Source organism: Lepisosteus oculatus, chromosome 14 (assembly GCF_040954835.1).
Source record: "Lepisosteus oculatus isolate fLepOcu1 chromosome 14, fLepOcu1.hap2, whole genome shotgun sequence".
NCBI lineage: Eukaryota > Metazoa > Chordata > Actinopteri > Semionotiformes > Lepisosteidae > Lepisosteus > Lepisosteus oculatus.
Window position 1 is genome coordinate 14,691,967 of NC_090709.1, and position 56,109 is coordinate 14,748,075.

A 56,109-nucleotide genomic window follows, 5' to 3' on the forward strand; every position below is an offset into this window, starting at 1 on the left:
CGTCGCAAGCCGCACATCACAGCCTGGCACGGAGCCAGAGAGCGCGGATTGGACAGCAACAGCCTGCAACTGTTTGTTTGTGCCCGCAGGAGATCTGAATCCCCAGAGATTGGATGAGTATTCAACTTCAATGCATTACAGCTCGAGAATTCAATTGTTATCCCAACCAGTTGATATCAATTTAATTCCTAAGAGTTATGTACTTGTTTTGAGTATCTAATGTAGAAGTTGTAACCAAGTTCACTTTATGAAACGGTCTAAATGAATGATATACTGAACGTATGTCCTCTTGATATGTGTAACACTTTGTAACTGATTGAATATATACCTTTTGTATTCTGATAACCCTCTCGATAAGATCTGTTAGGTTTATAGGCATATTCTATGTATTAATAAATGTATCCTCGTGTATTAGTACCTGTGTGTGTGCGTTGTTTGAGTTATGTCGCATGGTTGGATTCTAAAGCCATCAAAAGAATCAACTTTGTGATTTACTGCTACAATTAATAATTGTCTCAGTAAATGCCCAAACCCTACAGAACTGGTGCCTTCAGAGAGCCACTATGATTACATATTTGGCGTCCCTGAACCGGTTTTCCCTACATTATTTGGCGTCCCTGAGTCGGCTTAATCTACACTCCTGTATTAAAAACGACCTCTGTTGTTGGGCGGAGTTGAAGGAGAACTAACTGCACAGAAAAAGTACGTAACGATAAAATATTTCTGCGCGTGAAACACATCAATCGTTCAGCATTTCTAAAATGTTTAATTGAATTGACAAAGAAATCCTCTCCTTAAACTTCGAAAAGGATTATCTGTTGAGCTAGCAGGCGTAACACTGCAGTTGCCCGTTTCTCACAGGTGTTTGAAGTTGTGGATAACATTTAGCAGGTTTGGCACCATGGCTTAGCTGGTTAAACCGCCTCACTAAAAACCAGGAGACCCTGGGTGTGAATCCCAGTGGTATCTATTTGTAGACAACAGGCCACTCATTGTCAATATTTATGGAGCTTAATTTAAAGACAACGGGAGAAGCATGAGTTACAGCTTTCTGTAGCTGTTTTATATAACGATGTATTGGTTGGCTCTGTGGCGCAATGGAGAGCGCATTGGACTTCTAGGCTTTGATAGAATGAAGTCATTCAAAGGTTGTGGGTTTGAGTCCCACCAGAGTCATGTATCATTTTGATTCAACCTTTCAAAATCCTCTAGGGATTAGTGTTGATCAAGTCAAATAAAGGACTTCTTAAGAGTCCACAGTTGAAAATGAACCAGCAGCCACAAGAAAGAAATTAGCACTGGACTGTGATCACATTACTCCTGTCCTGGACTCCTTGCACTGGCTTCCTGTCAACTTCAAAATCCTCATGCTCACCTATAAGGCTCTCCATGGCTTGACACCACAGTACCTGTCTGGGTTATCGCCCTACTCCCCACCTCACAACCTTGCTCTTCTAATTCTGGTCTCCTATCTGTCCCCCAGTCCATCTACACTCTATGGGTGACAGGGCCTTCTCCTGTTTTGCACCAAAGCTCTGGATCTTTATTCCCAAGGATATCAGAGAGTCACCTTCTCTAAACTCCTTCAAATCCAGACTCAAAACCCTCTTCTTTAGAAGAGCCTTTAATGAACTATTCTTTACCCCTCTGTTCCTACTGTATTTAATACCACCATCTATTGTCTCCTCTAACTGTGTATTCTCATCCTGCTTATCTTGTGTATTTTTTAACTTTATTGGTTTCATTCTGTAAAGCACTTTGAAAAGCCACCTTTAAAGGCACTATATAATGTATAGATTATTATTATTAATAATAATAATGAACAGCGCATTTAACACTGAGCACATGCGGTCCTTCTTTGCAAAGGATTGCAAAGGTTGGGAATTAGCCTTTCACTCGTGTTGTTGAAGACCGTATCCTGGCTTTGTTGCAGGAAATGTCTGGATGCCATCACCGGATCAAGGAGAGGATCAGGGTTTTGGGAAGTCTTTTTGATGCCTGACACTGTGTGTTTCCTGGTTGTAACGGGTGTCATTCTGGACCTAAACAACAGAGAACACCGTTGAAATAGCTGAACTGCCTAGCGGACACTTTGTCGCCTTCTTCTGACCTGTATTTAATGCGATTCTCTGAAAACTTGGCACGTTATATCTGTGCTACCTTTATGGAGGGCACACTCATAAGAATCATAGATTCGATCACAAGCATCTAAAAATGAGCATGAGAAAATGACATCATGCTATGAGGCTGAATGGCACAAATTCTCCTGTTACTTCTGCAGCAAATGTGTGTTTTTTGCTTCTTAACACTGAGATAGTTGGAGATATTTGGCAGCAGTGGGATTCCAACTCACACCCCCAAAGAGACTAGAGCTTTAATCCACCTCTAAATTAAAAACTAGGTGACTTGTAATGGCTGGTAGGAGAGGAAAGGTATAAATGCTTCTTTTTTGGACAAAGTCTTTATCTTTTTTTTCACCAGTTGTTTTGATCAAATTATTGTAACGCAGTACCATATTAAGGTATAATATGTACATGAACGTCATGTCTGAGTCGATGATGGCAGCTGAGTATCGCTGGAGGACAGTTCATCATGAGTGGGTAAGCCTGCATAATGAGGGAGAAGAGATCGGCCTCTCTGACGCAGTGTCCAGTGACACTAACCTTCTGTCCTACTGTTCTCTGCTAATGTAGATGGTGAATGTTTATTTAGGTGAATGTAAGGTTTCATTCTTGTAAAATATTTCCGAGCACTTTTTTTGTTGCTGAAAATTAATCCTGTGCATTTGAATGAATTCCGATATTGTCACCTAATTCCATACATTGTTTAATCAAACTAGAACATTTAGAGGAGGTCAATTGCATTTATGAATTGCATAGTGATAGTATTTCTTTCCATTTAAATACTTCAGTCAAAAATGTAGAGAAGGTGCTCCTGTTTTCACCATTATAAGAACTGTGATGCACCAGTAATATTTACTCTCATAAAAGTATTGTAATTGTATTGTTCTGTTCTGTAACAATCTTGAGTGACACAAACCTTCTGCTTTACTGCACTACACTTCTCCAGAGGCCAGTTCAGCACACAAGGATCCTCAGTCAAACAAACACTGCAATCGCTTGATAAACGCTATTTCTCATCCTTTCTCTTAGTGTCGGTGCTACTATTGTATGCAAAGGAGGCGACTTGACAATGAAATCTTAATAAGAGTCTTCATGAAGGTGTGTGTCGGCAAGCTCTCCACCTGGCAATTGACTGGGCTTGTGAAGAAATCAATCTCATTCAACAACCATACAAATTGCACAGCTTAAGGCACATGAAGCGAAATCTGTGAGCTGATTGACACAAAACAATGTCACTTCACCTTATCTGCAAAGTTGTTTTGCTTGTCTGACCACCTCTTCCTACTTTACAGTGAGCACATATATTTCAGTTTCTTTCCCCCATGTGGAGATGTATCCACTGCCAAAACTGCTGTCTGATTATTTAAATTATCTGTAAAACTGTTACATGACTTCATCTAATTGTAAATTTATAAGACGGTCTGTGAGACATTTGTGAGAGTAGCTGAATCCCAGGGCTGGTATGGAATCACACAGACAGGTCTTCTGTGTGATCTGAGTCCCACTGCTCAGAGCTACAGACTGGTCAAATGGTCACTATTGTAGACACGACCATCGGACCATCGGCTACAAATAATCAATATACCGATCATAGTGTCACTACTGGTGTTTATTACATAAATACTGTATATAAATAATAAGATAATTCCACACTCATAAAACATTTATAAACATTTTGGGAGGCTGACATACAGTAAAGAAAGTAATACTGAAGGGCTGGAAGTCCTGGAAAGCGTTAATAGATCCTTCTTGCTTTCGACCTGGAACAGAGCCCACAACTGCCAGATCAGTGACCCCTGAGCCCAGTTCAAAGAGAGGAGAACCGGGAGCTCTTCTATGTCTCTAAGAGGGCTGGGAGGAAAGATAAAAGGGGGAAATGTGACATGAGTCCAGGCTGTTCTGTCTGATATTGTTCATGTAGCAGCACTGATTGTCTGAATATCTTCTGGTTCTGGATTGTGAGGATAGAGAGCAGTACGGAGTTGAGATCCTGTCTGAGTGTGAGTCTGAGCTGTGAATCTGACTGAGAAGAGAATAATGATTTTTTATTCTGCCTGAGAATTTTCCTGAGAATTTTTTTCTTTTCCAAGTGGTGTTACATCCCCTTCAGATACTCTGCACAGACTGCCAGAGAGAAGAGGAGAGAGAGATGGACAGATAAGAGCACACACAGCAAGAGACACCGACATCTTGATTTACTTTGAAGCAAGTGTTAATTTCTTTTCTGGAACAAGTTGTTTCTGAACTTCAAGAAATTCATACAACTTCTGAAAGATAAAATACAAATCTTGCTTCTCAGGACAGAAGAAATGCTTCCAAAAAATGCCAGTGATTTTTTTCTCCTTTTAACGAAAAGTGGAGAAAAACAACAGCAGTGCAACTCCGTCGGCTTGATTTAGCTTAATACAAGTATTCACTTCCTTTTCTGTAGATTACAGCCTGCGAAAGATGAAATGAAGTTCTTGGTTACTCTTGGTCAGTGCAGAAGAAATACTGCCAGCTGGCAGGAAAATGACAGTATTTTATTTTCTTTAACTACAAACATGTGAGTTGTGAAAAGCAACGGGAATGTGTCCCTGTGCAGCTGTTAAACAAAGGGCTGGTGGGTTAAACGTACTCAGGGACGTGCTTCAGATTGTGATGATGTAAACAAAATCTCCGCTAAAAATTGAAGGGATTTCTTCGCAAACCCTCTTGAATGTGGCAGGAAATCTTCGTGTTTTACTCGTGTGCAACTACAACAAGTAAACAAATAAGTACCTAAGTCAATGTCCAAGAAAACCATCTTCACGTGTGGAATTTTTCTTTAACTGGCTGTTGGGAGAATTCATTTATACACCAGTTGTATCCTTAGCAAAAATATTTTAAAATTAGAACACAGATTTGTTGGAGAACCTGACAATCCTTGACAATCATTATTAAATGAGCATTATACAAATGTGCGTTGATATTTTTAATATGTACCTTAATTGTAATATATATATATACATAATTGCTTTCATATGGATGTTCATTTGAAGGAATTGAGGAAACTATGAAGGATCGCAGAACAACCAAAGATACATTTGGGCATCTGCTATTGGTAAAGATGAAAGAGTACCTTAAGTGTGAAGCTTTCATACACACGAGAGAAAAAAACAGTTTTAATGCACTTCATTAAACTGATGGTATGCTTATCAATCGTGCATAAAGTGTACATAGCAGAGGATGGTTTCGATCCATCGACCTCTGGGTTATGGGCCCAGCACGCTTCCGCTGTGCCACTCTGCTGACAGCTGTTATAATGTGATTCAACACAACTGCTCTATCTTTGCTTTCTAAAAGTGCGCCCGAGATGAAAAGTCTAAACGGTAAACGCAGACGTCACTTTGAGCACTTGGTCTTTTATAGCACAAATCATCACCCGCTGCTCTACATGGGCGTGTCTTCAATATCGTTGAGAACCAAACCTTCTGCTTTCCGAGGCAACTGATTCTTTCGTCGTTAATTCCCAAATCTTCAATGAGAATCAGTGAAACGAAAATCAAACACATGTACACACTCGCGTCCTAACCTTAAAGAAAAATCTACACCCACTTTATAATACTGAAAATGATTCAGGAAGTACAGCAAAGTTCTAAAACCAGCGAATGCATCTGCATACAGTACATAAAATGTCAATTTTTCAAAAGTAAAATCTTCAGCTTTGAAAGATTACCATCCATATATTTTCGTTTTTCTCTTTTTTTACATAACACGCTTTCGAGAAACAAACTCTTTTAATTAAGGTTTCATTAGAAAATGTGTATCTTGGTTTGCCAAGTTAAAATCGGCACATCCCAGTGGGCAAAAGATGTAGAATATACGACTATTAAACGCATACCAGACGTGTAACTGTGCTCCGTAACTGGTCTAGAATGAAATTCTAATATACGTATATCGTTATACGTCAATTAGACATCTATGATTATATGTTTATTATACATAAATGGTTGTAGTTCTATTATACGGATAAATTTAGAAGACTACTATACATATATAGTTAAAGGTCTATTATACATCAAAGAAAGATTTTTATAGGTGTAGAAACTAGTAAATAAAGCCAATGATTTATTTTAGAAATGTATTCTTAAAATATACAATTATTCACACCTGAAAAATATGTAGTTCAAATTATACATTATATACAATATTGTAATCAACAAATGTCTAACCATCATAAAAAAACACAACTAGTAAACTTCAGTTACAAATTCTAGTAACATGGCAATATATATATATAGTAATGACAAACACAAACTAATTACATGAACACGCTAATATTTAACTCAAAACCACATTTCGAAACTTCTTTATTTCCACGAAAATATTATTAATGTAGCACAAACGCTACTTTCTAATAAAGACAGAAAGAAACTGTTTGTTTTGTGTCTCATGGTGATCCTCCTCTCGATACTAATGAAATGTTTAATATTGTAACGCCCTCGCCTGGTGGTGAGGAGGAAGCGCCCCTAGGCGCTCGTAGTACCGCTGGGCATGCTGGGAGTGGTAGCCGGGAAGAGTCTGAGGGTCAGCACGATGACCAGCGGCTGACCCTACCTGTGTAAATAATGTCCTAGTAATTCTAGTGCCCTGTGTAGTCCTGTAAAAGTAGAGTGTGTTGTTAGGTAATTACCACCCTAAATGTGTGTACGTGTTCGTCAGTCTCCTCATGTGTGTGTAGATCCTGTGTTTGGTTTTGGTGTGGTTGTAAAATAAAGCCAGTGCTTGGTTAATCGCGTCTCCACTGTTCTTTAGTTCTGAAAAAGAACCTGCAAAACGCTACAATATGATCTCTCGAGAAAAAAAAAGAGTCAATTTCCGCCTGGAATGATTGATGCCCCATCAAACATTTTGTAATATCCCTGGAAGTTTATACAGTAGAATCCTGGTTCGTGGCTTAAATTCAAGGTAAACAAGACTAAGGAAACGAGTTGGAAACTTGATGTCGAAGTGGGATTTAAATCACCCGGAACATTTCACTCCATTGGACAGTATGTGCCAGAGAGCCTACCGCCATCCCTTCGATAGTTCAGTTGGTCGAGAGGAGGAGTGTAGGAGAATTAGCAGGGAGTCCTTAGGTCGCTGGTTCGATTCCGGCTCGAAGGAAGGTGCTTTTTGTGTACTTTAATCAAAGAGTTAAAAAAGCGAATCTGTTTCATTCAGACATTTATCAAAAGTTCAATAAACGACGAAGTAGAGGTTCCTGTTCCGAATTCAGCCCACGTCTGATTGTCTTGTTTTGGCCAAGATCCGATCTTTGAATTAAGGGACTACTCTGTCTGCTTTGTAATTCAAAAATACATACAAATGTCAAGTTTTTTGTAGATATAAAGGTGTTCTCTGTTTTCAAAGGATAGGTACTTAATTGGCATAATGATTTGGTATTGATTTTGTATCGTTGTATTATGAAGTTTGTGCTTTCTGTGTTTTTATCGTATTGTGAACTTATTTTTTAAACAAATGCTTACAAAGGCAAACACATCTGATATTTTAATAATTATTATTTTAATAATTTGATCAAATTGAGGCCCAGGATCCAAATCTTCAGTTCTGATTTTTTTAAGTGATATCTTTCCTTCCTGTCGTGGAAGTCACACGATGTGAGCAATTGTTTTTTTTACGTTGCGATCCAAAGATCCTCAGGCGCACTGTAACCAAACCAGGATGGATTCTGCTCGGAGCCGGACTGAGCTCATTCTCACTCCCTGTGCTAAAAACAGAATTAGCTCTTCCCCGAACATCGTCTACAGCTGCTGGATGGTGCTCTGCGTCTTACTGCTCCGGCAATTACTTTGACGAAAGACAGATCACTTGTGCGCTTTTAAGCTTCTCGCAGCTACAGCTATAGCCCTGAAAAAAGCATTAGCTTTATCAGTTTTTATATTAATCTATTTTGAATCAAAGTTTGATATTTTTTTATTTTTTATTGCATTTTACATTACAATAATAATAATAATAATAATTATTATTATTATTATTGCGCACACTTATATAGCGCTGTTCTGGATACTCCACTCAATGCGCTTTACAGGTAATGGGGACTCCCCTCCACCACCACCATTCTCCTGAATGATCACAGAGGGCCTCGGTTTTACGTCTCAGCCGAAGGACGGCACCTGTTTACCGTTTAGGGTCCCCTTCATTGTACTGGGGTATTAGGACCCGCATGGACCGCAGGGTGTGCGCCCAGCGACAAAAAACAGACGTGTGTCGGGCTCGGCTGCGAGCAGGACAATGACATCACAGGGACAAAGCAAAGGAAATCAAAACGGTTCTATAAAAGACCTGTGTAAGCTGTTGGTTTGCAGTCTGGACTCTAAATCCTCCGATCCGATTTTAAATCTCTCTAATACCTGAGCTGCGGCTTCTACCGAGTATTTATTCGTATACTTATTATGTGTAAGTGTATAGATGAAACCTTTCATATATTGTTCAGTTTAAATCAAAATGCTTTACTAATACAAGAGAGAAGTATAGTATGAAGGATGTGACAAATCTATGATTTCTTGGAACAAAACGGTTTTTATTTGCATTCGAAATGAAGCGGAATTTAAGCGCGACACACAAACCCTTTGTCTTTTTTAGAGTTTTTAGAGTGAACAGACATAAATGTAGAAAACGTGTTTTTTTAGCACTACAATAGCAGGGTCAGTGGCATAATGAATAACGCGTCAGGCCTCGCGTCAGAAAATTAGAGGTTCGACTGCCGTCTGGCTTGTTGCGTTTATACCACTTACGTTCTTTTATATAAATGAACTCCACCTGAAAGCTATAGAAAACACTTTGGGTAAGTTGTCTGCAGCCTCATGCGAATTTCGACAACTTACCCAAAACACTGTACTGTCTGGAGATCAGCTCCAGCTCTGAACTCAATTGCAATGAAAAACCATGCGTAACAAAACTGGAGAACAGCTGAACTTGTGTTCAGTTCGGTGATGAGGGATCAGAACTGTCCTTGTTGTAATTAGCACGAACTGCACAGGCTCTGAATCAGACCATGTCAATTAGTCTGATCAATGTAGGACACGTTAATGTAGAATTATTAAAAGGTTTATTAGTTAGTTAGTTCAGGTTTACCCACCTGAACTAATGTAGAATTATTAGTTGGTCTGTCTCTTGTTTGTATATAAATGAATGTCTCTGACAACTTAATGTTAGTTTTACGATGTAGGTCAGGCGTTGACATATGCACGAGTATACTAAATGTCTCACTCCTGATTCAACTCATGTTCTATAGGAGATTGGCGATTCCTCCTGTTTCTCATACAACCATATCAGAACAGAAGCCCGTGTCACCCAGCTCTGATTCAAGATCGACTTGCATCTTTATCCCTTTTTTGTTCCTGATCATTATTTTCTTTAGTTATGATCAATATTGAACTTTTTCTAAATGAAATGACAATAATCAAACATGCAGGCAGATTTTTGAAAAGTATTCGGAATTGACAGGGTGCCCCTTTGGAACAATCGTCAGAAATTGTGAGAAAATGAAAGTTATGTAAGCTCTCACACAAAGCATTGAAGATTGGAATCTGAGTGTAAAAAAGCTACCCGTCTCCCAATGATAGGCAGGGATACACACCATGACTCGAATAGACTCAGCGAATTTTAACATCTATGATATTACGAGTGCTTTGCACGTGTCGAATTTCAAGAAGGAACTACTACAACAGTTGTGGACATAATTCAATACCACCGGCAAAGTCCAATTCCGGCAACATCTGAGAAAATAATGTTCACTCATGGAATTTGGTCTTTGAATGGCTGGCGGGAAAATTCATTTTTACTCCTGTTGCACCCTCAGCTGAAACATGTTAAAATAACAACGCAGATTTGTTGGAGAACCTGACAAGAATTATTGGGTTAGCACTGTATGTATTCTTGTATATTTACCTTAATTTTAATATAAATGTAAACATGCATGCTGTATAAGCTATTGTAATTTTAAAATATGTTAGCTGAGGATGCGAAGGGGGCTATTATACCTTGTGAAACATGCAAGGAACTGTAAAAAAGACTGGTATTTGAATAAAATTGGCGATCACAAGAAAACCACAATTTATGTGGTATTATCATCAATATCCTTCAAAATCTACGTTCAAATGAAGGATTTGAAGAAACTATGAAAAAAGCAACAGTAATAGCAGAGGATTTTGATTTTTGCTCTTCAAGTCAGCAGATCACCGTAGAGTTGCACCCCTACAAACAGCACAAAGGATGAATCCCACCACCTTCATTATTGCTGTGTTTGTGCCAGTGAAAGTAGCGTTTGTGTTATTGAAAGCATCTCGGAAGATGAAGGTGCAGTCACTTCCACATGTCATGATATCATTAGATCTGACGACAAGAGCTGAAGCCCCCCCTAGTCCAAGCCAGCAATGTGAGGAAGATGGATATGGAGGAAGGTAGCGTGGCTGAGTGGTCTAAGGTACTGTATTTAGGCTCCAGTCTCTCTGGGGGCATGGGTTTGAATTCCACTGCTGCCAAATATTAATGTTTTAAGACCTGCAATACAATCAGTAAAAGCGCTTTTTGTTAGGCTGCGGGAGGTGTTTAGAGATAGACTTTCTAAAAGACAGGCTTAACATCAAGGCAGAAAAAATATTTTGTTTTCTCAACAGAAATTATCTTTGGCACGTTCAGCTTTATGTAGGGAACAACGTCTGCCGAGATCACTTTTGAGGCAGTGCACATGATAGTGTACCGGCAAGTACATTTAATATTGGCTGTGGTGGTGAGCTGCTTTTGTCTGTGAAACTTTTAATTCTTCACGCCGAATCGTTGGCAGGGGTAAAGCTTATTAAATCTTTGAACATAGCGCTCCATCAGAAATACTTTGTTCGTGATCAAAAGAGATCAGAGGATTAACTTCATGGATTCACATAGCATACCTTACAGGAAAGATTTAAAAGGGGAATTGATTGTGCTTCCTGATGTTGTTCCTGTCGTTTCTTTGGATACAAAGGTGAATGTTCTTTGACGTTCTGCTAGACTATCCACTGGGTGGGCTTTATCAATCAGCTCGGAGAGGTCATCAGTGCTCTGTCTCTGGAAAATAATCAGCACTGTCGTTTTTCCCTGTGCTGTCTTTTAAAACATATAAGATCACGAGTTTACAGATTTCTCCAAATAACAACTATACATTTTAACCCAGCGGTTAGCATTCCTTCAATCCAATAGTTTTACTCCGGGTAAAAAGCAGCGAAATATATAGAGAGATTATATTCAAATATTTCAACGTTCTTATTGGATTACCTGTATGGAGATATCGCTCAGAATTCCTAATATGATTTTGAGTTCAGTTTTGCTTTACTACTTTCAGAGTCTATTATTGACCTTGCTGAAGCAGAGAAGTGACATAATCACAAATGCGACTTACCTGTGCTGCTGTTTTTGGTTAATAATGATTATTGCGAGGAAAAAAAACAGCTCCTTGCATTAAGAGCAAGAGCAACCAACACGCTCGCTTGTTGAGTTGGGTTTTTTTTCCGTGGTGCTCTTCCTCAGATGTAAAGTTATTTGGCGAGCAAGGACCTCTGAGAAGGAGCCTGAATCCATCAAGAACTCAGAAATTCTAATATCGCACTACTGTCTTGTGTACAGAGATCTGCTTCTTCCTTTTTGAGTGTTTTGGAGTTTAAGAGCACGCTTCCTACCTCGAATGTTAGTTTCAGGAGATGTGCTACCGGATAACAGATTATCTTGAAAAGTTTTGGGGATGCACTGGCCGGGATTAAAACCCGGCTCAATTATTTGGAAGTCACCTGTACTACCAACACACTTCTAAGAAGCACCCGCACATTTTAGCAATCCTCTCTCTCACCTACAAAGTTATGAAGACACAGACGACCAATGAAAACTAATTTGATTCACTCAAAGCTTCACTCCTCTGTTGTGATGTTGTTTTAATTAGTGTTAGCTGTGATGAGGTGTTGTTTCTGTCTCTTAAAGTTTAAGAGTCTGCTCCTTTCTTCCTGGTATAGAAAAAAACATGTTCCATCTTTGTTTACAAACACCACTGTAAATTATTTGTCCATCTCTAAAGCCTGTGTGTATTGACAAGGCAATTCAAAAGCACATATTAAATAAGAACACGATCCTTCTTGTTACCATTCCCGTGGTTGGAGCGTTGTTTCGCCCTTTAACGTTCTTCTACAATATTTACAAACAGGGCTTTATCACTGGAGTTGTGTGCATCAGTCCATGAACATCAACTGTACTGCTGTTTTTCTATGCGTAATTTAATCGCAAGCACTTAAAAGATGCAAAAAGATTTCAAAGAAAACATAATTGAAAGACAGTCGAGTAAGGAGGAAGAAAAACGCTCTCCCCCGTTGAAGAATCAACCACCGTCGCCCATGTGACTGAATATAAAAATAAATTATTCATTTCAATTATTCATGAAGGGTGGATTGTGGTCAGTGAACATATGCACATCTTTAAGTCAGTTCCACCATCTGTGCCATAGGGGATGTAGTTCAGTGGTAAAGTGCATGCTTTTCATATATGAAGTTCTGAGTTCAATCCCTGGCATCACCAGATGTCTTATATTATTGTGCTCACATCGCAATCTTCTGTTGAGTGAGAACTCTTTGCTCGTGTTCATAGAGAGCCAGGTTTACACAATTAAATTCAGTCACACACGAAGTGCTACAGTGTTGCTCTGCTGTTTTAAATGTACCTCCAAAGCATTTTGTTCTGTTAACTACCAAATGATTTGAACTAATTTTACATCATATTCAGGAAATCCAGAGAAGGTCATCAGACTTTTAGTGGCTGTTGAAGAAAACACCTGTTGAATCTCACCAGGGATTTCTTGAGAGATCATTCAGCAAGCGAGTTAACAGGGGTTAACGTAGAGAGTGGCGGAGGTGGGATGTCAGGGCTTGACGTCACTGCTTTATGCAAAGAATGGAGGGGTGGTCGTCAGGGCTATATGACTGTGCTTCACGCAGAGAGTGGTGGGGGTGTGATGTCAGGGCCATACGACAGTGCTTTACACAGAGAGTGGCGGAGGTGGGATGTCAGGGCCTGACAACACAGCTTAACGCAGAGAGTGGATGGGTGGGTGTCAGGGCCATACAACACTTCTTTACGTAGAGAGTGGAGGGATTGGTGTCAGGGCCATATGACACTGCTTTACACAGAGAGTGGCGGGGGTGGGATGTCAGGGCCTGACAACATAGCTTAACGCAGAGAGTGGAGGGGTGGGTGTCAGGGCCATATGACACTTCTTTACGTAGAGAATGGCGGGGGTGGGATGCTTTATTCAAAGAGTGGAGGGGTGGGTGTCAGGGCTATATGACAGTGCTTTCCGCAGAGAGTGGTGGGGGTGGGATGTCAGGGCCATATGACACTGCTTTACACAGAGAGTGGCGGGGTCTGGATGTCAGGGCCATATGACACTGCTTTACACAGAGAATGGAGGAGGTGGGATGTCAGGGCCTGACAACACAGCTTAACGCAGAGAGTGGAGGGGTGGGCGTCAGGGCCATACGACACTTCTTTATGCAGAGAGTGGTGGGGGTGGGATGTCAGGGCCTGACGATACTGCTTTTCGCAGAGAGCGGTGGAGGTGGGATGTCATGGTTATACGACAGTGCTTTCCATTGAGAGTGGTGGGGGTGGGATGTCATGGCCATAAGACACTGCTTTATGCAGAGAGTTGAGGGATTGATGTCAGGGCCATACGACAGTGCTCCACTCAGGCCTCTGCTTGAATTTGTACTCCTCCTCTCTCCCTACCTCTACCTCTATGATATTTGCACTTTCTGGAGAGGCGATTTTCTCCACTTCAGTAGCCCGATTGCGAATATTCTTTTGTCCATATCTTCGCAACGGAAGCACAGAACGCCTTCAAACCAAATGCATTTTAAAGACCACGACATGTGGATATTTCCACAGCCTATACATCAAAGTATCAGTGAGCTAATGATCTTTTTTTAAACCTCCGGTTTTTCATCGATGCGTAATTACGCACTAACTGGAACCCGGGGGACCGCTGTATACACAAGTTCACAACGCGACAAATACTGTTCAATACGGCTTCATGCGAAAAACTTGTATATGACCATAGGCAAAAGAATAGCGCAGTCTCCAATTACTCAGACTGTAAGCAGGGGAATAAAGCTTTGTCTGAATTCTGAAACCCTTCCTTTATGTCCTGTTTTCATTCAGGTAAGAGTCAACTATATTCACAATACTACTGACAGCAGGAATATTAAAATATTCTTTACTCAGCAGCTTATTAAAAACAGCTCCCATGATGTTCAAACCGATTTTTTACACAGAACACTGACACAGCTTTGCATTCTGAATCTCTTTTTCTCGTGCTTTTATTTAATGTGGCACAATGCACTGGGATAGGGGTATTCTGTTCACAAACCAATAGCATTTAAACCACAGCACCCACAATGCTGCAAGTAAGTGTTTTGCACACTAAGCAGAGAGCGATGTCTTCCTCGTTAGTATAGTGGCGAGTATCCCCACCTGTCACGCGGGAGACCGGGGTACATCAGGACGGCCACAACGCAAAGTACTGACCTCTATACGATCATGGCAAGTTACCGATACACACGTGGCAGGGCGGAAAAGGCTGTGCTCTCTTCTTGTGACATAATTCGGAAAAGTCCTGATGTTGCATTTCAACTGAGCCCCAGTATACATCTACCCTTCGACACTCTGAGTGACAACTCTCTTGCGTGTTTTCTCATATTTATGTAGTTTGCTTGCATGATGCCCGGAACAGCGGGGTTGTGTGCTCCCATATGGTCTAGCGGTTAGGATTCCTGGTTTTCTCCCAGGCGCCCCGGGTTGAAAACTCCATACTCCCGGTATGGGAATGTGTCAGTTTTGCCTCCTGCTTTCCAAAAGATCAGCACCGTGTACGAAGGAGCCGCATTAAAACCACTCGAACGTGCAAAACGCGCGAGAAGAGGAGGCGCTTGTTTCCAACAGAAGACTTCTCGCGTGTGAGACGAGCTGATCATCGCTGCAGGAGGTGGGAGGGTTACTCTGGTAGACAGGGCTGACCTTCGGCAATAGGATTTATACTCTCCAAGATGATATTTGCACTTTCTGGAGAGGCGATTTTCTCCACTTCAGTAGCCCGATTTCGTCGATTGCGTGGAGAGGGCTGTAGAATGTGGCGCCGCCTTTCCTGCTCCATCCATGACAGGCGTGCTGGTCTCTGGAGAGAGAGCACGGTCCATCAGCGCACTCCAATAAAGGCACTGGAAGCAGCTGAAACGCATTGGCGAAGCTCAGCACTGGGCCGCTGGGCACGTCTTACCACTGTTTCTGTAGTGTAGTGGTTATCATGTTTGCCTCGCATGCGAAAGGCCCTCGGTTCGAAACTGGGCGGAAACAGACCGGCTTCTTTTGTCGCATACAAATGGGTTGTACAACTTTTAACTAGCAAATGGAAGAGGGCTGAAGTAAGAGACAAGATGTAAATAGGGTTAACTTAAGTCAGTTCTGCCTGAAAATTAGACTTCTAAGCAACAGGGGTTTATGGCAGGAAAGGGGGTTAACTGATAAGGATTCCAGATGCGAGGGGGCATAATCTTAAACTGACCATTTGGCCAGGGTCTCTTAACTGGCCAAATACCACGACCCCCCCCTTACCATAACACCGAATGACGTCTGAAGCAGCAAGGAAGGACTATATAACCTAAAAGTTTGTACCGGCACATCGAACAAGACTTCGGCTTTGTTGTTTCTTGTGGGAAACAAGACTTCGGCTTTATTGTTCCTTGTGTCCGTCGTGGCAGTGAACAGGTCCTGGTTACAGGATCTCTAAAAAAGGAAATAAAGACTGAAATCAGATCCGACCCGCCATGCTGCCACGGTGACGGTGCACTGCCCAGTGAAAGTGGCAGCCTGTCCCTGGACTGTGGGAAACTGGAGCACCTGGAGGAAACCCCCACAGACCAGGGAGAGAACATGCAAACTCCACACAGACAGCACCCACACCCCAGGTCCAGCACTGTGAAGCATGCCCGACGATGCGGAAGGGCTTTTACAAATGAGTGTGTAACTCACACTGGTGCCCAGGATGGCCTGCTACCGGAACGCAACCTAATTTTCTTAATGCAGTTTGTTCGAAGCGGTTTGCAGGAGCTGGAGGTGAGGACTGAGCTGGGGTCCAGTGTGCAAGTGTGACTACTGATGTCGTGTGTGTGTGTGTGTGTGTGTGTGTGTGTGTGTGTGTGTGTGTCTGGATCATTGTGAGCGCCGTCAGGTTTGTGTATTTGTTTAAACAAGAGGATGTGTCTGTGCGGGTCTGACTCTGTGTGAGGGTGCAGCTCTAACTGTTCGCGCGCGGGCGTGTCTATCTCTCTACAATGCATGAGGGGCTAAATCTGCCTCTGAGAAACTGACTTTTCAGAAGAAAAATCTATGAAAAGGCACGGCCTGGCCCTCTTCTCTTGCTCCCGACGTATAACACACTGGGGGATGAAGCTGGTGTCTTCAGCTGTAACCCTAGCTATTTATGCAAACAGCTCTTTTATGAAAAGCAGCTCTAGGCCTAGACAAGAGGAACAGATAAAACAAATCTTAGATTTATGGCTTATTCAAAGCAGACTGAGCGCTGCTATACTGTATGTAGGAGCCAGAGATGAAGAATGAGCTATTTAAGGAAATCAGGAGTGTGAGAGAGGGAGTGTGTGTTTTTCCTCCCAATAGAGAAGGCTTGTGGTTCTTTCTGCTTTTCTGCACAGGCTGCCAACATAAGTACGTGTTGGGTTCTTGGTTTGAATGCTCGAGTTGTCAGGCTGGCGTTTTTTGTTCCTATTGGAGCCCATAATTGTGAACAAGGCGCTTGAGGACGTCTCTGTGCAGGTGTGCGTTTGTAATGACGTGTGTGCGCATCTCTGTAGCGGATGTTTCAGTAAAAAAACGCATTTAAAACATTCAACCTTTTCATGTTCCTAATATTCTTTCATTCTTCACAATAATAACTAAGGTTGCTGCTGGAAGAGGTGTTAGTGGGGCCACCAGGGGGAACTCTCACCCTGTGGCCCATGTGGGTCCTAATGCCCCAGTATAGTGACGGGGACACTGGAAAAACTGTAAACAGGTGCCGTCCTTCAGATGAGACGTAAAACCGAGGTCCTGACTCTCTGTGGTCATTAAAAATCCCGGGGTGTTTCTCGAAAAGAGTAGGGGTTTTACCCCAGTGTCCTGGCCAAATTTCCCATTGACCCTTACCAATCATGGCCTCCTAATAACCCCCATTTATGAATTGGCTTCATTACTCTGCTCTCCTCCCCACTCATAGCTGGTGTGTGGGGAGCGTTCTGGTGCACTATGGCTGCCGTCCCATCATCCAGGTGGATGCTGCACATTTGTGGTGGTGGAGGGGAGTCCCCATGTCCTGCAAAGCGCTTTGAGTGGAGTGTCCAGAAAAGCACTATATAAGTGTAAGCAATTATTATTCATTATAATGTAATAAGTCCATTATTTCTCACCCCTCCATTGCAAGGCATACACAACACAAACACCAGGAACAATTATCTCAGAAGTGAATTGCAAATGTATTGAGTTGTGATGCAACTGTAACTTGAACCTAACATGACTGTGGCGTGCATTTTTGAAATTGCATTTTCACAGCTGAAATACAAAATGAAGCTGATCGCAGTCCAAACTCAAGGTATTGTTGTAAAACTAAATATTCAACATGTTTCTACCTGTCCCTTTTCAGCTCACTCAGAAGTCCACAGCCTGCAGCCTGGTGCCTCTCTGTCTTCCCCCTCCACACTGCTGGTCCAGTGGAGGTGCTGTTTGATCCTGCACGATCTGTCCGGAATCGTATAGTCTTACTGAGCAGCGCAGGGCTCCCTGGCCCCAGGTACGAACAGTGAGTGTCAGTGCAGAACAGCTCTCTGACACTCCGCTCCCTCACTCCAGCTGATCAGGGCAACTACACAGTGAGGGACCTTAATGGAAGCAGTATCAGCACTGTGATCGTCACTGTGGGTGGTGAGCAGGTCTACAGTAGGATCACTAGAGGGCTCTATATTCTTGACAGAGTGTGTTCTTATATCATCCTCTGTCCTGATTGTCTTTCAGCTCACAGAGACAATGTCACCCTGCAGCCTGAAGCCTCTCTGTCTGTCCCTCTGTTCACTGGAGAGCCAGTGGAGGTGCTGTTTGATCCTGCAGGAGGTGGAAACTGGACCTCAGTGTGTTCTGTCCAGAACAGCACAGCCAGCTGTGTCCCCCAGTACAGTTTTTTTTATTTTTGATAATTAGCCATATGTTGATTACAATATTGTACATAATGTATAATTTGAACTCGATATTTTTCAGGAGTGAATGATTGTATATTTTCAGAATAAATTTCGAAACCAAATTATTGTCCCTCGATCTCTGTCTCTCTCTCGTCCTGCTGTCTGTCTGTCCCTGCCTCTCTGTCTCTCTCTCTTTCAGCCCCGTCTGTCAGTCTGTCTGTCCTTCTCTCTCCTTCCTCTCTCTCTCTCCTTCCGCTCTCTCTCTCGGTTTGTTTGTCCCTCAATCTCAATCTTTCTCTTTGCCTGCTGTCTTTCTGTGCCTTCATCTTTGTGTCTCTCTCTCCTTCCTTTCTGTCTGTCTCTCTGTCTGTCCTGCGTTGTCCCAGCTGGGCCTGTCTCCCCGGCTCTCTGCCTTCAGCTCTGTTCGCCGATGTCCCACCAGCCCGTCTCTCTCTCAGCCTGTCTCTTGACTTGCAGGAGGAAGAGGAGGTGGAGACAGCTCCTCCGGCAGGAGAGAGGAAGAAGGTCAGTGCTGGTCCCACCCTGCCTCCTGTCCTGTCTGTGGTGGAGTTTCGCCATCTTGTCTGTCTTGTCAGCCCTGTCTGTCACTGTCTCTCTCCTCCTCCTCTCTGTGCTGTGGTGTCCAGTCAGTGTGTCTCTCTCCTCCTCCTCTCTGTCCTGTGGTGTCTAGGCAGTGTGTCTCTCTCCTCCTCCTCTTCTCTGTCCTATGGTGTACAGTGGGTCAGTATTAGTGGGCTACACCCAGGCTCACTCACTGCGAGTGTGATCTCAGCAGAGTCTCTGTACTCTTGGGACACTTGACTCACCTGTCTCTCTCTTTCTCTCCCTGTGCTGTCCCTCTCCTGCCCCCTCTCTCCCTACTCGGACTCCAGCTGGAGGAGGTCCAATCACCACCTCCTGTGAGACAGAAGAAAAAGAAAGTGGGTAATGCTCTGATTCTCTCTTTACTTCTGTCCAGTGTCCAGTCAGTGTGTGTGTATGAACCCCTCTCTCTCTCAGTGCAGTGTTCATGTACTGGAGTGTCCAGTCAGTGTGTGTGTATGAACCCCTCTCTCTCTCAGTGCAGTGTTCATGTCCTGGAGTGTCCAGTCCGACTCTTAACGTGACTCTCCTGTCTCTGCTTCAGAAGTGCTGGTGCGTCTTTTTAAAGTCCCTGAGCTGCATGTCGGTGGAGACAGATGATAAGGACGAGCCGATGGAGGCGGCGGAGACCGTGTGTCAGGAGAGGAAGAGCGAGGGAGAGGAGGAGCAGGCTGCCGGGAAGGACAAGAAGAAGAAGAGGAGGTGCAGGTGAGCAGACAGGGGGACGCCGCCCGGTCGTGTCTGTGATTCAAGAAGGAGTCTCCTCTTGCTGTTTGATGTCATGGTGATGTCCGTGTCTGTGTCCCTCACACCTGCAATAACAATATTCTTTCCAGGTTCCTTTCCTGGTTCTGTGCCAGCTAAGATCGGAGTCGCCTTCCCCACCAAGGACTGGACTGGACTGGACTGGACTGGAGCTGAGGGACACCAGACTGGACTGGACTGGAGCCAAGGGACCCCAGACTGTGCTGGACCGAAGCTGAGGGACCCCAGACTGCACTGGACCGGAGCTGAGAGACACCAGACTGGACTGGACTGGAGCTGAGGGACCCCAGACTGTGCTGGACCGAAGCTGAGGGACCCCAGTCTGTGCTGGACCGAAGCTGAGGGACTCCAGACTGTGCTGGACCAAAGCTGAGGGGCCCCAGACTGGACTGGACTGGAGCTGAGGGGCCCCAGGCTGTGCTGGACCGAAGCTGAGGGACCCCAGACTGGACTGGACCAAAGCTAAGGGACCCCAGACTGTGCTGGACTGAAGCTGAGGGACCCCAGTCTGGACCGAAGCTGAGAGACCCCAGTCTGTGCTGGACCGAAGCTGAGGGACCCCAGTCTGGACTGCACTGGAGCTGAGGGACCCCAGTCTGGACCGAAGCTGAGGGACCCCAGTCTGTGCTGGGCCGAAGCTGAGGGACACCAGTCTGGACTGAAGCTGAGGGACCCCAGACTGTGCTGGGCCGAAGCTGAGGGACCCCAGTCTGTGCTGGACCGAAGCTGAGGGACCCCAGACTGGGCTGCACTGGAGCTGAGGGACACCAGACTGGACTGGACTGCACTGGAGCTGAGGGGCCCCATACTGGACTGGACCAGAGCTGAGGGGCCCCAGACTGGACTGGACCGGAGCTGAGGGACCCCAGATCCCAGTCTGGACTGAAGCTGAGGGACCCCAGTCTGGACTGAAGCTGAGGGACCCCAGACCCCAGTCTGGACTGAAGCTGAGGGACCCCAGACTGGACTGTGGAAAACTTTCACATTATCTCCACCTGAGTCCTCAGATCGTCTGCATGACCTTGTATTATTAAGTATTATTTTAAGGTCCTGTGATGATCGTTAGATGGGGGGGGGGGGGTGTGTCCCTTGACATTAATCTGTATTGTAATTTTTGTTCTTTTGTTAAGCATCATTAAAATGTTTTTTAAAAAAAGCTTTTGGTTTTTTCCCTCCCCCCCCGAAACGAACAAACAGAGTCTGTCTTTCTCTTTCATCCCGGAGAGTTTGTGGTTGATGGATTGAGGCCGAGAGCCCTCGTTGTCGGCGTGCCACCAGTTAGCGGGGCTAAAGCAGGGGGGGCATCGTGTCCAATACTCCTTGAAACGAGACAGATTTCAAGCCACCTCCGTCTGAAGAGAAGGAAGTTGACCACGAACTCCAGGGTGTCCTAGGAAGCTCTTTAGCCATCGTTTGCCCAGCAGCCATCTCACCCTGCAGCTCCCAGCTAGCAGCCCCCTCCCCACTGGAGCCCAGCAGGTAGAAGCCTGGTCAGTACCTGGAGGGGAGACTCCTGGGAAAAACTGAGGTTGCTGCTGGGAGAGGTGTGAGTGGGGCCAGCAGGGGGCGCTTTCACCCTGCGGTCTGTGTGGGTCCTGATGCCCCAGTATAGTGACGGGGGACACTGGACTGTAAACAGGCGCCGTCCTTCGGATAAGACGTCAAACCGAGGTCCTGACTCTCTGTGCTCATTAACAATCCCGGGGTGTTTCTGGAGAGGAGTAGGGGTGTTACCCCAGTGTCCTGGCCTGATTCCCCCCCTGGTCTTGACCCATCATGGCCTCCTTATCACCCCCCCTCTCTGAACTGGCTCCATCCCTCTGCTCTCCTCCCCACTGAGAGCTGCTGTGTGCTGAGCCGACTGGAGCATCATCCACGTGGGGGCTGCACACTGGGGGGGCTGGAGGGGATCCCCCTGACCTGGGAAGAGCTCTGAGTGGAGAGTCCAGACGGATTAATTATTATTATTATTATTCGTGCTGCACTGGGCTTCAGTCCTGGTAGTGAGAGGGGGATCTGTGATCAGTACAGATACTTATGACTGTATAATAATACACGATAGAAATGGAAAACAGGGTAGCGCTGTAGTCTCTTCGAAACGTTTTGAACTGCCAGAAGAAGTTTTCACAACCCGGACTCGTGAAGGTACAGGTCTTCTCCCTTCGTCCGGAGTAAGGTGAGAGGTTATCCCCTCGGGGCGCAGTATCCCCGATGCACCCCCCCACCACCACCCAAAATGACACACACTTCTGTGACGATTGGGAGACCCCGGTTCGATCAGCCCCTGCGGTGTAGGAAACGACCCGCTGGAGAGAACACGCAGACTCCACACAGAAGGGTCACCTCGGCATTTATTCCAACAGCAAAACACCAGAGAGAAACGGGTCTCCGAAAGATGAGCGCACACCGGGAAAAACACTACGGGGTCATTACAAATGGGAATAGGAGTTCTTTTTTTCTTTTCCGGACGTCAGTTGTATCGTGTCCTGGTGATTTCTCCTGTTTCGAACGGAGTTCAATGTCATGTTTCTACTTTATTAGAGAGAGGCACTGAACTTTGGGGAATGTGACATCCACCCAGTATTACTAGTAGGTTGATAAATATAAATGTTCTTTTTCCCCCCGTATGATACCTCGCGAAATATAACGATGGCCAACTCCTTAAGTCGAAATTTAAACCCTTCTCACGCTACAAGACAGTCCGTCAACATCGCCGCGGCCCGAAGCGCGACCTTCGGTATGACGTTGGCGGAAGGGGGTAGGGTAAGTACGTCACAGCCGGGGGAAGCCCCTATCACGTGAGAGGGGTGCTGCGGGCGACGAGCCCCCGGGGGCGAAGAGAAGTTGATTTGCGTGGGGTGTGGAAACACTACACGACCGGGCAAGCGAGCCGTTTTTTTTTTTGTTTTGTTTTTTCAGAACATCAGAACAACCGCAGAGATGACCATCGATCCACTCCGGACGTTTCCTTTTTTGTCCTTTTTGGCCTCCAAAATAAAAAAAAAAAACTGGGATCCATCGTGGCGTTGCCAAATTAAAATGTCAACCACTTTTCGGGCTTTCGTGCTGTCCATGATGAAACCGTCATGGTTGTGTAAGGATACGTTACGTCACAGACCGGCGGCGCTCGGACGTGAGGAGTGTCGTTACGTTTTTGAAACGGGCACGTCAGACAAGATCTCTGACAAGATCTCTGAAAAACCCAAACCTGTAAGATTCAATTTCAATTCAGTTTTTTTTATATAGCGCCTTTCACAACAAGAATGCCCCAAGGCCCCGAACAAAGGAGTTGTTCCACACCCCCGCCACCCTCTGTGTACAGTAGAGCCCCCTGTACTGACTGGAGGAGCTCACCCAGCTGTGTCTGGAGAGAAGCCGGGGTATCGGCTTCAACCACAGGGCTGGGCGGCTTGTTCCCCACCCCCATCCCCTTCTGTGTACAGAAGAGCCTCCTGTCCTGACTCCAGTAGGAAATGTCACCTGGAGGCAACACACCGGCTTCTTTTAACAGATCACCTCGGGAATCGGGAACAACGGAGCTGTGTGCGGCCGTCTGTACGGAGGGGTTCAGCGCGGGGGGGCTCCGGGCTCGGGTCTGGACCCGGGGGGGGGCTGTCTGTGTGGAGTCTGCATGTTCTCCCTGTGTTCTTCGGGTCCAAAGACAGGCTTTTGGGCTAATTGGCTTCTGGGAAAACTGGCCCTGGTGTGTGTGTGTCCTATGATGGAGTGCTGTCCTGTCCAGGGTGTGTGAGTGAATGTGTGTTTGTCATGTGATGGACTGGTTCCTGTCCAGGGTGTGTGAGTGTGTGTGTCTGAGTGTCCTGTGAGGGACTGGTGTCCTATCCAGGTTGTGTGTGTGTGTCCTGTGAGGGACTGGTGTCCTGTTCAGGGTGTGTGAGTGTGTGTGTGTATCCTGTGAGTGACTGGTGTCCTGTCCAGGGTGTGTGAGTGTGTGTGTCCTGTGATGGACTGGTGTCCTATCTAGGGTGTGTGTATGTCCTGTGATGGACTGGTGTCCTGTCCAGGGTGTGTGAGTGAGTGTGTGTGTGTCCTGTGATGGACTGGTGTCCTGTCCAGGGTGTGTGAGTGTGTGTGTCTGTGTGTCCTGTGATGGACAGATGGTACCAAGCCTGGACACCCATGAGACACTGGCTTCCTCAGAAGACTCTCACGGAGGGCACACTGTCCCTAACCCGGGTCCAGAAGAAACTACAGTGATCTATAATTCCTGCGCCTCGGAAGGGTTTATGACGTCTATGTCCGGCGCCCGCGCCCGTGGACTGGCGGTTTGGCGTCGCGCTCCGCAGCTCGAGCTTCGGTAAGAGGCAGGGCGGGAGGGAGCCGATGTGGCCTCGGCGCCATCTTTGCTGGTGAGTCAATTGTGACCGTTGCGGTACAATAAACCATCAATAAACCTTTTCCCACCCCGTCCAGTATTTCTGTCGCGGCCCACGTCCCTTACAATCGACAAACTATAAAAAAAACAGTAGCCCTTCGCAACATTACACGCCATTTTTTTTATTTTAAACGTCCGCTAGATACGCAGGTGGCTCGATACCTGTCTTATCCTCGCCGGCGTCTTTATACCGGCAAGTGAATTTTATTTGGGGTCCCTCAGAATTGTGACAGAAATGTCAGTGAACCACAATAAAAAACGAAACTTTTTTTTTAAAGGCGGTGAATGGATTTTTTGAGTAACCGTGTAGCGACTAACGTAAGGAAAAAAAGTTGTCTTTCCCTACGAAGACGTTTTGGTACAGGACTTTCTTTAAATATCAGTTGTGCATAGCGTTTTACAAAAAGTTGATGATGATCTTGGAGATAATTGCAAAGGAAAATTGAGATAACTACCAAAACATTACGTGTGAAACGACAGGACAGAACTTTGAACCCACAAAGAAACAAAGGTATGAAATATTGCCTCGTCATGGGGGGTTGATAATTGTAGTAAGTGTTCCTAATTTTCGTAAAGAAATGTATATTATGGGAGTCACACGTGAGATTTAGTGTATATACGTTTCATATTGTGCATATATACGGGGTTAAAAAGTGGAATGAGTATGATTATAAACTCGTGTGTCCTATAATCAGATAATTTTTGAACAAGCTTTGATTAGACAGGTGAAAAACAACATCAGATCCTTTATTTTAATATATTCTCACGTCTGAATATCAGCTTCTCCCCTCTGGCCAACATTTCAGGGCTCCCAGGTGTAGATCCCAAATTGAAACAAATATTAATTTGTTACCCAGTTAAACAGTTAATAGAAGTGAGTGACCAGGGTAAATAAAGGTGGGTCAGTGTAAACTGTTTATTCTGGACCAGACTTCGTCATGTGTGATATGTCATGACTTCTTATATTAAGTTTTATCTTTATATTTAGTTCTACATGTGTAATAGATGCGATGTGTGTCCATAAAAAGGTTTCTCCAGGGGAAAATCAAGTTCGTTTTAAAACCGTGTTTCCTTTTTAGGGTACGTTTGCATTCCAAGTGTGGGATTTTTGCCTTTTTGTATTTTTGCTGAGACAAGTTGCCTTTCTTATACGCGGAGGGATCTGCTCGTGAGATGTCCGCCTGGTCCATTTCTGAGCTCAGTATAAGGTGTAGAAAGCATGACTGTCATCATAACCCGCATCTCACCCAGGTGTGGAATAATGTTGTGACTATTGCTTCAGCAATAACATGCTGATTGCATGTTTCTAGATGGGAATAACAGAGATCTCAACTACTGAGGGGCCTTATTAATAAAGTCTCCACAGCCGAAGCGCTGTGTCTCTTTTCAGCTGGCGATAAACCTTTCCTCGATCCTTTGCGGACTTGTTAAACTGTTCCTGATCAGAATAAAAAACGCTCACGCTAATACACAAGCACCCGTGTCTCGCCAAAGCTGACAAATAAACAGACGGACAAGCCGCACTGCACGTGTGAACAGGGGAATGAGCGAGCGAGCGGGGATAGGGCGCCTCCTGCGCTTAAAAGCTTACAGCACCTGGCATTCCCAGGCGGTCTCCCATCCAAGTACTAACCAGGCCCATCCCTGTTTAGCTTCCGAGATCAGACGAGATCAGGCGTGCTCAAGGGGGTGTGGCCGTAAGCGAGAGCAAGGCTCGCTGGCACCCTTCTTATTGAGAGGACAGCTCCGTCACCTCTTTTACGACGCTGCTTTTTTTCCCTTGCGTTTTTCTCTTCTTCCCACGTTCTCTCTCTTCACTGCCTTCGTCCCCGCTCTATTTCACTTCAGCCTTTCACTCTTGCTTCCTTCCAATGAGGACGGAGCTGCGGGAGAAAGGGCGCTATAGAGGATCGCTGTGGAGAGCTGCTGCTGTGCTTTGACATCTGAGCTCTGTGGAAAACGATCTCAATACAATTCTGAAAAACGCGACTCTCCGAACGCCAACCGAACAAGTCTCCACAGCCGAAGCGCTGTGTCTCTTTTCAGCTGGCGATAAACCTTTCCTCGATCCTTTGCGGACTTGTTAAACTGTTCCTGATCAGAATAAAAAACGCTCACGCTAATACACAAGCACCCGTGTCTCGCCAAAGCTGACAAATAAAGAGACGGACAAGCCGCACTGCACGTGTGAACAGGGGAATGAGCGAGCGAGCGGGGATAGGGCGCCTCCTGCGCTTAAAAGCTTACAGCACCTGGTATTCCCAGGCGGTCTCCCATCCAAGTACTAACCAGGCCCATCCCTGTTTAGCTTCCGAGAGCAGACGAGATCAGGCGTGCTCAAGGGGGTGTGGCCGTAAGCGAGAGCAAGGCTCGCTGGCACCCTTCTTATTGAGAGGACAGCTCCGTCACCTCTTTTACGACGCTGCTTTTTTTCCCTTGCGTTTTTCTCTTCTTCCCACGTTCTCTCTCTTAACTGCCTTCGTCCCCGCTCTATTTCACTTCAGCCTTTCACTCTTGCTTCCTTCCAATGAGGACGGAGCTGCGGGAGAAAGGGCGCTATAGAGGATCGCTGTGGAGAGCTGCTGCTGTGCTTTGACATCTGAGCTCTGTGGAAAACGATCTCAATACAATTCTGAAAAACGCGACTCTCCGAACGCCAGCCGAACAAGTCTCCACAGCCGAAGCGCTGTGTCTCTTTTCAGCTGGCAATAAACCTTTCCTCGATCCTTTGCGGACTTGTTAAACTGTTCATGATCAGAATAAAAAACGCTCACGCTAATACACAAGCACCCGTGTCTCGCCAAAGCTGACAAATAAACAGACGGACAAGCCGCACTGCACGTGTGAACAGGGGAATGAGCGAGCGAGCGGGGATAGGGCGCCTCCTGCGCTTAAAAGCTTACAGCACCTGGTATTCCCAGGCGGTCTCCCATCCAAGTACTAACCAGGCCCATCCCTGTTTAGCTTCCGAGATCAGACGAGATCAGGCGTGCTCAAGGGGGTGTGGCCGTAAGCGAGAGCAAGGCTCGCTGGCACCCTTCTTATTGAGAGGACAGCTCCGTCACCTCTTTTACGACGCTGCTTTTTTCCCTTGCGTTTTTCTCTTCTTCCCACGTTCTCTCTCTTCACTGCCTTCGTCCCCGCTTTATTTCACTTCAGCCTTTCACTCTTGCTTCCTTCCAATGAGGACGGAGCTGCGGGAGAAAGGGCGCTATAGAGGATCGCTGTGGAGAGCTGCTGCTGTGCTTTGACATCTGAGCTCTGTGGAAAACGATCTCAATACAATTCTGAAAAACGCGACTCTCCAAACGCCAGCCGAACAAGTCTCCACAGCCGAAGCGCTGTGTCTCTTTTCAGCTGGCGATAAACCTTTCCTCGATCCTTTGCGGACTTGTAAAACTGTTCCTGATCAGAATAAAAAACGCTCACGCTAATACACAAGCACCCGTGTCTCGCCAAAGCTGACAAATAAACAGACGGACAAGCCGCACTGCACGTGTGAACAGGGGAATGAGCGAGCGAGCGGGGATAGGGCGCCTCCTGCGCTTAAAAGCTTACAGCACCTGGTATTCCCAGGCGGTCTCCCATCCAAGTACTAACCAGGCCCATCCCTGTTTAGCTTCCGAGATCAGACGAGATCAGGCGTGCTCAAGGGGGTGTGGCCATAAGCGAGAGCAAGGCTCGCTGGCACCCTTCTTATTGAGAGGACAGCTCCGTCACCTCTTTTACGACGCTGCTTTTTTTCCCTTGCGTTTTTCTCTTCTTCCCACGTTCTCTCTCTTCACTGCCTTCGTCCCCGCTCTATTTCACTTCAGTCTTTCACTCTTGCTTCCTTCCAATGAGGACGGAGCTGCGGGAGAAAGGGCGCTATAGAGGATCGCTGTGGAGAGCTGCTGCTGTGCTTTGACATCTGAGCTCTGTGGAAAACGATCTCAATACAATTCTGAAAAACGCGACTCTCCGAACGCCAGCCGAACAAGTCTCCACAGCCGAAGCGCTGTGTCTCTTTTCAGCTGGCGATAAACCTTTCCTCGATCCTTTGCGGACTTGTAAAACTGTTCCTGATCAGAATAAAAAACGCTCACACTAATACACAAGCACCCGTGTCTCGCCAAAGCTGACAAATAAACAGACGGACAAGCCGCACTGCACGTGTGAACAGGGGAATGAGCGAGCGAGCGGGGATAGGGCGCCTCCTGCGCTTAAAAGCTTACAGCACCTGGTATTCCCAGGCGGTCTCCCATCCAAGTACTAACCAGGCCCATCCCTGTTTAGCTTCTGAGATCAGACGAGATCAGGCATGCTCAAGGGAATGTGGCCGTAAACACAAACAAGGCTCGCTGGCACCCTTCTCATTGAGAGGACAGCTCCGTCACCTCTTTTACGACGCTGCTTTTTTTCCTTTGCGTTTTTCTCTTCTTCCCACGTTCTCTCTCTTCACTGCCTTCGTCCCCGCTCTATTTCACTTCAGCCTTTCACTCTTGCTTCCTTCCAATGAGGACGGAGCTGCGGGAGAAAGGGCGCTATAGAGGATCGCTGTGGAGAGCTGCTGCTGTGCTTTGACATCTGAGCTCTGTGGAAAACGATCTCAATACAATTCTGAAAAACGCGACTCTCCGAACGCCAGCCGAACAAGTCTCCACAGCCGAAGCGCTGTGTCTCTTTTCAGCTGGCGATAAACCTTTCCTCGATCCTTTGCGGACTTGTAAAACTGTTCCTGATCAGAATAAAAAACGCTCACGCTAATACACAAGCACCCGTGTCTCGCCAAAGCTGACAAATAAACAGACGGACAAGCCGCACTGCACGTGTGAACAGGGGAATGAGCGAGCGAGCGGGGATAGGGCGCCTCCTGCGCTTAAAAGCTTACAGCACCTGGTATTCCCAGGCGGTCTCCCATCCAAGTACTAACCAGGCCCATCCCTGTTTAGCTTCTGAGATCAGACGAGATCAGGCGCGCTCAAGGGAGTGTTGCCATAAGCGAGCGCAAAGCTCGCTGGCACCCTTCTTATTGAGAGGACAGCTCCGTCACCTCTTTTACGACGCTGCTTTTTTTCCCTTGCGTTTTTCTCTTCTTCCCACGTTCTCTCTCTTCACTGCCTTCGTCCCTGCTCTATTTCACTTCAGCCTTTCCCTCTTGCTTCCTTCCAATGAGGACGGAGCTGCGGGAGAAAGGGCGCTATAGAGGATCGCTGTGGAGAGCTGCTGCTGTGCTTTGACATCTGAGCTCTGTGGAAAACGATCTCAATACAATTCTGAAAAACGCGACTCTCCGAACGCCAGCCGAACAAGTCTCCACAGCCGAAGCGCTGTGTCTCTTTTCAGCTGGCGATAAACCTTTCCTCGATCCTTTGCGGACTTGTAAAACTGTTCCTGATCAGAATAAAAAACGCTCACGCTAATACACAAGCACCCGTGTCTCGCCAAAGCTGACAAATAAACAGACGGACAAGCCGCACTGCACGTGTGAACAGGGGAATGAGCGAGCGAGCGGGGATAGGGCGCCTCCTGCGCTTAAAAGCTTACAGCACCTGGTATTCCCAGGCGGTCTCCCATCCAAGTACTAACCAGGCCCATCCCTGTTTAGCTTCCGAGATCAGACGAGATCAGGCGTGCTCAAGGGGGTGTGGCCGTAAGCGAGAGCAAGGCTCGCTGGCACCCTTCTTATTGAGAGGACAGCTCCGTCACCTCTTTTACGACGCTGCTTTTTTTCCCTTGCGTTTTTCTCTTCTTCCCACGTTCTCTCTCTTCACTGCCTTCGTCCCCGCTCTATTTCACTTCAGCCTTTCACTCTTGCTTCCTTCCAATGAGGACGGAGCTGCGGGAGAAAGGGCGCTATAGAGGATCGCTGTGGAGAGCTGCTGCTGTGCTTTGACATCTGAGCTCTGTGGAAAACGATCTCAATACAATTCTGAAAAACGCGACTCTCCGAACGCCAGCCGAACAAGTCTCCACAGCCGAAGCGCTGTGTCTCTTTTCAGCTGGCGATAAACCTTTCCTCGATCCTTTGCGGACTTGTAAAACTGTTCCTGATCAGAATAAAAAACGCTCACGCTAATACACAAGCACCCGTGTCTCGCCAAAGCTGACAAATAAACAGACGGACAAGCCGCACTGCACGTGTGAACAGGGGAATGAGCGAGCGAGCGGGGATAGGGCGCCTCCTGCGCTTAAAAGCTTACAGCACCTGGTATTCCCAGGCGGTCTCCCATCCAAGTACTAACCAAGCCCATCCCTGTTTAGCTTCCGAGATCAAACGAGATCAGGCGTGCTCAAGGGGGTGTGGCCATAAGCGAGAGCAAGGCTCGCTGGCACCCTTCTTATTGAGAGGACAGCTCCGTCACCTCTTTTACGACGCTGCTTTTTTTCCCTTGCGTTTTTCTCTTCTTCCCACGTTCTCTCTCTTCACTGCCTTCGTCCCCGCTCTATTTCACTTCAGCCTTTCACTCTTGCTTCCTTCCAATGAGGACGGAGCTGCGGGAGAAAGGGCGCTATAGAGGATCGCTGTGGAGAGCTGCTGCTGTGCTTTGACATCTGAGCTCTGTGGAAAACGATCTCAATACAATTCTGAAAAACGCGACTCTCCGAACGCCAGCCGAACAAGTCTCCACAGCCGAAGCGCTGTGTCTCTTTTCAGCTGGCGATAAACCTTTCCTCGATCCTTTGCGGACTTGTAAAACTGTTCCTGATCAGAATAAAAAACGCTCACGCTAATACACAAGCACCCGTGTCTCGCCAAAGCTGACAAATAAACAGACGGACAAGCCGCACTGCACGTGTGAACAGGGGAATGAGCGAGCGAGCGGGTATAGGGCGCCTCCTGCGCTTAAAAGGTTACAGCACCTGGTATTCCCAGGCGGTCTCCCATCCAAGTACTAACCAGGCCCATCCCTGTTTAGATTCTGAGATCAGACGAGATCAAGCGTGCTCAAGGGGGTGTGGCCGTAAGCGAGAGCAAGGCTCGCTGGCACCCTTCTTATTGAGAGGACAGCTCCGTCACCTCTTTTACGACGCTGCTTTTTTCCCTTGCGTTTTTCTCTTCTTTCCACGTTCTCTCTCTTCACTGCCTTCGTCCCCGCATCTCCCAGCACGAACACCAAACCAGCTGACAGGCTCTGTTGCAGCCTCTGTTCCAGTGGTTGTCCAATGGGCGTTGTCCCGGCGTCCTCTGGCTACCGGCCAACCAGTTGAGGTACAGCTCGGAGTAGGACGGGCGGAGGAATCTGACTGCGGCGCACAGGGCAGTCGTTGCTCCGAGGAGATCTACTAGCAGTCCAGCTGGCTAGTAGAAAGTCTCTATGCACAGAGTGTGACCGCGAGTCCTCACAAGTCACTCTTTTGCCTGGGAAGAAGCTGGTTCGTTCCTGGTCCAGCGCTGCTTCTGAATAAGCTATTCAGGTTGTCGATGAGGGTCCAACTGTAGGCTGCCGTTGATCAAGCGGATCATTCACGTTGGTAGAATTCTGAGTACGTATGGGATCCTCGGCCTCGCGCTTAGAACAAAGTCCAAGTCCCTTTGCAGACAACAGCAGTTGTCACGTGATTGTCTCTGAGGATGCGCGAAAATGGCCAAGGAGAGCCCCGATCTGAGCTTGCGCTCCCTTTTTGACCAAGACATAGATGTGTGCTGATTGGTTGAGAGTTTGGCGGGCATTAGAGACCCACGTGGTATTACCACGCCCTGCCAGTCCCTGATTGGTTGGTCAAGGTGAGATATAAGTCACTTACTCTTGACACTTAGGAATGCAGTCCAGATGTCCATTCGGCACTCCCTAGACAGATAGGCACCAATGGATGACCATTGATCATGATAGCCAGGCTAAGCTAAGTGCATCCCCATCTGGGAGCTGTCCATTATCAAAAGAAAACATCTTTAAATCAACCTGCATGAATACTTTCTCTGTGGCTGCACCACAAAGATGGAGGGTGAGATGGGGCCTCATTTAGGCCACCGCCTAATTCTGTCTTATTAACAAGCATTGCCGCTACAACGGCATCTCTCCTGTCAAACTTCCTCCTGACGTGTTTGACAGGATCTGGGCCGTGGTGAACAGTGGGAAAGACGCCCTGTGGAGAGTGAGGAACATGGGGCTGTTCAAAGGCATCGAGGTCCCAGTCAAGGCAGCAGGTAGCCTGGCCCTGTTCATCACCCTAGAGAACTATTACTTCAGAGATCTGTGGAGAGAAGGGAGAGAGGAAGCAGAAAATCTGTGGGAAATTGAGAGCATAGGTCAATATCTCAAGAAACTGTGAAAAACATTATCATGTTTAAGTAAAGAATGTGATTTGCACCAGAAAAAAATAAATTGTTGCTATATAACTGGTACCGTGTCAAAATGTAATGAGATGTGATTATATATACTGTTTTAAGTATGTATATAAATGTAAAGCTTTCTAATTTGTGATGTCCTGTATTTTTTTGTGAAAAGAAAATAAAGTTCTTAAAAAATCGATTCACTCAGGGCGAGGCTCGGCCATTGCACTCCGGCTGTGCTGACCCCTGCGAATTCCCCAAATGTGGGAATCTCGACTGCATAATTTCTGGTAGTGGGGGACTGCGTTCGCGCTCTCTCCTGATGTGCTTGGTCCAATATCAGATACGGGAGAGTTAGGACACCACGAGCTGCGATAGGATCCCAGTTCGAAAGGAGTCGATGCCACTGCTGGTTCCTGGTTTCTTTTAGTTAGAGGTCCGGAGAAGCATTTCAAGCTGGTTACACTACTCCTTCCGGACATTCATTCCCTTTTCAAAGTCAGTCGTTTTGCTGTTGTCTGCATTATTTAGGCTGATTATTGAGGTTAGCCTTTATTTGGTCATGGGGGCCTCGGTACTGTATGCTAATTCTCAAGACAGTTTCACCCGTTTTCTGATTGCTAGGTTCTGTACCAGTGCAGACATGTCAAACAGTGAATGGCTGTACCTCTATTGTATCCGTGCTCAATGAATGAAATCAGTAATAAATGAATATATGTATAGTTATACGAAAAACAAGTGGTTTATCGACTCATCTTCATTTGCAGATTTAGAGACAGCTTCGATATTCGAGGGAGGCGTAAAACATGGTGCTGATCTTTGGAAAGCAGGAGGCAAAACTGACACGTTCTCATACAAGGAGCTGAAACCAGGCCACCTGGGTGAAGATCAGGTATCGTAACCGCTAGACCATATGGGAGCATACAGCCATGTTGTGCGTGCGTCATGTAAGCAAACTGTAATTGCTGCCTTCATGACCTGCTTGATGGAGAAAACACACAAGAGAGTTGGCACTCAGAGTGTTGAAGGGTTGATGTATACTAGGGCTCAGTTGAAATGCAGCGTCAGGACTTTTCCGACTAGTGTCACACAAAGAGAGTACATCCTTTCCTACTGGCTGTGTATGTCTCGGTAACTCGCTGTGATCGTATAGTGCTCAGAATTTGTGTTGTGGCCGCAACAACCCCGGTTCGAATCCGCATACTGGCAGAAAAGGAGGAGTAATGCCTGACTGGATCGTTGATGAATGACAGAGGCCACTCCGACCTCTTCTTGGTTTTCTTCAATGACTTACTAAGGATCTTCTTCACATTCGCCCATGCAGGGGAAGCCAGTTACACCAAAGCAAACGCAGGAAAGTGCATTTCAAGCAGAGACCAGGAGGGACTTGTTTACACCGAGAGTGGTCGGAGAATGGAACAATGCGCCCAGCCCTGTTGCTGGAGCTGATTCTTGATGAGATCTTGGGCTCACTAAGAGGCCCCTGCTGGATGCTAATCTTTCTGTTGTTCTTGCAGGTCCTGCGCTGCTTTTGAGCCGACAGAGCTCGTCCTGGTCTGTCGGCACAGCCCAATTGCAAATGATCGGCTCCACGTACAGAAGGAACGTGCGTTTGGTACAAGAGTGCACGAAGGCACCGGAAATACATTGGGAACAAATGACCGGTCGTTCAAGACCTCTGTGAAGTACAGGAGCGTGCAAAACGAGGCTGCTTCCACCCGGTCTCGAACCGGGGACTTTTCGCGTGGTAGGCAAACATAATAGCCACTACACTACGGAAACCTACAAGGACCGCTGCTGGTGTCTTGCTTGCGTTTCGGGCTGAGAAAGGGACGCGTCACTTTAGGCAGGGTGCGCTGGAGAGAGGAACAAAGGGCGCGATGAAACAAAATGCCAAAACCCGGGATCAAACCAGGGACCTTTAGATCTTCAGTCTAACGCTCTCCCAAATGAGCTATTTCGGCGGTGCGCAAAGCCCACGGCCACCTGCTCCAGCCTTCGTGTGTTGCGACATGAGCGCACCAAGAGTAGCGGGAGAGTGTTGCAGGAACGTCACTCTGAAGGAAAGCCACCCAGGTGCGCCCTCTGAGCTCTGTCCAGCGCATCTTCCTCGCATGGACTCCTGCCTGCGACGGGCAGGAAACAATTAGCAAGAACAGAACGACACCCCATGGGTGTTTCATGACCACACCTTAGGTTGTGACACGTGCAGGTGTGAGGGGTTGCCGGGCTACTTTGGAGCAGAGCTTGGGCGGAGGGGGGGCGGGAAAGCAGACAAAGAGGTGACACCTCAAGGTCTGCACGATCACAGCTCTCCGCCGCCCCAGGCTTCCGCTCGATAAGCTACTGGACACACCCGCCCCTCCTCACACAGACCGTGGAAAAGCCCCCGAGTGGGAGGGCTCTCTCTTCCTCCCAGGAGCTCTTGGACACGATGCACAGACAGGCCGCGGGGAGCCGCCGCCTGCAAACGCGGCTCCAGGCAGGACTCCACTCCGCAGGAGCCGCAGAGCAGAGGAGATGGGGGCAGCTTAGCTCCTGTGCAGAGACCTGAGCTGTTGTTGCTGTGGATGCTGTCTTTTCTGCACTCGGGGTAGGAGTGAATGTTGAGTTGCCCTTAGAAATGAAGCAGAGCACTTCAACGGCACGGTGTGTGTGTGTGTGTGTGTGTGTGTGTGTGCGCCCTGGTGATTCTGGGAGACAGATCTAACCTGGGCTAAAAGAGAGGGGGCTTAGCCCTCTTCCATTTGCTAGTTCAAAGTTGTACAACCCATTTGTATCTGCTAGGCGGCGCAGTCGTCGTGCACAAAGAACGCTTTGAAAAGCGTCAAAGGCAAGTCATTCCGAGTTGGTCGCGAAATGCTGAAATGATCTCTCAGCTCCTCGGTTGTCATCCCTGACATCCCAACCCCGCCACTCACTGTGTAAAGCAGTGTCGTATGGCCCTGACATCACACCCCCACCACTCTCTACGGAAAGCACTGTCGTATAGCCCTGACACCCACCCCTCCACTCATTGAATAAAGCAGTGTCATCAAGCCCCGACATCCCACCCCCGCCACTCTCTACATAAAGAAGTGCCGTATGGCCCTGATATCCCACCCCTACCACTAACTGCGTAAAGTAGTATCTTCAGGCCCTGACATCCCAATCCCGCAACTCTCTGCGTAAAGAAGTGTCGTATGGCCCTGACACCCACCCCTCCACTCTCTGTGTAAAACAGTGTCATATGGCCCTGACATCACAACCCCACCACTCTCTGCGTAAAGCAGTATCGTCAGGCCCTGACATCCCACCCCTGCCACTCCCTGCGTAAAGCACTGTCGTATAGCCCTGAAACCCACCCCTCCAATCTCTGTGTAAAACAGTGTCATATGGCCCTGACATCCCAACCCCGCCACTCACTGTGTAAAGCAGTGTCGTATGGCCCTGACATCACACCCCTGCCACTATCTGCGTAAAGCAATATCGTCAGGCCCTAACATCCCACCCCCCCCACTCTCTACGTAAAGAAGTGTCGTATGGCCCTGACACCCACCCCTCCGCACTCTGCATAAAGCAGTCTCATCTGGCCCTGAAAATCCACCCCCACCACTTTCTGCATAAAGCACTGTCGTATGGCCCTGTCACTCTCTGCGTAAAGAAGTGTCGTATGGCCCTGACACCCACCCTTCCACTCTCTGCATGAAGCAGTGTCTTCATGCCCTGACATACCACCCCCGCCACTATATGCGTAAAGCAGTATCGTCAGGCCCTGACATCCCACCCCTGCCACTCTCTGCGAAAAGAAGTGTCGTATTGCCCTGATACCCACCCCTCCACACTCTGTGTTAAGCAGTGCTGTCAGGCTCTGACATCCCAACCCTGCCACTCTCTGAATAAATAAGTGTCGTATAGCCCCGACACCCACCCCTCCACTGTCTGCATTAAGCAGTCTCGTCAGGCCCTGACATCCAACCCCCGCCACTCTCTGCGTAAAGCAGTATGGTCAGGCCCTGACATCCCACCCACGCCACTCTCTGCCTAAAGCACTGTCATATGGCCCTGACACTCACCCCTCCACTCTCAACGTTAAGCAGTGTTGTCAGGCCCTGACATCCCACACCCTCCACTATCTGCGTAAAGCACTGTCGTATGGCCCTGACATCCCAGCCTCGCCGCTCACTGCGTTAAGCACTGTCGTATGGCCCTGACACCCACCCCTCCACTCTCTGCATAAAGCAGTGTTGTTAAGCCCTGACATCCCACACCCTCCACTATCTGCGTTAAGCACTTTCGTATGGCCCTGACATCCCACCCCCGTCACTCTCTGCGTAAAGCAGTATGGTCAGGCCCTGACATCCCAGCCTCGTTGCTCACTGCATTAAGCACTGTCGTATGGCCCTGACATCCCACCCCCTCCACTCTCTGTGTAAAGAAGTGTCATATGGACCTGATACCAACCCCTCCACTCTCTGCATAATGCAGTCTCGTGAGGCCCTGACATCCCATCCCCGCCACTCTCTGTGTAAAGCACTGTCGTATGGCCCTGACATCACACCCCTCCACTCTTTGCGTTAACCCCTGTCGTATGGCCCTGACACCCACCCCTGCACTCTCTGCATAAAGCAGTGTCGTATGGCCCTGACACCCACCCCCTAAACTCTCTGCGTTAAGCAGTGCTGTCAGGCTCTGACATCCCAACCCCGCCACTCTCTGCGTAAAGAATTGTTGTATGGCCCTGACATCCCACCCCTGCCACTCTCTGCGTAAAGCAGTATCGTCAGGCCCTGACTTCCCACCCCCGCCACTCTCAGCGTTAACCCCTGTCGTATAGCCCTGACACCCACCCCTGCACACTCTGCATAAAGCAGTGCTGTCAGGCCCTGACACCCACCCCTCCACTCTCTGCATAAAGCAGTCTCATCAGGCCCTGACATCCCACCCCTCCCACTCTGTGCGTTAACCCCTGTCGTATGGCCCTGACACCCACACCTCCATTCTCTAAGTAAAGCAGTGTCTTCATGCCCTGACATCCCACCCCCGCCACTCTCTGCGTAAAGCAGTATCGTCATTCCCTGACATCCCACACTCGCCACTGTCTGCGTAAAGAAGTGTCATATGGCCCTAACATCTAACCCCCTGCCACTCTCTACGATAAGCAGTATCGTCAGGCCCTGACATCCCAACCCTGCCACTCTCTGCGTAAAGCACTGTCGTATGGCCCTGACATCCAACCCCTTCCACTCTCTGCGTATAGCAGTATCGTCAGGCCCTGACATCCCACCCCTGCCACTCTGTGCTTAAAGAAGTGTCTTATGGCTCTGACAATCACCCCTCCACTATCTGCATAAAGCAGTGTCTTATGGCCATGACACTCACCCCTCCACTCTCTGCATTAAGCGGTGTTGTCAGGCCCTGACATCCCACCCCCGCCACTCTCTGCATAAAGCAGTGTCGTCAAGCCCTGATATCCCACCCCCACCACTCTCTGCATAAAGCAGTGTTGTCAGGCCCTGACATCCTACCCCCGCCACCTTCTGCCTAAAGCACTGTCATATGGCCCTGACACCCACCCCTCCACTCTCTGCGTTAAGCAGTGTTGTCAGGCCCTGACATCCCGCCCCCTCCACTCTGCGTAAAGCACTGTCGTATAGCCCTGACATCCCAGCCTCGCCACTCACTGCGTTAAGCACTGTCATATGGCCCTGAGACCCACCCCTCCACTCTCTGCGTTAAGCAGTGTTGTCAGGCCCTGACATTGCACGCCTGCCACTCTCTACGTAAAGAAGTGTCGTATGGCCCTGACATCCCACCCCCGCTACTCTCTGCATAAATCAGTGTCAAGTAATAGGTTTATTCCATGCTGAAAAAAAGAAGAAAGAGAACACAACGTTTCGGCCGTGGAGCCTTCTTCAGGTGTGAGAGAGACAGGGCAGTAGGCAAAGGTAAAGTAGAGGGAGAACAAAGGCTGGGAGAGAGGAGGAGTGAGAGGCGGGAGCAGGGGACAGAAAGAGAGGCCAATCAAGAGGTTTGAAGTCAGATTGGGTGCAGAGAGGTGTGAAATGAAACTTCCAATGAATGGAGAAAATTTAAAAGAACAGTAGTCTGTCGTTAAGGGAAGGGAGAATGTGTGATCCTAGCTGCAGAATAATTTTAGTTTCGGTGGTCTTTCTGATGTATGAGTTTCTGAAAACTGTCTTTGAGAACACATACAGAGAGATTAGAGTGGTTGTGGCCGTCAGAGGTGAAATGAGAAACAATGGGCTTGGAGAGATCTTTAATCTTCACAGCCCTGACGTGTTCTCTGAAGCGGTCTTCGAGTCTCCTTCCTGTTTCTCCAATGTAGATGGATGGGCATTTACTGCAAGAGATACAGTAAATAAGGTTGCTGGAGGTACAAGATGCTGTCTGGGTGATCCGGAAATTGTCCTGAGGGGCCTTGAATGAGTGTGGTGGTGGCTGTGTACTTGCAGGTGATACAGCGAGCTCTGTTGCAAGGGAAAGTGCCTGGTGTGGATGGTTGTTGAGGGCGGTCAAGGGAGCTGTGAACAAGGAGGTTACGCAGATTAGGTGGTCGGCGATATGAGATGATAGGGCGGTCAGAAAAGAGGGCCCCAATGGAGGGATCATCCTGTACGATGGAAAAGTTCTGGTTAATGGTCCTGGGGATAGGAAGTGTGTTAGGGTGGTAAGGAAGCACCAAAGGAATGCAGTTTTTACGGCGGGAGTTCCTGATCGGGTTGATGGTCCGGGGGGTGTTTTTGGCTCGGGCAAGGGCCTTGTCAATCACACTGCTGGGGTATCCTCTGTTGATGAAAAATGAGTACATTTCGAGGGCTTGGTTCTCTAAGTCGATGTCGTCGCTGCATAATCGTCGTAACCTAAGGAATTGTGAAAAAGGAAGAGAGTTTTTAGTGTGGTTGGGGTAAAATTAGCTGTACAGGAGGTAGCTGTGTGAATCCGTGGGTTTGTAATAAACTGAAGTGGACAGTCGGGGGTAGTTGATAGACAAGTGGATGTCTAGAAACGGAAGAGTGGTGGAAGATATGTTAACCGTATATTTGAGGGACGGGTGGAAGTTGGTGAAATGGTGCAGGAAGAACTCAAGCTGATCGTTGGCGCATGTGGCGGCACCGACGCAGTCATCAATATATCGCTTGTAGAGGTCAGGGACATAGCCAGTGTAGGATGCGAAGAAGCGTTCTTCTACCCAGCTGACAAAAATGTTGGCATAGCTGGGTCCCATTCTGGTGCCCATGGCAACTCCACTGACATGTTGGTAAAAAAGATTATTGAAAGAGAATGCGTTCAGTGTGAGGACCAATTCTGCACGGCGTACCAGGGTGTGGGTGGGTGGATCAAGCACTGTGCGTTTGTCCAGCGTGTGCTTGAGGGCTGTAAGGCCGTCATTATGGGGAATGGCGGTGTACAGAGATGTGATGTCCATGGTAAAAATGTAGCATTCGGTACCCTGAAATTGGAAATCATTAAAAAGTTGGAGCGCGTGGTTGGTGTCTTTGATGTATGAGGGAAGATCAACCAGCGGTTTCATGAGGCTGTCGAGAAAGGCTGAGATGTAAGTAGTTGGACAGTTACATGCTGATACGATGGGACGTCCAGGGGTGTCCGGTTTGTGGATTTTGGGGAGGAGGTAAAATTGAGATACCTGTGGATGTTCCATGATGAGCCGGTTCGCCTCCTGGGGGAGCTCGTTACTGCTGATAAAAAGGGAAATGGTGGATACCACTTCCTTTTGGTAGTCAGTGGTAGGGTCCTGTTGGAGAGGGAGGTAGGCAGAAGTGTCAGTTAGTTGTCTAGAGGCTTCAAAGATATATAGATCCTTACGCCACACCACAACAGCACCTCCTTTGTCCGCTGGTTTGGTGACAATATCATCCCTGTTGCGGATAGACTGGAGCGCCTGATTTTCTCCTTGCGTGAGGTTAGACCTATGTTTACTGGGTATACGGAGTGCCTTGGGAGCTTGATTAGTGCATTGGTTGATGAAATAATCAACTGGTGGAAAACGGCCAGAGGAGGGAGTCCAACAGCTCTGTTTGGGATTAATGTTGTTAATGACATCAATAACCGGGTTATTATCAGCTGCCTGTGAAGAGAAATTGTCGGCAAAATGTGCTCTGAGACGGATCCTGCGGTAAAAGCGGTTAAGGTCGACATTGGTCTGGGGGATGTCCAGTTTCCTGGGAACTGGTACAAAACTGAGCCCTTTGCTGAGGAGGGATCGCTCATCCTGTGAAAGGGAAAGGTCAGAAGGTATGGTGACAACAAGGTTAGGGTTGGTGAGGGTGTTCGGGGTGTTGATGGTTTTCTTCTGTAGAAGATGACTGAGTTTTTTGTCCTTCTCTGTAGTGAGAAACTGGTAGAGTTTAGAGTTGAGAGATCTAATGAGGTTAGTTATGAAGGGAAGATGATGTGGAGCTGTCAGCCGTAGAAATTCCTTAGCCTCTTTGATGTTGTTGTCGGAAAGGATAATCTGTTTTTTGAGGGAGAAAATGGTAGAGAGCATTAGTTTCCTAGAAAATTGTTTTAGAAGTCTCTGAGTGTTACTCTGGGTGGTATCAGAGTCAAAAGAAAAGGTATTAAATTTAAGGCGAAATCCTTTAGGGATGATATTATGTCGACGACATCTGTAAAGGAATAGAAGGTGGTTAGAAAGCCTGGTCTTGGAACAGATAGCTGTAAAGAGACGGAATGCTGGTTTAGTGAGAGAAGCGGGCAAGTGGCCCAGGGAGGAAGAGAAGGTATGACGAAGAGATCTAGAAAAAGATTTGGAGGAAGGCATAGTGGGTCGCATATATTTTCGTTTTTCTCTTTTTTACATAACACGCTTTCGAGAAATAGACTGTCTTGTAATGAAAGCTGCATTAGAAAATGTGTATCTAAATTAAAATCGGGAATATGTCTTTTGCGTTATTCAGCTTTCTTAGCGCTTGGGTCTCGATTCAGATATTGCAATGAAAGCAACAGGGGAGTAAGTTTTCCTTTTCTAAATCAAAGGTGATCTGCTCACAAGGAAGTATAAAAACTTCAGCGTTTACTTTTTGAAGACCGCAAATTGTCGAAACACTGTTGCTTCATAAGCTAATAAGTAACATTTCTGAGCACGCATTGTATTACTAATGCTATTATTAATTAAAAAAAGCTTAAATTCACATAATGGAATTTGGACGGCTCAAAGTAGTCTATTCCTTGTACACCTTTACTTGCCCGCTGAGTAGAGTTTTAACCAACGGCAGCAGAAGTAGCAGTAATAGCAACAGTGTGGTTAGAGTGTCACAATACACTCTATGAAAGAATTGCGGCTTCAGATCGTTTTGTTCTGTTGAAGCTGCCTACAGGCTCCGATTTGCTGACATTGGCTGTGATCTTTTTCATGAAATTCTTCACATATTTGAAATATTTAATTCGGGTTCGCCTAATACACGGTGCAACCCGTACCTGCAGCAGAATGCTGTGGCACATGAAGCCGTTTTGTTTATCGGTTGTAAGGATTGAGGAGCGTACTACAAATCGAGCAAGCGAAAAGAAAATTAAACAGGAGTCAGGAGTTTTTGGATTGCTAATCCATTGTGCTCTGCTCATCTAGGTTCAAATTCCATTCTTGTCATGGTTAAGGCCTGAGACGTGTGTGTTTTTTCTAAACGGTGTTTGCATGTTTCCTCCTTTACTCCTGTAAACTCAGGATTTTTTTTTCCTTGGTGGCAACAATACGCTTCTGCAATACAGTAAATGGTAGACTCTGCTTTCAAATTAGCTGCACCAGGCATTCGGATACAGAAAAACACAGGGATTTAAAATTCAGGAATATGAATGGCCAATTGCTTACAGCTAGGGTTTTTACGTTTTCTTATTTAGCGATTTGTGTATCAATCTTTTAACAATTCATAAAATGCTAACAATATGTAAAATCAAAACAACAGCACCGTTAAATGCTGGGGAGACAGGTAGTTTTTTTTTTCAATCAGATGCCAATCTCCAATGCTGTGTGTGAGAGCTTACGTACCTTTCCTTTTCTCACATTTTCTGACAACTATTCCAAAGGGGAACCCTGTCAGCTCCTAATACTTTTTAAAAGTCTGCCTGCATGTTTGATTATTGTCGTTTTATTTAGAAAAAGTTCAATATTGATCATAACTAAAGAAAATTAGGATCACGAATAAAAAAAGGGCTGAAGATGCGAGTCGCTCTTGAATCAGAGCTGGGCGACACGGGCTTCTGTTCTGATATGATTGTACGAAAAGCAGGAGGAATCTCTTCTCTCCTATGGAGCATGAGCTGAATCAGGAGTGAGACATTTCGTATGCTCGTGCATATGTTAACGCATGACCTACATCGTAAAACTAAATTAAAAACTAACATTAAGTTGTCAAAGACATTCATTTATATACAAACAAGAGACAAACATAGTAATGATTCTACATTAACTTGTCCTGCACTGATCAGACTAATTGAAATGTATGAAAGCCCGTTTCCGCCAGGGAGTTAAAAAAACGCGCTATGGTATCGCAGAATTCCGGCTAAGTAACTCAGATTTGCGACTTAATAACTCACAACTCCGACTTTATATCTCACATTTGCAACTTCGAAATAGCCCATATTTCATTGTCTGTCCTTTTGTTATTGCAACGGATTCGGGTTCTAGCCAGCAAGACCTGGGTTTGAGCCAATACGGGGTTTGAGGCACGAAGTAGGGTGGGAGCGGTGAGGGCACAAGCCCTAGAACCCGAATCCGTTACAATAACAAAAGGACAGACAATGAAATATGGGCTATTTCGAAGTCGCAAATGTGAGAGATAAAGTCAAAATTCTGAGTTTTTAGGTCGCAATTCTATGATTCTAAGTCACAATTCTGAGATACCATAGTGCGTTTTTTTTACTCCCTGGCGGAAACGGGCTTCCATAGGTTCTCAGTGCTGCGAAGCAAAAGCAATCTCTGGAAAATCAGACAAATTATTATCAGATCATGTCAAAAGCTGATCAGTATTTCTTTACTGGAAAACAAAGAAATGCTTGTATTACACATTTTAATATGACATGCAATTACACATGAAAAATAGTAAAATTATTTTCATTGCGGTACGTGTTGATAGAACAGCCCCCTCGATAAAAGAAAGTGTGGACGGACGTGTCGCATGTTCCGTACTCTGTCTGACAGCGAGTTTAACACACTTTCCTCGGAAATTAGAAACTAATTGAACAATAAATTAATCTGAGCAAATTTTACACGTGTGGGTGATTTAATTCTGTCGAAATTGCGTGGAACTCCTCCGCTGAGGTCAGATACACACGGGAAAGTGTTCAGGAGGCTTCACGGAGTCCCGCCTCAGACTGGAAGCAGGTTCTAATTAGACGCTGAGAACAATCCGGGTCTCTGTGTGTGTAATTGATTGTGTTGATTGAGCGGTATTGTGACCAGGTGTTTGGTAGCAAGTCCTGCCAGTATAAAAACCTAGTCACCGCGTTCACACTTTATGCTTTCTTGCTTCAACACGGTTTTGTGGTTTACTTATTTTACTCCTGTAGCAATTAAGCGGGACGTTAATTTGGCGATGCGCTCGTTTCTCTTTATGCTGTGCCTGTGCGCAGGGGCCGGGCTCCCTGCACTGGTCTCCGCTGGGCCGGCTGGCTGGGACTCTCGGGAATTGGCGCTCCAGGCCGACCTCCCGGCTCCTGAAGATGCAGCCCAGTTGGAGGACTTGAACCTGGCAGATGCGCCCTCCGAAGACCTGTCTGCAAGCGAGAACGACTCGCAGTCCTTGGCTCCCGACTTTCGCCGCCTTCCCGTGTCCAGAGACGCGTACTCGCCCTACTTCGACAAGGAGAAGATGAACCCGGCAGCCGCCCCTTACCCGCCTACATCAAGAGCGTCCTGTTTCCTCCCCAGCGAGGGCGGCAGCCGGCTCGCCCGGCCATCGGGGGCACCCGAGCAGTGGCTGTGTGGTGCGACTCCAGCAGGATGTACGTGAGGGTCAGTCGGCTCCTGTTCGGCTTCAGCTGTCGGCCATCGGAGGTGACCATGGGCAACTGCAGCGTCAGCCGAACCACACGCCATTACTTCTACTTCATCTACGGGCTTCACGAGTGCGGTACCGAGCGATCGGTAAGTGGGTCTTCATCTACAGGCAATGTATTGATGTGAACTGTAGGGCTAGTGCCTTTCCTGGGAATACCCCTTCCTCTGTGACCTCGCAGGTTGTCCAGGGCTGCCTGGTGTACTCCAACACTCTCCGCTATGCCCCGCCCTCCTCCAGTGCGCCTGTGCATCACTTCATTCCCTTCTCTGTGCCGGTCAAGTGCTCCTACAACAGGTAGGCAGGGCTCTGCTGCTGCTGAGAAGCTGCTGGGAAAGTGTCCAGAAGACCCTCATCTCCTCTGTCCTGCAGGTTCCACTACTCCTACAAAGTTGGCTATGTCCCCACGTGGGCCAGGAGAAGGACCTTCTTCAAGGACCTGAAAAACAAGCACAGCTTTGTCCTGCTCACCACCAACTGTAAGCTCCTTGAGCGAGTGGCTCCTCCTGCCAGCAGGGGGTGCTGTGTGCAGGTCTAATGCTGCCTCTCTCTCTCCAGCCCACTGGGTCCGGCTCTCTCCTAAGGATGAGTACTTCCTGGGTCAGCCCATGTACTTCCAGGCCACTGCCTACTTTGCCACAGCGGAGCAGAGGCTGTACATCCACTCGTGTTACGTAACCGAGAAACCGGACCAGCACTCGCAGCCCCGTTTCCCTGTGATCGATAACTTGGGGTACGGCCCCTTCTGGAAGGAGAGGTGGGCAGGAGCCCCGAGAGCCTGCAGGGGTTCATCCTTGTCCTTGTCCCCAGGTGCATGGTGGACAGCAAGGCAGATGGCTGCCTGTCCAGGTTTGTCCCCTCCAAGCAGAAGGATGTGCTCTGCTTCACAATTGATGCCTTCCTCTTCCAGAAGAAGCTGTCCAGGAAGGTACTGCTCTCAAAGGCTGCTCAGCCTTCTTGCTCTACTGATCCATTGTCTGCTTTTCCATCCATGATCTAGATGTGAACCAGACTGTGGCAGCTGTAGTGCCTAGAGCTGCCAGCTTGCCTTCACTGATGGCAGAAGGTCCTTCTCTGTCCCTCTATTGGCCTTGATCCCTTAATGCTGTGACATTCCCTCTTGCAGCATGAAGTGACTGAGCTGTACATGCACTGTCATGGCTGTGGCTCCTGCTAAAGCAACACCAGGGACCAAGTCCTGCACCTACAACAGGGAGGTGAAGAGGTACTTCTGCAAGGAGCCTGCTGAGGGTGCTCTGGGACATGCCAGGTGGAGGCCTCACCTGTCCTCCTCTCCTCCAGGTGGGAGGAGCTGTATGGTGACCATTAGGTCTGTGCCTGCTGTGAGTCCAGGTGTGCTGGCAGCCGGAATGAAGGTGGGTCTGGTTCTCTATCCCTTGTGGATGCATCTCTGCCCAGGAGACAACCATGCTTGGACAACTGAGGAATGATCCCGTGCTGGACAAAGGGACTGTGTAGATGAGTAGACTGTGGGTCTCTGGGTATAGCAGATCCCTCACTCCTGGGTGTTACTTGTCCACAGGTACCAGGAGCCTGGTGACCAGCAGTCGGGTGGCTGTGGCACCAGTAGAAGCTCCTCTGGATGTGGGAGCTGACTGGACTGAGGATGAGGAGGGAGACCCTCAGATCTCCAGTGAAGATGCTGAGAGCACCAGTGAGGATGTGGAGGGAGCAGAGGACTTTGGAGATGTTGGCCAGTGGACAGGTAGGGTCTGGCAGGAGGAGCTCCTGTAGGGGTGGGTGTCCTGCAGTTCAGCTGGATTGTTCTCCTTCTTCCTCCCCAGGTGCCTGAATGAAGGCTCCAGCCTGGCCCTTGTGACTCTCCTGCCTCCAGTTGCCTTGTAATGGCAACATTTCAATAAAGCTGTGAAAGACCCTTCTGCCTGCCCTTGTTTCTTTATGGTTTACAGGTTTGAATGGGGTGGAGGAATTCAAGGGAAGTGAGACCCATTAATAAATTAAAGTACTGTATTTGTGGTGGTTCCACTTTCAAGAATGCTTCCTGTATTGCTGCCAATGAGGACTGAAAATGGCTGGAGTTATAAAGCATTGTACTGGGGGAAGATGGCCGCACTATTCCTTGGACAGGTCATTGTGACTTTTTTTTTTTTTTTACTGTGGGAGAGACAGAGGTGTTCAATATACTGGAAATCCTCCCGTTTCCGAGAGGGGTAGTGCTTATGGAGTGAGTTGCTACTGTAGTGCCCAGTAAGAGTGAGATCTGATGTCCTATTCTAGGCTGCACAAACTGACTAAAATAAACACAAGGAAGGAATTGTCAACAGGGGCTTGGTGTAAAGTAGGCCTTCCTTCATTAGCAGAGGAACAATACTGGTGTGTGAATAATGGTACAGTTAGAATCTCGGAGGTCTTATGTTATGGGTGTTGGTTTCACAGCAGTGGTAGTGGACAGTCATAAGTATTAGGATTGAGACTGGAGATCCCAGTACTTGATCCGGAAGACAGGTGTTCACAACTACCTCTACCAGCAGCACAGGTGGTGTAGATTGAGACTGAACGCTTACTACACAAAGCCTCTCCACTGTTTCAGTGTCCCGTGTCATGGATTTCAAGTGAATCCTAGTCTTCCTTTGTGACTACCTATAATTTGCACAAATCATGATGGCCCACTAAGGCTGTCAATTTTTAGCCCTACTGCAGTGCCCTATTAAAGTTTCAAGGATTTAGAATAAACTATTTTATATAATGGTTCCGAAGGTGGCTTCTCAAAGCACTTGACAAAATTACAATTAGAATACACAGGATAAAACAATTCCAATAGATTGAGGAGAAAAGTAGAAGCAGAGGGGTAAAGAATAGAACCAGTTCAGTAAAGGCTCTTCTACAGAAGAAGGTGTTGAGTCTGAATTTGAAGGAGTTTAGGGAAGGTGACTCTGGTATCCTTGGGGAGAGAGTTCCAGAGCTTGGGGGCATAACAGCAGAAAGCCCTGTCACACATACAGTGTAGACAGGCTTGGGGGACAGTTAGGAGACTAGAATTAGAAGAGCGAAGGTTATGATGTGGGGAGTAGGGTGATAATAGATCAAACTGCTACTGAGAAGCAACTGAAATGTGATGGCATGTTCTACAATTTATGCAAGACAGGTAATGTTAGGATTTTATGGAACAGTGGTAATGGCAGCACTTTTGAGGATCGTTGGTACAACGGCAATGCTCAAGGATTCATTTCTAATATTGAGGACAATGGGTTATATACCCATCGTTCTTACCAAAGGATCAGAGACCTTTTGCTATATATAAAGATTCCTTTCCACCACTAATTTATACAGGTTTGGTTCATTTGGGCTTTATCAGTTAAACATTTAATATTGTATTTGTCAGTTTGTTGATGCCTATATATCACAGTGATCTGCACACACATCTTTGACTGAATATGGGCTGCCAAACCTCTCCACCAAACTTATGTATCACGGTAGGTACACAAGAAGTTTCTTTGTAATAACAGGGTTGGTGCCAGTAGTCAGACTGGGTCAATTGCAAGGTAAGAACAGCATCGCATTAACTGGAGATGATCCAGAGATTAGCATGCAGCTCTGTACGCCAGATTACTACCGATTTGCAACGCGCTCGTCTGTTGACTTTAGTCCCCTGCTCAATAATCACAATGTTCCCAATTGCAATGAGCCCAAGGAAACAGCTGCTGCTCTCTAGATGACACTACAGGACAGGACTAAGTACAATTCCTGCAATAGACTAAGCAGTTTAGTGCCAAACTAATGGAACACTGAATCCTATGGGACAGGTCCGAATGTAGTAACAGCTTAATACTGAAATAATATCGTAAACACCTTGTGATCTTAAGAATCTGTCGCTGTTAAAAAGTATTATAATAATAAGCTAAAATTGTACTGCAGCCACAACACAGTGGACCTGCAGCTCCTGTCCTGATCATACAGAAAGATGTCATCACTATGTAGTGTGCTCTCTGAAGGCACCAGTTCTGTAGGGTTTGGGCATTTACTGGGACAATTATTAATTGTAGCAGTAAATCACAAAATGATTCTTTTAATGGCTTTAGAATCCAACCATGCGATATAACTCAAACAATGCACACACACAGGTACTAATACATGAGGATACATTTCTTAATATATGGAATATGCATATGAACCTAACAGATCTTATCGAGAGGGTTATCAGAATACAAAGGGTATATATTCAATCAGTTACCAAGAGTTACATATATCAAGAGGACATACGTTCAGTATATCATTCATTTAGACCATTTTGTAATTGAACTTGGTTACAACTTCTACATTAGATACTCAAAACAAGTACATAACTCTTAGGAATTAAATTGATATCAACTGTTTGGGATAACAATTGATTTCTCGAGCTGTAATGCATTGAAGTTGAATACTCATCCAGTCTCTGGGGATTCAGATCTCCTGCGGGCACAAAGAAACAGTTGCAGGCTGTTGCTGTCCAATCCGCGCTCTCTGGCTCGGTGCCAGGCTGTGCTGTGTGGCTTGTGACCGTGCGCTGCTGATGCTCACTGACCAGCTAGTTAGTGTTGGCTTTAACTAGCAAAGTTTGCACACAGGAGAAAAGATGACTGTGAGTCCCAGCAAGTCAGGAAGTGGACCGGTTCGTTCCTGATGAAGAGCTAGTTCTGAATAGTGATTCAGCTGTCCACAGTTCTGACCTGTTCACGAGGCCTGCTCGGGTGGATCCTCTGGTTACTCTCTGGCAACCTCTGCTCTAGACTCTTAGAACAAAGGAAAGTTCTGGCACTCGGACACACTGGCCGTTCCGTGGTTGTCCGGGCTGAGTCTCAGGATGGTCAGGAGGCGCGCTGCGAGAATGTCCTGCCCTTGGCAGCCTTTCTGCTCCTGGGCCGTCCCGCCCTGGAATTGTCTCACACTCCTGGAATTCTCCTTTGAATTCCCTTTAGAATAGTCTTGGAGCTCTGTGTTGCCTGTTTTTACCTGGAGGAACTTCAGCTCGTTCATTGGATGAAAGTTTCATGGGCATCAGAGAGCCACGTGGGTTACTCGGCCCTACCAGTCCCTGATTGGTTGATCAAGGTGAGATATGAGTCACTTACTCCTGACACTTAGGAATGCAGTCCAGATGTCCATCTGGCACTCCCTAGACAGATAGGCGCCAATGGATGCCCACTGATCATGATAGCTAGGCTTAGCTAAATGCATCCCCATTTGGGAGCTGTCCCCTATCAAAAGAAAACATCTTTAAATCAGCCTGCCTGAATAGCTTGAAGAGAGAGATGGGGCCTCATTTGGGAAAGCACAGCAACACTTAATTCTGTCTTATTAATAAGCATTGCCGCTACAAATAGTAGGAAGAAAGATACAATGTTTTGAAAATGTAATATGTTTTAAAGGATTAAAGGGAAAAGAAATACTTAATATAAACTTATTCAACTGAGCTCCTCTAAACAATATAGCCTGAAGAATTGCCAAAGCACAATGTATCAATTTTGGTGACACTGGGGTAAAAGGATCACAACATTGAAAACCACAAGGCTTATTTTCAACAGCAAAATTTGTGCTTGATAAAATTTGACAAAAAAAGGAATATTACATGCACGGAAACCAATATTTACCACTAGGGTAGAATGCAGCATAGAACAGTTGGATAGAAGGTTAATGTAACTCTATAGTGCATCACAGAGGTCACTCTCTTCCCCCTCATTATGCAGGCTGACTTGTTCACAGTGAACTGTCCTCCAGCGATAGTCAGCTGTAATCACTGACGCAGACATGATGTTAATACTCTGACAGCATCTTGGCTGATTTGGTTAAAGTGTTTTCCTATTAAACAGGAGATTCTGCGTTCAAATCCCACCAGTGTCTTTTTTCCTGTCTTGTCTTACAAAATGTATCACTATGGATGATTACATGCAGCTTGATTTTGATTAATGCAAGTTTTCATTCCCTTTCTGATGGCTCTCTCTACAGTAATTTTTAAAAGTACTAATCGGGATGGATTACTGTACATATCCTCAGTTAAGGGGAATATATAAGTAGTGACTATCCAAATTGCATTTTTGTGTGAAACGCATTTCAGAAAATCGAAAACCAATTTTCAAAACTCACAATAACAAGACAAAGGCAAAACATAAGTTCACTTGCACTTTATGCATATTTACCACAACCTTGCCTTCTGATCATAAAAAAGTCTTAATTTTAATATAGCAGTTTTAAATGGGACATTAAGAACATGGCATATGAGACTATATGGTTAACCGAGGATGAGCAAAGGATGATCGCATTTTCTGCTTATTGCTATGAACCTACCTCTGGTTATAAAAATGTCTCAAAATTCTGACACTGAGGTGTGAGACACAATGTAACAGGCTCTCATAATCCCGAAATACAAGAAATTTTACTGTAGCGTTTTATAAATTTGACCCTGTGAACATTGCATGTCCCTCCTTCCTCATTACCAAAACATCTCAATGTTCCGACACTATGTACATTTGTAATTACAACACTTCACTGTTTCATTTATGAGTTGTGACATTGTGAACATGGCATGTTAAAGTATATAGAAAATCTAGATCAGAACGGGCTAAATGCAATTCCTAGTGATTTATCATTTTCTTACTTTCTAAATTAAAAAAGTGATTAGGACACTTCAGTATGACATAAAATATGCTTCAATGACAGAATAAATAATAATAATAAATAATCATGGAAAAAATACCCAAAGTGGACATTCATAGTTGTGATTATGGGAATGTTAGCTATCGGGTGGGTAGCTGCGTCAGCATGCGTAGGCTGCAAAGGAACAAGTAAAGGACTATTCCTGCTGAAAAGAGAAGAAAAGAATCACAATGTTTCGGCTGTGGAGCCTTCTTCAGGTGTGAGAAAGACAGGGCAGTAAGCAAAGATAATTTTCTTTTTATCTTTGCTGAATGCAGTTTATCGCTGATGACAACATCAAAGACATTAAGGAGTTTTTACGGCTAACAGCTCCACATCAACTTCCTTTCATAACTAACCTCATCAGATCCCTCAACTCCCAACTCTTCCAGTTTCTCACTTCAGAGAAGGATAAAAAACTCAAAATTCTCTACAGAGAAAAACCATCAACATCCTTATCACCTCCACCAATCCTAACCTTGGTGTTACTACACCTCTGACCTTCCCCTTTCACCCCTTTGCATCCTCAGCTAACATATTTAAATAGTACAACAAAATTACAATAGATTGAACAGTATGTTTAAAATTAAGGTAAATGTGTCAAAATATCGAAGTCCAAATGCACGGTGCTAATGTAACAAAGCTTGCAAGTTCTTAAACAAATCTGCATTATATTTTTAAAATATTTCAGCAGAGGATGCAACGGGGGTATAAATGACGACTCGACTTTTTCTTGGGTGAATTTGGTTTCCTGGGGAGTTGCGATGTTGGGCATACAGTAATCGGACATTTCCCGGTGATTCAGACACGTGTTAAGCACTCGCATTTCCTGCAAATATTAAAATGGTTAAGGTTTCGCTTAGAAATCCAATCGACCTTTGTGAAGACAATATTTACATCGCAAAAGAAACCCGTCCCTGGGTGGACTCGAACCACCAACCTTTCAGTTAACAACCAAACGAGCCACACAGACGGAATGGTGGGTCCCTGTCTCACCTCACAACTTTCCGGTTAAAAAAATATATTTTTTTGACAGCTGGCAATATTTCTTCTGCACTGATAATCAAGAATTGAATTTCATTTCTCGCAAGCTGTGTGAATTTCAAGTTTTCCAGAAAGGAAATTAATACATGCATTTAACGAAATCAAGCCCTTTGTGATAGTCCGAAATGGTACGTTATGTACCACAAGATAGGAAAAAAAACATGACTGGGATTTTAAGCTACGTGACCTATGGTACCAGACCGGGGAAAAGTTAGCTTGAAGTTCGAAAACGATTTTGGCACGCCTGTAGCGTTTACACGAAACCTCTTAGAATCGCGAGAATACTTGCTTTGTGTATAAAATACATTGTGAATGCTTTCTCAGCCTTTACTTTTTCGTTTATATGACATTTGTTTGACCAAGCACGAATATTCTTTTGTCCATATCTTCGCAACGGAAGCACAGAACGCCTTCAAACCAAATGCATTTAAAAGACCACGACATGTGGATATTTCCACAGCCTCTACATCAAAGTATCAGTGAGCTAATTATCTTTTTTTAAAACCTCCGGTTTTTCATCGATGCGTAATTACGCACTAACTGGAACCCGGGGGACCGCTGTGTGCACAAGTTCACAACGCGAGAAATACTGTTCAATATGGCTTCATGCGAAAAACCCGTATATGACCATAGGCAACAGAATAGCGCAGTCTCCAATTACTCAGACTGTAAGCACGGGAATAAAGCTTTGTCTGAATTCTGAAACCCTTCCTTTACGTTCTGTTTTCATTCGGGTAAGAGTCAACTATATTCACAATACTACTGACAGCAGGAAGATTAAAATATTCTTTTCTCAGCAGCTTATTAAAAACAGCTCCCATGATGTTCAAACCGATTTTTTACACAGAACACTGACACAGCTTTGCGTTCTGAATCTCTTTTTCTCGTGTGTTTATTTAATGTGGCACAATGTACTTGGATAGGGGTATTCTGTTCACAAACCAATAGCATTTAAACCACAGCACCCACAATGCTGCAAGTAAGTGTTTTACACACTAAGCAGAGAGCGATGTCTTCCTCGTTAGTATAGTGGCAAATATCCCCACCTGTCACGCGGGAGACCAGGGTACATCAGGACATGCATTGAAGTGAAAGCAGGATGCGCTGCGACATCCACTGTGCAGATCCCGCCACACTAAGAGGTGAGTGGGTCTGTTCGATCACAGCACTAGGCGAATCCCCAAACAGTGTGCGTGGCAACAAACGAAATGGGCCTGTTTCCGCCCGGTTTCGATCCGGGGAAATCGGGCCCAGTAGTGGCGGGATCTGTACAGTGCATGTCGCAGCGCTTCAATGTGCTTCCTGATGTCCTACCCCGAGAACAGAAAGGACAGCGTACACAGCAACAACAGATCAGGTCTCTGCACTGGATCTAAGCTGCCCCCATCTCCTCTGCTCTGCGGCTCCTGCGGAGTGGAGTCCTGCCTGGAGCCGTGTTTGCAGGCGGCGGCTCCCCGCGCTCTGTCTGTGCGTCATGTCCAAGAGCTCCTGGGAGGAAGAGAGAGCCCTCCCACTCGGGGGCTTTTCCACGGTCTGTGTGAGGAGGGGCGGGTGTGTCCAGTAGCTTATCGAGCGGAAGCCTGGGGCGGCAGAGAGCTGTGATCGTGCAGACCTTGAGGTGTCACCTCTTTGTCTGCTTTCCCGTCCCCCCTCCGCCCAAGTTCTGCTCCAAAGTAGCCCGGCAACCCCTCACACCTGCACGTGTCACAACCTAAGGTGCGGTCATGAGACACCCATGGGGTGCCGTTCTGTTCTTGCTAATTGTTTCCTGCCCGTCGCAGGCAGGAGTCCATGCGAGGAAGATGCGCTGGACAGAGCTCAGAGGGCGCAGCTGAGTGGCTTTCCTTCTGAGTGACGTTCCTGCAACACTCTCCCGCTACTCTTGGTGCGCTCATGCCACAACACAGGAAGGCTGGAGCAGGTGGCTGTGGGCTTTGCACACCGCCGAAATAGCTCAGTTGGGAGAGCGTTAGACTGAAGATCTAAAGGTCCCTGGTTCGATCCCGGGTTTCGGCATTTTGTTTCATCGCCCCCTTTGTTCCTCTCTCCAGCGCCCCCTGCCTAAAGTGACGCGTCCATTTCTCAGCCCGAAACGCAAGCGAGACACCAGCAGCGGTCCCTGCAGGTTTCCGTAGTGTAGCAGCTATCACGATCGCCTAACACGCAAAAGGTCCCTGGTTCGAGACCGGGCGGAAACAGCCTCGTTTTGCACGCTCCTGTACTTCACAGAGGTCTTGAGCAACCGGTCATTTGTTCCCAATGTATTTCCGGTGCCTTCGTGCACTCTTGTACCAAACGCACGTTCCTTCTGTACGCGGAGCCGATCATTTGCAATTGAGCTGTGCCGACAGACCAGGACGAGCTCTGTCGGCTCAAAAGCAGCGCAGGACCTGCAAGAACAACAGAAAGATTAGCATCCAGCGGGGGCCTCTTAGTGAGCCCAAGAGCTCATCAAGAATCGGCTCCAGCAACAGGGCTGGGCGCATTGTTCCATTCTCCGACCACTCTCGGTGTAAACAAGTCCCTCCTGGTCTCTGCTTGAAATACACTTTCCTGCGTTTGCTTTGGTGTAACTGGCTTCCCCTGCATGGGCGAATGTGAAGAAGATCCTTAGTAAGTCATTGAAGAAAACCGAGAAGAGGTCGGAGTGGCCTCTGTCGTTCATCAACGATCCAGTCAGGCAGTACTCCTCTGTAAAGCGCCGTTCGTTCACATCGATTGGCTTTTTTTTGCCTTCATTCGTGCGAGTAGTAAAAGCAGACGCCCCTATTCTGCCGTGACCCGGATTCGAACCGGGGTTGTTGCGGTCACAACGCAAAGTACTGACCACTATACGATCACAGCGAGTTACCGAGACACACGCGGCAGGGCGGAAAGGGCTGTGCTCTCTTCGTGTGACATAATTCGGAAAAGTCCTGACGTTGCATTTCAACTCAGCCCCAGTATACATTGACCCTTCGACACTCTGAGTGACAACTCTCTTGCGTGTTTTCTCATATTTATGTAGTTTGCTTGGTGGCGCAGTCGTCGTGCACAAAGAACGCTTTGAAAAGCGTCAAAAGCAAGTCATTCCAAGTTGGTCGTTTGTGTTTTCCATTCAGACGCGAAATGCTGAAATAATCTCTCGGCTCCTCGGTTGTCATTTCTGCTACATAGAGGAATCACAGCACGCGTGTTAAAAGAAGACTGTGATATTTGGTGCGTCTTGGATTAGACGAGATTAAAGAGTGAGTAGTTTTGTTTTTCTGTGATGTAATGGGACCAATGAAGAATGTGGCATTCAGACTAATGTGGAGTATTTGTTTCCTTAGGGAAATTGCCACTACCATATACTGGGGCATTAGGACCCATATGGACCACAGGGTGAGCGCCCAGCGACAGAAACCAGACGGTACCGTGTGTCGGGCTCGGCCGCGATCAGGACAATGACTTCTCTTAAATGTTTAACTGATAAAACCCAAATGAACCAAACCTGTATAAATTAGTGGTGGAAAGGAGTCTTTTTATATAGCAAAAGGTTTCAGTTTTCACCTCAGTAGCAGTTTGATCTATTATCACCCTACTCCCCACCTCAGAACCTTCGCTCTTCTTATTCTGGTCTCCTACCTGTCCCCCACGCCCATCTACACTGTATGGGTGACAGGGCCTTCTCCTGTTATGCCCCCAAGCTCTGGAACTCTCTCCCCAAGGATAGCAGAGTCTCCTTCCCTAAACTCCTTCAAATTCAGACTCAACACCTTGTTCTGTAGAAGAGCCTTTACTGAACTGGTTCCATTCTTTACCCCTCTGCTTTTACTTTCCTTAGTACCACCATCCATGGTCTCCTCTGTCTATTGGAATTGTTTTATCCTGTGTATTCTTATAATTATGTCAAGTGCTTTGAGAAGCCACCTTTGGAACCATTATATAAAATAGTTTAGCCTAAATCCTTGAAACTTTAATAGGGCATTGCAGTAGGGCTAAAAATTAACAGTGTCAGTGGGCCAGCAGGATTTGTGCAAAT

The 56,109-nt window shown here is 46.6% G+C and overlaps 1 protein-coding gene, 1 long non-coding RNA gene, 13 other non-coding genes and 2 pseudogenes across 15 annotated transcripts; 6 read left to right on the forward strand and 11 right to left on the reverse strand.

The window, feature by feature from the left end:
- The first annotated feature begins 1,083 nt into the window (after positions 1 to 1,083).
- Positions 1,084 to 1,176, forward strand: trnar-ucu (transfer RNA arginine (anticodon UCU)). The gene is made up of 2 exons: positions 1,084 to 1,120; positions 1,141 to 1,176. It is a non-coding gene; the product is annotated as a tRNA-Arg (tRNA).
- Positions 1,177 to 15,439: 14,263 nt separating this feature from the next.
- On the forward strand, positions 15,440 to 15,512 carry trnaa-cgc (transfer RNA alanine (anticodon CGC)). Its single transcript has one exon. It is a non-coding gene; the product is annotated as a tRNA-Ala (tRNA).
- A 10,215-nt stretch (positions 15,513 to 25,727) lies between these two features.
- LOC138245385 (5S ribosomal RNA) lies at positions 25,728 to 25,846 on the reverse strand. Its single transcript, XR_011193995.1, has one exon. It is a non-coding gene; the product is annotated as a 5S ribosomal RNA (ribosomal RNA).
- A 537-nt stretch (positions 25,847 to 26,383) lies between these two features.
- Positions 26,384 to 26,502, reverse strand: LOC138216739 (5S ribosomal RNA). Its single transcript, XR_011180451.1, has one exon. It is a non-coding gene; the product is annotated as a 5S ribosomal RNA (ribosomal RNA).
- Positions 26,503 to 27,039: 537 nt separating this feature from the next.
- On the reverse strand, positions 27,040 to 27,158 carry LOC138243514 (5S ribosomal RNA). Its single transcript, XR_011192169.1, has one exon. It is a non-coding gene; the product is annotated as a 5S ribosomal RNA (ribosomal RNA).
- Positions 27,159 to 27,694: 536 nt separating this feature from the next.
- On the reverse strand, positions 27,695 to 27,813 carry LOC138245102 (5S ribosomal RNA). Its single transcript, XR_011193717.1, has one exon. It is a non-coding gene; the product is annotated as a 5S ribosomal RNA (ribosomal RNA).
- Positions 27,814 to 28,350: 537 nt separating this feature from the next.
- Positions 28,351 to 28,469, reverse strand: LOC138217862 (5S ribosomal RNA; annotated as a pseudogene).
- Positions 28,470 to 29,006: 537 nt separating this feature from the next.
- Positions 29,007 to 29,125, reverse strand: LOC138216732 (5S ribosomal RNA). Its single transcript, XR_011180444.1, has one exon. It is a non-coding gene; the product is annotated as a 5S ribosomal RNA (ribosomal RNA).
- A 537-nt stretch (positions 29,126 to 29,662) lies between these two features.
- On the reverse strand, positions 29,663 to 29,781 carry LOC138243525 (5S ribosomal RNA). Its single transcript, XR_011192180.1, has one exon. It is a non-coding gene; the product is annotated as a 5S ribosomal RNA (ribosomal RNA).
- Positions 29,782 to 30,318: 537 nt separating this feature from the next.
- Positions 30,319 to 30,437, reverse strand: LOC138217179 (5S ribosomal RNA). Its single transcript, XR_011180891.1, has one exon. It is a non-coding gene; the product is annotated as a 5S ribosomal RNA (ribosomal RNA).
- Positions 30,438 to 30,974: 537 nt separating this feature from the next.
- On the reverse strand, positions 30,975 to 31,093 carry LOC138218344 (5S ribosomal RNA; annotated as a pseudogene).
- A 1,461-nt stretch (positions 31,094 to 32,554) lies between these two features.
- LOC138243560 (U1 spliceosomal RNA) lies at positions 32,555 to 32,719 on the forward strand. The gene has a single exon (XR_011192215.1). It is a non-coding gene; the product is annotated as a U1 spliceosomal RNA (small nuclear RNA).
- A 1,569-nt stretch (positions 32,720 to 34,288) lies between these two features.
- trnaf-gaa (transfer RNA phenylalanine (anticodon GAA)) lies at positions 34,289 to 34,361 on the reverse strand. Its single transcript has one exon. It is a non-coding gene; the product is annotated as a tRNA-Phe (tRNA).
- A 10,614-nt stretch (positions 34,362 to 44,975) lies between these two features.
- LOC138242852 (zona pellucida sperm-binding protein 3-like) lies at positions 44,976 to 45,630 on the forward strand. The gene is made up of 3 exons (XM_069198431.1): positions 44,976 to 45,144; positions 45,222 to 45,339; positions 45,538 to 45,630. The coding sequence occupies exons 1-3, from the start codon at positions 45,020 to 45,022 to the stop codon at positions 45,586 to 45,588; spliced, it is 294 nt and encodes a 97-aa protein (XP_069054532.1). The 5' UTR covers positions 44,976 to 45,019; the 3' UTR covers positions 45,589 to 45,630.
- An 85-nt stretch (positions 45,631 to 45,715) lies between these two features.
- On the forward strand, positions 45,716 to 46,296 carry LOC138242948 (uncharacterized). The gene is made up of 3 exons (XR_011191828.1): positions 45,716 to 45,787; positions 45,955 to 46,137; positions 46,217 to 46,296. It is a non-coding gene; the product is annotated as an uncharacterized lncRNA (long non-coding RNA).
- A 7,753-nt stretch (positions 46,297 to 54,049) lies between these two features.
- On the forward strand, positions 54,050 to 54,122 carry trnaf-gaa (transfer RNA phenylalanine (anticodon GAA)). The gene has a single exon. It is a non-coding gene; the product is annotated as a tRNA-Phe (tRNA).
- Positions 54,123 to 54,878: 756 nt separating this feature from the next.
- trnah-gug (transfer RNA histidin (anticodon GUG)) lies at positions 54,879 to 54,950 on the reverse strand. The gene has a single exon. It is a non-coding gene; the product is annotated as a tRNA-His (tRNA).
- Between the last annotated feature and the right edge of the window lie 1,159 nt (positions 54,951 to 56,109).

Bases quoted from the DNA above. Each gene is read 5' to 3' on its own strand.
- LOC138242852 (XM_069198431.1), top strand. From the start codon at position 45,020: ATGTACTTCCAGGCCACTGCCTACTTTGCCACAGCGGAGCAGAGGCTG. The intron at 45,145-45,221 runs GTACGGCCCCTT...CCTTGTCCCCAG, and splicing joins CCTGTGATCGATAACTTGGG to GTGCATGGTGGACAGCAAGG. The intron at 45,340-45,537 runs GTACTGCTCTCA...TCCCTCTTGCAG, and splicing joins AGAAGAAGCTGTCCAGGAAG to CATGAAGTGACTGAGCTGTA.